This window comes from Lucilia sericata, unplaced genomic scaffold (assembly GCF_015586225.1).
Source record: "Lucilia sericata isolate MDLA Ls3-8-SP2 unplaced genomic scaffold, ASM1558622v1 Contig001871F_arrow, whole genome shotgun sequence".
NCBI lineage: Eukaryota > Metazoa > Arthropoda > Insecta > Diptera > Calliphoridae > Lucilia > Lucilia sericata.
In genome coordinates this window covers 1-67500 of record NW_023995760.1, presented here as the reverse complement: position 1 = coordinate 67500, position 67500 = coordinate 1, and the positions used below count along the sequence as shown (strand labels likewise).

The 67500-nt window shown below is 30.7% G+C and overlaps 3 protein-coding genes across 3 annotated transcripts in view; 1 reads left to right on the top strand and 2 right to left on the bottom strand.

Annotated features, from left to right (window-relative positions):
- The window catches only part of LOC119612913, a 3336-nt gene extending 898 nt beyond the window's left edge, over positions 1-2438 (bottom strand). Inside the window, exon 1 of the mRNA XM_037968802.1 lies at positions 1-2438. This exon is cut by the window's left edge and continues 898 nt beyond it. Within this exon, the coding sequence (XP_037824730.1) occupies positions 1-2438 (2438 nt within the window).
- Positions 2439-4181: 1743 nt separating this feature from the next.
- LOC119612910 lies at positions 4182-4743 on the top strand. Its single transcript, XM_037968800.1, has 2 exons — positions 4182-4408; positions 4511-4743. The coding sequence occupies exons 1-2, from the start codon at positions 4246-4248 to the stop codon at positions 4741-4743; spliced, it is 396 nt and encodes a 131-aa protein (XP_037824728.1). The 5' UTR covers positions 4182-4245.
- An 18720-nt stretch (positions 4744-23463) lies between these two features.
- Positions 23464-61245, bottom strand: LOC119612911. The gene is made up of 7 exons (XM_037968801.1): positions 60627-61245; positions 59051-59266; positions 55920-56234; positions 55445-55848; positions 35454-35703; positions 35079-35387; positions 23464-23876 (listed from the first exon to the last, which is right to left on the bottom strand). The coding sequence occupies exons 1-7, from the start codon at positions 61207-61209 to the stop codon at positions 23641-23643; spliced, it is 2313 nt and encodes a 770-aa protein (XP_037824729.1). The 5' UTR covers positions 61210-61245; the 3' UTR covers positions 23464-23640.
- Positions 61246-67500: the final 6255 nt, after the last annotated feature.

Sequence of the window (67500 nt, the reverse complement as noted above, 5' to 3'; positions counted from 1 at the left end):
GCAGCCGCGTAAACCAACTTAGATGAATCGGAAAAACCATGAATTGAACCACATTTAAACGTTCCGATCCAACGAGGAATTTTAATTCTTTCAAGAAACTTTAGATTTTCGCGATGTGTTAACCATCTTTTTTCCATAGCGTCAGGTAAGCGATCATTCCATTCAATGCCAAGCAACCACAAATTTTGAAATTCAATTTTAGCCAGAATTGTAGTAGGGGAAAGCCAGCCTAAAGGGTCATAAAGTTTTGCTGAGTCTGAGAGTAAACTTCTTTTGGTAACTACTGACGTATCTTCAATATTGATCTTAAATGAAAAGCAGTCGTCTATCGTGTTCCACTTGAGTCCAAGAGCCTTTACGGTATTAGGTTGATTTAGTTCAAATATATCAGATTTTTCTCTGTAGTCTACAGGAATCAATTCTAGCAATTCCTTCGAGTTTGTTGTCCATTTACGTAAATTAAACTTGCCTTCATTAAGTAAACTACATAATTGAGTATGCAAATGGTAAGCTTCAGATAGACTATCAGCTCCAGAAATTACGTCATCGACATAAGTATCTGAATTGAACACACTACATGCCATCGGATATTTTTCCTTTTCGTCCAACGCTAGTTGTTGTAAAACCCTAATCGAAAGAAAAGGAGCGGGTGTAGTACCATAAGTAACCGTTGAGAGCTTATAAATTGATATCTGTTCAGAGCCACAATTTCTCCACAAAATTTGTTGAAATTTTCGTTGTTCCTGTACCACAAGTATTTGTCGGAACAACTTCTCCAAATCTGTCCGAAACCCAATTTTAAAACGTTTCCACCGATTTATAATTGTGGGCAAATCATTTTGCAATGCAGGACCAGGTGCTAGTTCCTCATTCAAGGAAGATTGAGCAGACCTTTTACAGCTACCATCAAAAACTACCCTCAATTTAGTGGTAGAACTACTCTCTCTTAACACACCATGAAAGAAACCATTTTTTTCTAAATCACGTGGATTGGTACCGACCTTTTCCATATGTCCGAGACATTCATACTCTTTCATAAAATCTAGATAAAGTTTTCCAAAGTTCTTATTCAATTTACATTTTGACTCAACATTCTTTAAACGAGAAAGTGCTGCATAATCCGTATGACCAAAGACTGGAAGCGGGAGGCCTTTAAGCAATGATTTAAATGGCAGTGATACGGTGTAACGCCCAGATGAATCACGAGAAGTAGTGCTTTTGAAATGTTCTTCGCAAAGGATTTCTTCTTCTGTCAAAGCTCTTTTTTCCAGCAATTCTTCTTGTCCCCAAAAGGACAGCAATTGCTTATCTAATGAACAAACATTTACTGTGATAATGTGCTCAGATGAGTTGTCATGTGAGGGGCCAGAAACTATCCAACCGAAATGTGTGAGTTGTAAGAATAAACCACTTTCAAATTTTTGTTGCTGAGGTAATATGATATCTCCATATACATCTCCTCCTAACAAAAGGTCAATTTCCCCAGGTTTCGAAAAATAAGGATCAGCTAATGAAAATTTCTTTAAATCCGGTAATAATGTTTCGTTTATAGCCATAGGTTGATATGCCGTTATTTTCGGAAGAACTGAAGTCTCGCAATCTATTTTAAAATTTGTTTCGATTCTTGAGAATATTGCAAAATTAACGTATTGCTTTGAAATAGTAGATTGGTTTCCACCTACACCGCATATTTCCACAAAGTTCATTTTATAAGATAAGTTTAAGGCATCTGCAGCCTTTTTGGTTATAAAGGTTGCTTGAGCACATTGATCAAGAAGAGCACGCAAAACAAAATCTCCCTGAGAGGTTTTTAAAACAACACGCATCGTAGCGAGGAGAACTTGGGGCCTTTTCCTCCTGTTATATGTTTTATTATTGTCAACGACATGAGCGGTAACGTTTTCAATACCTTGAGAAGACGAGTATGTTTGAGAAGGTATAACAGGTTCAGGGGTCGGAGTATTAGAAACATGATTTATAAAATACTCATTATGAACAGTGGTATGGTGGTTTTGTTTGCAGACTTCACAGCGAGAAGCTACATGACATTTGTTACTAAAGTGGCCTGGGGTTAAACAATTTCGACATATTCGCTTTGAATTCAAAAAATCTCTTTTTTCACAAGATGGTAAAGCAGAAAACTTGAAACACTTGAAAAGAAGGTGACGCTTATTGCAGCAGGGGCAGTTGTAGTCGGTACTTGCAGCATTTACATAACGTCGAAAATTGTTTCTACTTTTATTTTGATGTTGTGGGGTTTTTGGTTTCGAAAAAGGAACATTAGGGCTTGAATCAGTCTGATCAGAAATAGTTTCTAATGTTCGAAAAGTTGATTCCAAAAATTTGAACAAATCTTCAATAGGAGGGATTTGAGTCGAGGCATTAAGCGATTTCTCCCATTCCTTTCGGGTTTGTACATCTAGCTTGTTTACTGTCATATAAATAAGCATAGCATGCTCACCTTCGGTGTTTATTTCTAAAGTACGTAGTAGGGCAATACTAGTTCGTGTTGTGTCTAAAATCGTCTGAATGCTTTTGGAAGAGCCATCAGACGAAGGTATAGCAAACAGTTTTTTTAAAAATAGTATCAACTATTTTTCTTTTATTATGATATCTATTCTGTAGAGCGGTCCATGCTAAAACGTAGCTTGAATCCGTTGCTGGATATTCGTTCACGAGTTCCTTTACAAGAATTTTTCAAAAAACAAAATTTTTGAACATCGGTTAGCCCAGAATTATTATGGACTAACGAAACGAACATGTCCTGATAAGACATCCAAGTGAGGTAATCACCACTAAAAACTGGCAAATCAATCTTCGGCAAACGAGCCTGAAGCGAAAAGGTTTCATTTCTAGAATGAGAGGGACCAGCAAACGTACTGGACTGAATTCGAGGAGAACGAGTAACAGAAGAATCCATGAAATCGAGCAATTGGCTTTTAAGGGTAAGAAACTCGTCTTGAAATTGATAATAAACATCGTCTTCGAAATACGGAATATTTTCTGTATTAATAGTATTGTCACGGACTACAGCGCATAATTGGGTATTCCCGTCTTTAAATTGCAAAAAATTTGATTCTATTTCGTCTATTCGTATGCGAAGCCATGCGTTTTATGCTGTCTTGAATTATATAACCTAGCAGTACGTTTTAAATTTAAAAATAAATCTTTTTGATCCTCAATAAGATGGTGAATATCCGCCATTTTTGTTCAAAATTTTTTTTATTTTCAGTATTGTATAATACAAAAGGTTATGCAAACATACAGTTTTCCAGAAACCACAAATTAAGGTAACTGTAACGCAGAGTTCCAAACCTTATTTTATTTGTTGCAGCAAGTTTCACTTTTCAAAATATCTTCAAGACTACAAGCGATATTTCCAAGAAGTTCTAGAGCCAAGTTCCGATCGCAAAGCAAGCAGATCTAAGGGCAATAAGATTCCAATTCGTTACTCCAAATAGCACACAATTATTCACCAGTCCCGGGTTCGGCACCATGTAATGTACGAGATTTTAACTTTTCTAAGTTAAAATAATTTTCAATATTTTTTATTTAAACCGAATAAAAATCCTTAAACTCTTATGTAGGGTATTTATTTAAACCGTTATTTAATTTTATTAAATATTTGAAACTAATTACATATAATTAAATGTATGAAAAATCTTCTGTTCGTAGCAAAGCAGTAAAAGCAAGTGAGTTTTAATAATAATTAAAATTTAAAAAGAGCCAAAAAAAGTGCGTATCAATATTTAAATATAGCTTACGCATATAACATACATATTTACATACATGCGAATATGGTAAAAAGTGCGTAGCAAAAAACCAGTATTTTTCTCACTTCTTTTACTGCATTTACTTTAATGAGAGAAATAAATCTCATTTAAGTAAATCTGCATAGAACTACCAAAATTAAAAATGTATGTATGTATGTATGTATGTATGTATGTATGTATGTATGTATGTATGTATGTATGTATGTATGTATGTATGTATGTATGTATGTATGTATGTATGTATGTATGTATGTATGTATGTATGTATGTATGTATGTATGTATGTATGTATGTATGTATGTATGTATGTATGTATGTATGTATGTATGTATGTATGTATGTATGTATGTATGTATGTATGTATGTATGTATGTATGTATGTATGTATGTATGTATGTGGGCCATTAATGAAGCAAAAAGCCAAAGAGTTCGCTGATGCATTGGGACACGAAGATTTTGAAGCTAGCACAGGATGGTTAGACAAATTCAAAAAACGGCAAAAACCTTCTGTGGGGAAAGTGCTGACGCCACCGTTTATGTCAATATTGAAATTGATGTGCAGACCATGGGCATCCCATCCGATGAGAATATTCACATCAGTGTTCTGGAAACTCGTGGAGTTTCGGCAATGGCAGGTACATATGTACATATTTATTTATTAGTTTTGTGTGCATACATACATATTTTAATCCTAATGCCAAATAAATGTGTGATGTACATTAATTTTACATTTATAGAGTCAGATAAGGATGAAGAAGAACCGGCCGGTGAAGAATTGGCTGACGTCAATAAGACGATACCTACATTGGAGCATGTTTCTTCATCAATAGATGAACTTCGAACTTTTGTGGAGATGAGGAGTAATGTGCCGACTAATGTATTTAAATCTCTTAATGTATTAGAAGGTTTTGTTGAGGAAGAGAAATGGAAGAGTGTAATCCAAACTGAAATACCTGATTATTTTAAATAAAAATGGAAAAAATATAATTTTCATATAATGGTTTTTTTTATTTGGTATTACAAGGTTTTCATGTGGAAGAAAAATGAAAAAGTGTAACCCAAAATAATATGCCTAATTATTTTAAATAAAAAGTGGGGGAAAAATATAATTTCTGTATTATGAAGTTTCTATATAATGAAGTGATTTTCTGGTCCCGTCAAGATTCATTATATGGAAGTTCGACTGTATTTTCTAATTATATTAACTTTTACAATCAATACAAATAAATACATTTTAATACTCCACATAAAGATTAAACATTAATTTAATATACATTAAACATTTATACAAACATAGCTACAGACGTTTTTACTAATTTTCTAATTAATATTTGGTTATTTTTGCATACACTCCTCACATTTTATAATCTTTCAATTACAAAAAAAATGTAAAATTTTAGACCTATTTTCTATATTAAATAATATTTAAATTTTGTAGTAAAAATATTACAACCTCATAGTCGCGACTATCGTTTTATTTAGTATTTTCGTCGTTACATCCCAATTGGCAAAATGATCGTAGACGACATTGTCGTTGACGATTCGTGAACGAAATTTTTGAATTTGTCCCCAATTGCTGAAGCTGGCTAAACGACAATGTGTAAGAATTCTTCGTTAACGACAAGATTAGTGACATAGACCTCAAGGTTGTCATCTTTAAAACCCTATTAAAGACAAGTTGAGCGACAACATCTTAAATATTGTCCGCTATTAACAATGTTAAAGACAAAATATAGGATACTGTCTTCAAAAATGTCTTCTATCGGACGCATATGATGACAAGATGAGCGACTGTGTCTTGAATGTTGTCATATATCTAACTCTGTTGACGACTATATGAACGACTAATTCTTAAACGTTGTCGCCAATAATTTTACATGCAGACAAGGCAAACGACAATGTCTTCAATGTCGTTATATAATTCTGTTATTGGCGACACTATGGGCAATATTGCTGTCAATATTGTCCTCTATCAAATATTGATTCACTGTACATATGTAAGTATATACTTACATATGTACAGTGAATCAAATAAGTTTTTTGCCTACCTTTTTATTCCCTTCACCTTCGTGAGAAGGGTATATATAAGTTTGTCATTCTGTTTGTAATTTCTATAATATCATTTTCCGACCCCATGAAGTATATATATTCAGGATCCTTAAAGGTAGCGGAGTTGATTAAGGTATGTCCGTCTGTCTGTCCGTCTGTGTGTTTGTTGAAATCAATTTTTAGAGGACCCCAGATAGTGGCGAGATCCAAATCTTAAATAATTCTGTTAGACATGCTTTCGAGAAGATCGCTATTTAAAATCAGCAAAATCGGTCCATAAATACCGGAGATATGAGCAAAAATCCGAGACAACCTCTGAAAAATTCATAAAAAATACTATTTTTTTCATGCTTTGATATAAGCAACAACAAAAACACTGCTTATTCATTGAATATTCGTTTCATATGTTTGGATGGCTGTGTGTTTCATTGCCTTGTGTATATTGTTTTTGTTTCTTGGTGCATTCAGTTTCGTATGTTTGGATGTCTGTTGGTTTCATTGCGTTGAGTATTTTGTTTTTGCTATTTTTATGAGTTTTTTGTTTCGTATGTTTCATTGCCTTGTGTATATTGTTTTTGTATTTTGGTGTATTCAGTTTCGTATGTTTTAATGTCTGTTGGTTTCATTGCGTTGTGTATTTTGTTTTTTGTGTATTTCGTTTCGTATGTTTGGATACCTGTTGGTTTTACTGCCTTGTGTATTTTGTTTTTGTGTGTGTTTATTTCGTTTAGCGATGTTGTTGTTCGTTTTGCTATTGCCATAATAATGATATAAACGGGAAAATGAAATAAATTAAAATTTTATAGAATTGAATTTTTTTAAATACACTGTGGTGAAGGGTATATAAGATTCGGCACAGCCGAATATAGCACTCTTACTTGTTTAAAGAGAATTTTGTTTTTTGGTCATAAATAAAATAATATAAAATTCAAACAAAAAGGTAAAAAGTTAATTTATTTTTTAATTGCTTTTTGGAATTTATTGCTTTATTGTTAAAAGAACACGTGTAAGTATTTTTCAATTGTAATTTTCAAAAATCATATCCTTATAGTGTAAAACTGTGTAGTTATTTGCGTTAAAAATGTTTAAAGGGAAATAATGAGGCAATTCCAATATAAAAAATTAGTTTAGATTTTTAGAACAAGTGTAAATCAATGAAATTCAATTATAAATTCAATCATTAAAAAATATAAAATATAGAAATTGAATTATTAAAAAGCGCACTGGGTTGTCTTTCAAAATCTTTAACTGCCAAAGGAGAGCGACTTGTATTCAAGCAAAAACCATTGAAGTCCCCATTTATCTTCTCCAAAGTCCATATACGAACTTAAAAGAACACTATGTTTAAATTTAGACCTCTCAACAGACCTTAGGTTGCTTGGAAACAATATAAAGTGAACTATCATGTGGTACAGGAAAAATACTTAATTTAGATATTTACAAATAGAGGCGGTTCTCATCACCTAAGGTCCACAAAAGCAATATTTTTCAGCTAATACATACACTTATATATCGTTAGAACCCAAATCAAGAATAACTATCCAAATCCAACTACGCCTACTGTATTTTATTCATAAAATAAAGCATTTAAAATATCAGGTAGAAAATCAAGATTTTAGCATGTAATAGTTTTATAGTGGTATACGGTGATATCCCCATACTTAGAGTGGCTAGGATGGTACTTAGTGTTGGCTTTATTGAATAAGAATCAATATTATACAATTCTAAATAAAATTCTTACAGTACTCCCCAAAATAGATGGGGTTTCCGTAATGTAGTTTTTTGTTTATCAATACAAAATGACTGAAAACCCAGATTATTTTGTTAAAATATGTAGTTTTATACCCCAATAAACATTTCTTCTAGGTCCAAATCCACTGATTTTCTAGCATATCATGTATCCATTTCAAAAAACGATAGATTTCATGTTAAGTCAAATATTGATAAATTCTTATAGGTATATAGGATAATAAATCGGTTAAAGAAATGTCCAAATTTAGTCGTACCACTACATAAATATCTATAAAATTTTATTTTAATATACAGGAGTAGTAAAATTGTATTAAATATATTATATAGCAATATTAAAAAATAAACAAAAAACCTAAAAAAGCAAAATACTTTATAGACCTAAAAAATTAACAATACGTTCACATTTTATCAAAAATCTCGTTAGTTAATATCACGATTTTACTTTTTTGGTAGAAAATTAAAATAACTTAACTTTGTAAAAAATAATTGTTCAGGCAACGTTTTTTCTTAAGATTTATAAAATTTTACATAGGCAAATTAATTGATTCACTGTATGTACAGTTAGTTAACTGTATGTACCCACTAAACAATTTTTGCAGAATTCGTAACGAGTTCTTACCGACAGTCTTCACAAGTTGCCGATTTCGTATCCGAATTCCGTCAGAATTCGTTACGAAAATCGTAAACGGTTGCTCGGAATTCGGAACTCTATGTCTGAGGAAATTCGGAAATATGTGCAGAGCTGTCGGTCAGATTTCGGTACGAAATCTGATGTAAATTTCTGGGAAAATTCTGAAGGAATTTTAGACAAATCTGATTGAAGTCGGACAAATGTCTGATACCATTTCTGACATTCTTTCGACATTTCGCACAAAAGTCTGATCAAATATAAGAAAGTCTGATGTCTGATAACATGTCCGACAGTTCGTTCAAAAGTCTGATCAAGTATAAGATAATGGCTTGACTTTTCTGATCAACGTCTGATGAAAACTATTTTCATATACATATATAATTTATTATGGTTTAATTTTATTAATTTTAATAATAATTTATTAGCTTCCATTATTCATGACTTCGTAAGGGTACATAAATAAATAATAGAAACTTATAGATTATTTTTAAAATTAATAAAATTAAACCATACTACTTACATATCAAATACGAAAATAGAGTTCATTATATACATCTATTTAAAATTATTTAATTAAATCATAAAAAATGATGTAATTTTTTTCTAATTTTTGTTTATTAACAAAGTTTAGAAAAATAATCATCACATATGAAGATGTTGCTTACTTGATTTCCAAAGACCAACTGAGAAAATAAAAATTAAATTTCCTTTAAAGTACAGTTGACGAAATTCAAAATATAAACAGGTTTTTGCATAATGTTTATTAAAAAAACAAAATTTCCTTCAGATAATGTGCAGAGTTGTCGCAAAGTTTTCTTACAAAAGTACTGAAAATGGGAACAAAATGACCCTGCAAAAAATATCAGAAAATGTGCAGACTATTCTGTTAAATATCTAAAGGACATTTATATTATTCGCTTAATTGTCTTACTTCAGAAAATGTACAGACTATTCTCCTTTATGTCTAAAAAATAATATAGGAATAAAAAGCAAATTGTCCTCCGCCAATGTGCAGATTTGTCTCATAATTGTCGTAACACTGAAATTCCCTTTGGACAATGTGCAGACAAGTCTGATGTTAATATTTTAATACTTCAGAAAATGTGCAGAAAAGTCTATAGGGTTCTTTTTATTTTAAAATTTCATGTGGGCAAAATGCCACGCCCATATACATAATAAGTATTTAAAATCACATATCTCAGAAACTGCAACAGCTAGAGTCCTCAAATTTGGTACAGACTACTTTGACAACCACGTGAACATATATATATAGTGGGCGTGACCCCTCCCATTTAAAGAAAATCTTAAATTAGTATATCTGAGAAAATATAACAGCTCTAATTTTTCGGAGCCACTTTAGTATCAACATGAATATTTAGTACAAAAAATTAGCGGAATAGCAATAGGGGGCGTGGTACTCCCATATGAATTAAATACAAAAAATCGTTTATTTGGGAAACTATTGGAGCTGGAATCTTAAAATTTTACACGAAGCACTTTTACATCTATGTGAACATTTTGGAGGAAAAATTGGCGGACTAGCAATAGGGGCCGTGGTACCTCCCATATCAACTAAATAAAAAATTCGTTTATCTGGAAAACTGTTAGATCTAGAATCCTCAAATTTTGCACGAAGAACTTTGACATTCATTTTAACATTTGGCACTTCCCATATGAATTAAATACAAAAATTCGTTTATCTAGAAATTATTAGAGGTAGAATCTTAAAATTAATATAAAAGTGAACATTTAGAAGTAAAATGTGCGGACATTCATTTGGAGTTCTTGGAACCTTTCATATGAATTAAATACAAAAATTTGTATATCTGAGAAACTATTAGAGCTAAAATTCTTAAACTTTGCGCTAACAACCCTGACATGTGAATATTTGAATGTAGAATCCTAAAATTTTGCACAAAGAATTTTCACATTCATGTGAACATGGGAGGTACCGTACCTCTATTGTGGACTATAAAAAGGGGCTATGGTATCTCCCATATGGATTAAAATAAAAATTCGTATAACAGGGAAACTAACAGAACTAGAATCTTCAAAAATCATAAAGTGCGGTTTTTATTTATACTGTTTTAAGGGTAGCAAAGCACACTGGGTATAGCTAGTATAAAATATATGTATGTGGGTATTTTAAATATGTTAGCAAGTTGCTGCAAAATATATTGCTTATGAAAAAAATTTATATTTGTCTGTAAGCTGCAATATGCAATAGCTTGTATGGGTAAATATTTTTCGCAAAAATACTACAAAAATTTTGAACAGTACCATATTTTAAATATGCATATTTCTAAATATGAGGAAAATACATATTTATTGCAAATTGAAAAATATAAATAGAAAAGCAATTACTAATATTTAAACTCTGCTAGAAACATGAAATTGAACATGTAGAGCCCGGAGTAAATGCGAACCTATAAAAGGGGAATTTTTGGTACTTTTTCATTCTTTAATTGGTACTTTTTTAATGTTCTATAGCAGACACATACTATTAAGTATTTATTGTGTGTATTAAGCAGCAGAGAACCGTATTCAAGTCAACATTTAGTATTAGTACACTGTAAAGTAGTATTAGTACACTGTAAAGTAGTATTAGTACACTGTAAAAATAACAAAATAAAATATTTTGCGAGCAAATACACCTTTAATGTACATAAACACACATTAATAAATTATTTCAATAAAGCGTGGAAAAATAAAATGTAATTTCATGAAAAACTAAATATTTGTATAAATAATAAATATTATCTATAAAAAATTATAATTCTGTTTCATTTATTTAATGTTTTTTATAATTAAACAAATATTTTTGATCATCCATATTTTTTATAAAAACAACAATTTTCCCAATTAACATCAAACATTTCGCTATGTGTATTAAAAGAGGACATAACATGCATTAAAAATTTTCGCAACAACAAAACAACAAACAAGTTTTTATTTCACTTAAACATAGACACACCAATACACGCAAGCTTCAGCAGAATTTTCAGGCCTATATCCCAGCTAGCATTTACATGATTCATTGGCGAGCGCGATGATTTTGCGACTATTTTTTTAATCGTCCACACGATTGTCCTCATTTTGTGAATCTTTTTTCAATCTTCCATACGATTGTTTCATTTTGTGACTCGTTTTATAATCGTCCTGACGATTATTAAAAAAAATATATATTTTAATGTACCAAAAGATGCTTTTGCGAGTAATTTTGGCGATTGTTGAACGAATTAATCGTCGCTTATGTATTTTAGCGATCATCGGAGGATTGTTGTTAGTCAACGATCATATTTTACTCTTCCAAATGATGCATATATTATTGTCAAACCGGTTTATTTATATTACGCAACAATCGCCGATTACGGATTCTGGAGATAGTTGGGCGAATTTTACCGTTATACGTATAAACGTTTAGCAAAAACAAATTATTTTGTCTTCTTTTCAACTCAGTTTATAATCAGTGTCGAGACAAGTAAGAATAAAAAGTGGTTTTTGAAGTTTATTAAATTAAAAATTTAATTTTTAATAAAGTTTCTTATAAATACTAAGTGTATTAACTAAAAAGTGTTTTATTAGAAATCAAAAATTAAATTTATAATATAAAATAATTTATAATGCTATCAAATAAAGCAATAAGATTAAAAAGCAAACGAGAAGCAAAAAAAATGATGGAGTCTGCTTATAATGAAGTGGGATCATCCAAAAAACAAGTTAAAGGCAGGGAAACATCTGATTGCGATGATGTCCCAATGAAAGTCAGTTCTTTCGAAAAATTGGTTGAATCGGATTTCACTGAAACATCATCCGTTTGCGATAATTTTCCAGTTGAATATATAGAAGAAGTGAATTGGCCGAGTAATGAAAGTGTGAAAGAGAAAATTAGACTTTGGACAGTAAAACACGGGTTAACTACAACTGTGGTCAACGAGTAAAACTGTAAAACAGTTGGAAGAATTACATAAACAAATAGAAGAGAACGTGGATATTGTAGCTCAATTGGTATGTATATAATTATCCGTCTATGTACATATTTTTTAATATAAACATACATATATACATATATTCATATCAAAATTTTTACAGAAATACGTTATTGGTAAAGTGGGTGGCGACAGCTCCAACTCGTTTGTCAGGAATGCAATTAAAAAAATGCTGAGCGATGATGTGGCTGCAAAATTGAGTTGGCGTGGAACGAACAGTAAGCCCAGTATTCAGGAATTCAATATAACGAAAATTATAACAAGTAAGTATTTTTTATAACATGATTTTACTGAATTCTAATTATTTTCTTTTTAAAGGTGTCTGCCATTCAAAATTTCCGAAAGCTGATGATGCAGGTATAAATAAGGTATTACAACAACATTTTGTTCATGCTGGTGACCGTCTCAGAAAGAGTGACCGAACCAAAAAGATTGATGAAGCCAAGAAAATTGACGATTTGGCTGAAAAATAACTTTATTTTTTAATAATTTTTCTATTGCATAATTATTTCCATTATTCATATGTATGTATTTATTTTCATAATTGAATTCAAATTTATAAAAATAACTTTATTTTTTAATAATTTTTCTATTGCATAATTATTTCCATTATTCATATGTATGTATTTATTTTCATAATTGAATTCAAATTTATATTTAATTTATATTTAATGACAAAAAATGCCAATGCAATAAACAGTATAAAACGAATATCAATACTTTTTATTTTTAGCATATTTTTAGGCATTTTAGGATCAATTAAAATCTTCTTTACGATCGTTCCAAGACTCTTCTATAATTCTTTTTATCGCATCGTAGAAGATTCATTAAGACGATTTTGTAAAGATTATGTTTATCGCATCGTAGAAGATTCATTAAGACGATTGTGTAAAGATTCTGTTTATCGCATCGTAGAAGATTCATTAAGACGATTGTGTCAAGACTCTTTTTAACACATCGTAGACGATTCATAGAGAAGAGTCGCGGCTGTGACACAGTTACTCCCGTTGCGTTGAACTTTCGTAATTGGAATACGATATCGTTGAAGATTAATTTAATCGCCACCTCCAATCGCGGAAGATCCTTTTTTGAAAGAAAATGCTAGCTGGGTACACGCGGGCATTGAATTATTCAATTCAATTATATTAAACATAGAAACTCAAAACTAAGCATTCAGGGACTTACAGTGTCTCTCATAAGTATTCGAATTTAATGTATTATGAAAACAGACATCATTTTATAATAGATTTTGTGGGAAAAATAAAAAAATAAATTTATTATGTTGTCCAGACAGTTCTTAAATTTTATATCACATTTTAAAAATTAACAAGTTAGAGTGTTATATTCGGCTATGCCGAATCTTATATACCCACCATCAAACCTCGTTTGACTCGAATGAAACTTACTTATGTCGAATTTCATCTATATACTCGTATATTTAGGCCAGTTATAAGCGTTAAAGTAATTTTCTGAAGGGGACCATATATAGGGGGGTAGGGTCAATTATGGGTCGATCCTCATAAAATTTGGTAGATAGAATTTGGTTCGTATTAAATTTATTTGTGTCGAATTTCATCGCTACACTCGTATTTTTAAACCATTAATGAGCGTTGCAGTCATTTTCTGAAGGGGACCTTATATGGGGGGTAGGGTCAATCATGGACCGATCCTCATAAAATTTTTTAGATAGATTTTGACTCGTATGAAACTTACTTATGTCGAATTTCATCTATATACTAGTATTTTTAAGCCAGTAATGAGCGTTAAAGTCATTTTCTGAAGGGGACCTTATATGGGGGGTAGGGTCAGTTATGGACCGATCCTCATAAAATTTCGCATATTGATTTTGGATCATAAGAAACTTACTTATGTCGAATTTCATCGCTATATTCGTATTTTTAAACAAGTTATGGCTGTTAAAGCTGCTTTTCGAGGGGCCACTTGTATGGGGGCTATCCGAAAACGTGGACCGATATTGCCCATTTTCAATACCAAACAAACCTTACCTATAAGAAATATTTATGTGAAATTTCAACCCTCTAGCTCTTTCCATTCGGACTCTATCGTGCTTTCAACAGACAGACAGACGGACGGACGGACAGACGGACAGACATGGCTAGATCGTCTTAGAATTTAATGAGGACCCAGAATATATATACTTTTGTGGGTCTATGACCAATATTTCTATGTGTTACAAACGGAATGACAAAATCAATATACCCCCATCTTTTTTGATGGTGGGTATAAAAAAAAAATAATTTACTTAAACTAATTTAACTTTTTTTAAAAAAAGTATAAAAAATAGCTTCACAAAAATATTCGAATTTTTTGTATAAATCATATTTAGATTAGCATTATGAAGTAAAAATAAATAATTAAAATGAAATTAATGTTTTGTATAGTAGCCTTTGTTTTTAAAAACAACATCCAAGCGTCGTGGGACCGTTTCTACCAATTTATGGAATAGTTCTGGCGTTATTATGTCCCATTCTTCATGCAAAGCAACCGTATGTTTTTTTTTGGAGGATAATGAGTGATTTAAAAGTTGTTCTTGTAAATATAACCACAAATTTTCAATGGAGTTTAAGTCCAGACATTAACTCCATTGAAAATTTGGTGAAAGAAGATACTTAGTGTCGTAAATGATCAACATTTTCACGTACCAGGTCGTGTATTTTGGGTCGTTTTTCTGTTGAAAAATAAATTGAATTGGTTATAGCCTCATTTTGGTGGTACTAGCATGAAAATTCTGCTCTAAAATTGACAAGTGGACCTTCTAGTCTATAATTACAATAATAAATTTAAGCAGTCCAACACCGTGGACGGACACAGAACCCCAAAATATGGCAGAGCAACTTGGGTCCTTTACAGTTGGTTTTAAATTAGATAATTCCAAGGCATCTCTGAGCTTTCGCCATATCATTTGACGACCATCTGAGCCAAAAATATTATATTTGTTCCAATCGTCGAAGATAACCTCCTTCCAGAATCCAATAATCTTACTTATGGGTCTATTTGCGGAGTCAAGGCACTTAACATCGATTAACTTCGATATGAGCGGTTTCCACCTTGGTACTTGACCATGCAAATTATTGCTCCCTAGTATTTTGCGCACAATTTCGACACTAATTTTTATTCACAGGACTGTCCTGAGTTCGTTATTAATTTTTGGAGCTGATAGATGATGGTTCCTTCGGTATTTCCTCAGTATTTCTCTGTCGTCCTGTATTGACAGCAGTTTTGGACGACTTGATAATGGTAAATACTCGATGGAATTCTTTGTTCCATGCGTGTAATGACAAAATATATTGTCGATGGGAATCTGTCAAACATTTCCTATATGTATTTAATTGATCGGCCTTGATTATACAGATATAAATTAATTTTTTAATTTGTATTGATCAACTCTTTTTCTTTGAACTTTTTAAACGCTTACACAGGAAGGATTTACAACATAATTATGCAAATTTCCAAAAAAATATAATGTTAAATATTCCATATAACCACTACCTGAATAATGAGTTAATTAATGGGCAATAAAACACGTGTTCAGGGATTCTAAAAAAGTTCTTAGAAAAAATTCGAATATTTTTGCGCAGTACCTGAAATTACCCTTTTTGGGTTTTTTCCATTTTCTTGGAAACCATTAATGAGTTTTTATTACTTTTTTCCTGTATTTCGTAAAAATAATATAAATTAATAAAATTTCATTAAAAAATTTTAAATAATATTATAATTTTTAAAGTAGCATCATAAAATAACACAGTAATTCATAAAAAATAATAAATTCGAATATTTATGTGAGACACTGTATGTGAATGAAAATCTAAAATGAAGTATTTTCCAGTACTTTTTCGTTCTTTAACTGGTACTTTTTGAATTTTCGAAAATATTGAACATAGAAACATGAAATAAAATAAAATATGTCTTTTAGTATGCTTTCGTCTTCAACTGATACTTTTTGAGATTTCTAAAATATTGAATATATGTATAAACATATTGAAACTATAGTCAATTATTAATTATTGAATATCTATGAATTATTGAACCTAGGAACCTGTATGAAAATCTATAAAAGGGGACTTTTTATACCCTACACCACTTTAGTTGGGAGGGTTTATTTGGTTTATGCTGATGTTTGTAACGCACAATAATATGGTCCTATACCCACCTTAAAGTATACCAATTGGCTTAGAATCATTTTCTGAGTCGATTTAGCTTTGTCCGTCCGTCTGTCCGTCCGTCATGTAAACCTTGTAATCAAACTACAGGTCGCAATTTTGACGATAATTAAATGAAATTTGGTACATGATCTTCTATTGTCCCAGGGACGAAGCCTATTGAAAATTGTTACGATCGGTCCATTATTTCACCTTGCCCCATACAACTGAACCCCTAAATAGGCCTTGTAAACCTTGTAATCAAACTACAGGTCGCAATTTAGAAGATAATTTAATGAAATTTGGCCACGATCTTCTATAGTATCGGAGACGAATCCTATTGAAAATGGTTTACATCGGTCCATTATTTTACCTAGCCCCCATACAACTGAAGGCTCTTAAGTTCATAATTATGTTTAATATACTCGTATCTCGACAAAAAGCTGCGAAACCAAGTTCTATACTAGCCTTTATGATTCTCATGAATTTTATAATTATAGGGTCTCATTTGACCATAGCCCCTATACAAAGCCCCATTCAAAATTTGACTTAAATATCAACAATTTTATTTAACAATAAATGGCTTAAGTACATCTGAGACAAGGTAGAATTCAACTTAAATGCTTTATTATGAAAACTAACATTTTAATTTTGTAACAGGTGTAGAGTATTATATGGTCGGCCTCGCCCGACTATAATTTCTTACTTGTTTATATTTCAGGTATAAATATCGTCACCTGAAACCCAAACGGTTTTACGCAAAAACGCAAATCGATTTTATTGTTGATTCTAATGTATTGCTTCAAAACAAATGTCCACACCAAAATTTGGACTACTACGACCAACATTATCGATTTTATTGACATCAGTGGTGATAGAGGGTATATATAAGTTTGTCATTCCGTGTGTAACACCAAGAAATATTCATCTGAGACCCAACAAAGCATATATATTCAGGGTCCTCATCAAATTCTGAGTCGATTTAGCTATGTCCGTCTGTCTGTCTGCCTAAAACACGCTCACGTTAAATCTAAGCAAGAGAAATCAACCAAATTCACCAAAAATATTCATTGTTATACTAAGCAGTTTGGTATTGAAAATCAGCAAAATCGGTTCACAACGTTAAAAGTTATGAGTAAAAATTTCAGAATACCTCGAAAAATTGTGTGTTTTTTCGTAATTCTTAAGTCGTTTTCTCAGAAACTACAAAAGATAATTCGGTGAATTTTGTCACACATTATTTTTTTACCCAGGGATTAATTATGTTGGAAATCAAAATAATTGATCCAAAATTTCCCATAGCCCCCATACAAAGGTATATATTACCAGAAACTAGTTTATCATTAATAACTCCCTCAAATATATCAGTATCAATACAACATTTTGTACATACAAATACAATATGAACAGAAATCATACTACCAACGTAGATCTCAGTCGGTCCACAATTGGTCATAGCTCTCATATAAGGTCCACTGCCGATAATCAAATAAACGCACATATTTCATTGACAAATAAAGCTATTGTGATAAAATTCGAGTTAAATATATTTTGTGTACATACAAATCATTCTACGAAATTTTTTACGGATCGGTCAATTATTGGTCATAGCTCCCATATAAGGCCCACTTCACGTAAAAGCACACATTTCATTGTCAAATAAAGCTATCTTAATAAAATTCGACTCAAATATGTTTTGTCTAAATATGAATCACTCTTTGAAATTTTTTCCGTATAGGCCCACAATTGGTCATAGCTCTCATATAAGGTCCATTTCCGAAAATCACTTAAACGCATATTTTTCATTGAATTCTAAAGCTATAGGGATGAAATTCGACTTGAATATGTTTTGTGTACATATAAATCATTCCACCACTTTTTTCCCGGATCGGTCCATTATCGGTCATAGCTCCCATATAAAGCCCACTTCCGAAAATCACTTAAACGTACATATTTCATTGTCAAATAAAGTTATCTTGATAAAATTCGACACAAATATGTTTTGTCTTTATATGAATCACTGTACGAAATTTTTTCCGGATAGGCTCCCGTATAAGGTCCACTTACGAAAATCTGTTAGACGCATGTATTTCTTTGAATAATAAAGCTATCGGGATAAAGTACGACTTCAATATGTTTTGTGAGCATATAAATAATTCTACAAAATTCTTTCCGGATCGGTCTATATTTTGAAATAACTCCTACATACGGTCCACTTCAAAAAATCACTTAAACGCACATATTTCATGATCAAATAAAGACATTTTGATAAAAATCGACACAAATAAGTTTCGTGTACATATATATTAACCAGGGTTCAGAAAAATTCATGTATGAACACATAAATTTATTTATGATAAATTGACACGAGTGTACTTTTCAAACTTTTTGTTGTATGCTCACTTTTGCAAAATGAGTAGCTAAGAATTGTTTTCATTTTAAGCATTCTTAAATGTAAACATTTATTTTTTTATTTAGATACAATTCGCGTATATGAATTGTGAGAAGTAACAAATGTAAAATGTATAAATTTGAGAGACCCTCTCATCACTCTCATTAAAGTATATACTCATTAATGTTGTTATTTTTTTAATAATATAACTTTTTGTAGTTTGTTTCTTATATTCATATGTGCGTTGTTTGTGTTATTTGCTACTTTATTTTGTTTTTAGGGTCCGGGAGTTATGGTCCTCCAAAGTTTTGATATATAATTGAATATATCTCGATTACTGATAAAAATATTAATTTTTAAACTTACATAACTCTTGCAATTTATGGGTTACAGCTTTCAAACATATATCATCCGAAAGCCCCAAGTCTACAAAATTATGTGCGATGAGGTACCCTTATATCGATATATTTATGAGATAACGGTACATTTGTAAAAAAAGTCGAAATAAAAAAACATAAAATTTGACCATGGCTCTCAAAGGGTTAATGGTATGTCATTTTATACATCAATAGAAACCTCTTTCATAGACCTTTCCAATGATACCCATTTCGACCATATCGGTTAATCAGTAATCCAGATATATTAAATTATATATCAAAACTTTGGAGGCCCATAACTCCCGGACCCTAATAGAACGGATAATTTGTTGTCCTTTGTTGAAGTCACAAGGAAAAGTACTATCATTTGGTACAAACAAATTTTTAAAATCAGCTGGATTAGAACGCTAGATTTATGCCCCGAAAAGGGCCTTTGAGCTCATAATTATGTTAAATGTACCTATATCTCGATAAAAAGTGGCACAAATAAGTTCTATACAATTCTTGATGACCTTGCCAAATTTCATAAAGATCGGGCCTCATTTGACCCTAGCTTCCATACAAAGTCTCCTTAAGAAAATTACTTGATTGTCTAAAATTCACATATAAACACCAATATCGCGTTGAATTTCAGCACAAATATTATATTAATATAAATCCAATCGCAAAATTGTATCCCTTGCCCCCATATAAAACCCCCTTTCTGAAAATGAGTTTTTCGTCCATAAATTGCTTAAATGTATCGGAAACAAGGTTATTTTGAAGATAAATACTGTTTTATGAAAACTAAATCACATTTAATATTCATAACTGGTGTAGGGTATCATATGGTCGGTCACGCCCGACTATACTTTCTTGTTTTATTGATATTAATAAAAAACTTAACTATTTTAAATTTTTTTGAATATGACAATTATGAGCAGACGGTTATTTATGATTAATACATCATTGGAGGCGGCTTTAAAACTCCTTCCAAACGATAACCCATATTGAATATATTGTTTCAAAACAAAACTAAAATTTAAAAATAATAATTTAAAAATACCTATTTTAAATTTGGTCCAGCTCACAAACGGTCATCTTTAGACTTAAAATATTTTGAGAATCATCATAAAACAAATTAAGGTAAATTTTGAGAGGGGTAACAAAAACACGTTTTTGCTTTCCATACAGAGTGAGCCGGTCTAATGTAAATTTTTTAAGTTCTAAATCGATCTAGCTGAGAACAGGTTTAAATGATCATGCTATGAAACTCGATAATTCCCTGGGGAATTTTCCATAACTTTTATAATTTTCAACCAATTTTTATACCCTCCACCACCATCAGTGGTGGGTATATATAAGTTAGTCGTTCCGTGTGTAACACCAAGAAATATTCATCTAAGACCCAACAAAGTATATACTATATACTCTGGGTCCTTATCAAATTCTGAGTCGATATAGCTATGTCCGTCTGTCTGTGTAAAACACGCTCACATTAAAACTAAGCAAAGGAAATCAACCAAATTCACCCAAAATATTTATTATTATCCTAAGGCAGTTTGGTATTGAAAATCAGAAAAATCGGTTCACAACGTAAAAAGTTATAAGTAAAAATTTCAGACTACCTCGAAAAAAATTACGTTTTCTTCAACATTCTTTTGAAGTTTTCTCAGAAACTGCCAAAGATATTTCGACGAATTTTGTCACACATTATTTTTTTAGGCCAGTGATCAATTATGTTCAAGATCTTTACAATCGATAGAATATTTCCCATAGCCCCCATACAAAGGTGTATATTCCCGAAAATTAGTTTATCGTTAATAACTCCCTCAAATATATCGGTATCAACACAAAATTTTGTACATGCAAATATAATATGAACAGAAATCATACAGTCAACGTAGATCTCAGTCGGTCCACAATTGGTCCACTTACGAAAATCACTTAAACTAATATATTTCATTGAATTATAAAGCTATCGGAATAAAATTCGATACAAATATATTTTGTCTAAATATGAATCATTCTACAAATTTTTTTACGAATCGGTCCATTATTGGTCATAGTTCCCATATAAGGCCCACTTCCGAAAATCACTTAAATGCATATATTTCATTGTCAAATAAAGCTATCGGGATACAATTCGACACAAGTATGTGTTGTATACATACAAATCATTCTACAAATTTGTTTACGGATCTGTCTATATAAGGCCCACTTCCGAAAATCACTTAAAAACACATATTTCATTGACAACTAAAGCTATCGTGATGAAATTCGGCATAAATATATTTTGTCTAAATATGAATTACACTACAAAATTTTTTCCGGATGGGCCTATAATTGGTCATAGCTCCCATATAAGGTCCACTTCCGAAAATCACTTAAACGCATATATTTCATTGAATTCTAAAGCTATTGGGATAAAATTCGACATATATGTTTTGTGTACATTCAAATCATTCCACAAAATTTTTTACGGATCGGTCCAATATTGGTCATAGCTCCCATATAAACCCCACTTCCGAAAATCACTTAATTTTTTTCCGGAAAGGCTCATAGTAGGTCATAACTCCCATATAAAGTCCACTTCCGAAAATCACTTAAACGCATTCATTAAATTCTAAAACTATAGGGATAAAATTCGACTTGAATATATTTTGTGTGCATATAAATCATTTTACCACTTTTTTCCCGGATTGGTCCATTCTTGGTCATATCTCCCATATATGTCCCACTTCCGAAAATCACTTAAACTTACATATTTAATTGTTAAATAAAGTTATCTAGATAAAATACGGCACAAATATGTTTTGTCTTTATATGAAACACTCTTCGAAATTTTTCCGGATTGGTCCATATATGGTAATAGCTCCTATATAAGGTCCACTTCAAAAAAACCACTTAAGCGCACATATTTCATTATCAAATAAAGATATCTTGATAAAATTCGACAAAAATATGTTTTGTGTAAGGTCATAGCTCATATACATATAAAGCACTTTCGAAAATTACCTAAACGCACATATTTCATTAATTAGTAAATCTATTATAGTAAAATTCGAATTGAATTTTTTTTGGCATATAAATCTTTATACGAAATTTTTTCCTTATCGGTCGATAATTGGTCACAATTCCCATATAAGGACCATTATCGAAAATTGCTGAAATGCACATTGACAATCAAAGTTATCGGGATAAAATTCGACATAAATGTGTATTTTGTATATATAAATCATTCTACGGAATTAATATACATTTTTCTCGACCTTATTAAAATAAGTTAGACATATGCATAAATGTTAGTACCCTCAATACTGAAAATTAGATATTTAAATGAGTTTTAATAAAAAGTAGCTTGCTGGTAGAGGGTATTTAAGATTCTGCATAGCCGAATATAGCACTCTAACTTGTTTTGTTTTATATTTTTCTAAAATAAAAAGTAAATGTAATTATTTAATGGAAACATTTTGCAAAAACTGAAAACAGTCGATATTTTCCCTGTCATAATGTCCATGGACTTTATAACACTTTTAAAACATATGTAAATGTATTACACAATTTGTTAAGGATTTAAGAGAGTATCACTTTTCTCCTGGTGTATCTTGGATTCATTTATTAAAGTGTCATAACGTCCATTTACACTAAGACACTCTTTGGACGACTGTATTGTTATTTAATACAGATAGTTATTTTGTATTACTTTCCAAAATGAGGTCTGTTCAAAATTGTACTTATACTTTAATAAGAAACTTTCAAGAAAAAATAAATTAAATGGCTACAAATTTCAAGAAAATTGTTTCTTGTTGGAAACTGTAACCAAATTATATATTAGAATATGCTTTACCTTTAGCATATTTTTATAAAACTACAAAAATTATTCATCTAGGATATTAGTCGAATTATTTTGTAGGAGAGTGTTTTTATGTCGACATTACTGAGGAACTTTTTGTGTAATTCTTCAAGATAATGTTGATTTCCAAAAGATATAGACCATAAAAATAAATTACAAAATAACTTCCAAAAAATATTATCGTTTCCCTTAATGTTTTATTATTATTTTTTTTTAAATTTGAGTCAATATATCATCCCTTCACTCTGAAGACACAAAATATTTAATCTTTTAATTTCACGTTCAGAAGAAACACTTAGCAAGTTGTTTACAATTGATATTAATTTAAACAGCAAAAGTATATTAATTTGTTTAAACTTGGAAATATGTAGATGGTCGGATCTTTAGACATTAACTCTAAGTAAAAGTTTCTATAAAACGATCTGTTACATGTATATAATACAAACATAATTATGTTGGAGGATGCTTGGTAAAATAAATTAATTAACGGACGAACGTCTTGACATTTTTTTTACTAAAACATATTTTGTATAAAACTTGTGTTTCCTTTTTTAATTGAGTACGTACATCATAATAGTTTATCAATAATAATAATAATCGATCTTTTAACATCATACATACATATGGTTTACAATTACATAAATTTAATAATATAGGTAGTATTTAAAGTAAATATTTATATTCAATTGTTTACAGCAGTTGAGGAATGTTGTATGCTTCTTTCAAATTCTTCTAAACTTAGTGCCTGATTCATATTTAATAATGGCAGTTTTCCTGCTGATGCCTGTGCTAGTAATTCTGGCGAAAACCATTGGGCTAATTGATTACTGGTTGGCGATAAGCCACCTTCACGTTGGAAATTTAAATTTGTTACTGAATTGTTATCATTGCAAGCTGGATGATGAGCTGGTTGTAGAGCTAAAAAAATAGAAATAAAAAAAAAGAATTTAAATGATTTTAAGATGTTTGAATATATTGTAATTCAATAAAAAATCATTACATCTAAATGTGTCATATAGAAAGCAGATGTTATTAATGTTAATCCGTGCGGATTATTTTTTGGCTTTGGTTGAATATTTATTATCGCATTTAAGGCGGAAGTGCAAAACACGCGTTGAATAAAATAAAATAAATTTAAATATACATATATTAAAAAATTCAAGAATTTAAAATTTTGACGCATATTCGCGTCAAAGCATTGCGTGCTCTTCATACCTACTACTTCGCATTCTACGCTCCAAGTTACATGCAACGCTTTTTAAGCGCCAATTTTTTTGTTTTATTTTTAATTTAATTTATTTTCATATTAAACCTAGCCTATTGGCCATAATCGGTTACAGTTTCTATTTAAAAAATAGGTATACATAAAAAATATATTCATATAACAAGAAATTAAAAATAAAAAAATAATAATTTTTTATGTATTTAATTATTTATTTATTTATTAATTTTTTATTTAATTCGTACAAATACAAAAAAAAAATAATAAAAAGAATTGTAAAATATTTAAAAAAAAATCACCCTCAGTTATACAAGATAATAGGAATGAATACCCAACATAGAAAACAAAGTCACCAAAAAAGTGAATATCTAAAACCAAGTTCAACATTCAAACATTGTAATCAGAAGAACAACAATAACAAAATATGACAAGAATTCAAGAGAAAAGATATCTGCAAGAAAAATAAACCTATTCCATTCACCAAATCAATGTCTGCAAATTAAACTCCAAATTATTATATTTTTGACGCCTCAACAAAATGCCTAAAACCAAATATTGATTCAGTCACTAATATGTCAAATAAAACACCACGACAATTCACCAACAATTTCAAGAATATACAACCATAACACAACCAAATAACTCCTAAAACCCACAATGCATGAACAGAAATTGAGCGACACATAAAAAAAATATTGAAAATAAAGTAGGATTTAAACATTTTTAAGAAACTTCGCGTTTTTCTGCAGCTTTTATTTATTGTTCACCATTAAACTCGTTTTAATTTATTAAAATTGATAGATACACATTAAAACAAGTGAGACTGTTATATTCGGTTGTGCCGCTAAAGGAATTCTCCCCATAAACATCAGGGTAATATCATTCATCAAATTAGCTGACCTTATTTGAGAGGTAGGGTGAATTATTGACCATTTTTCATAAAATTTTTTAGACCAATTTAGGTTCATATAAAACTTGTTTACATCGAATACCATCGCTGTATGTACTCGCATTTAAAGTAATTAGCGTTAAAGTAATTTTCTGAAGGGATGCTTATATGGGTAGGGTGAGTTACCGACACTTTCCGCATGAAATTCGGTAGGAAGATTTACATTATGATTTAAGTTTCTTATATCAAATTTCATAACTGTACACGTATTTTTTAAAGCAATGATCGTTAGAGTAATTTTCTGAAGGACACTATATACGGGTAGGGTCATTTATGGACCGATCTTCAATAAATTTGGTAGAGATTGATTCCACTTGATTGAGAGAAGCGTATAAAGCGTAAAACGTGTGGTGTGGACCTCCAGCTTAAGATCAAAATTAAGCTTGGTGGTTAACTTGCAGTTTTTAAAGCGCAAAAGTTTGAAAAGCGTTGCCGCTTCAACGAGTGTTGTATCCTTTTAGCTTTACTTATATTGAAATCATAATTTTATACTATAACAAAATGTTGCGGTAGGCTAGCTGGTAGTATGCTAGTAGAACGCCTATTATATGATTAAACTTTTCATCCTTTAACTGCATAGTATATAACCAATTTTCACCATCAACATTCACGTTCATAACAAAACCGGTTGGCTCTGGTTCTACTGAAGGTAAATCTGGTGATCTGCTTATAGCATCACAATTAATTTCTAACAATTTCAATAACCATCGAGATACCTTCGACTGGAGTTCTTTGTTCGATTTCACTCTTGTGATTGCCGCACAGCCAGTCACCACGCGAAACGGTTTGGCCAGCAAGTAAATGCGAAAACGTTCTAGGGTTTCCACCACGACCAATACCACTAATTCATAACTATGATACTTCGCCTCGGTTTCGGAACAATGTCGGCTGAAATAAACATCGCACTGGCATTTACCATTTTCACTTGAATGAAGAAGAACTCCTAGACCTAAACTGCTGGCATCCGTATGGACCTCAGCTTGGCCTCTATATCGTAAATTGCCAGTACGGGTTTTCCACAATGTACTTCCACCAATTTGGTAAACGCTTGTTGTTGAGCCTCATCCCATAGAAAATTGTTCGCCTCATTTTTCCTTAATAGGACTGTAAGTCCTATGCTAGTGGAGAAGAGGAATGGGGACACTGGTTATGTATTGACTACCGACAACTGAATAATGTTACTGTTAAGATACCTCACCCAATGCCAGTAATCGAAGAACATTTCGCCCAACTCGCTGGAAATCGTTATTACACAACCCTCGACCTGCGGATGGGCTACCATCAAATTGAAATAGAAGAGGCATCGCGCAAATATACAGAGTTCGTGACAACTGATGGTCATTATGAGTATAACCGTATGCCATTTGGTCTCGTAAATGTCCCTGCGATGTTCCAGGCGGTAATGAATCGCATTGTTGGTTTAATGGAACCAGGAGACTAACTTTGGTTTTAGTGATGAGTGGATTAATGCGCCTGAGGTTATTGTCTGTCAGTTAGAGATCTTGTTTACAGAGCATATTTGAACAATAGGACTGAGACTAATTGGAAAATGTTCTGTTGGACTAGAAATAGGGCGAAGTCAATTATTAGAAAATATAAGAGAGAGGCTCATGGTTTATTGTTCAAGGATGGGGACAGTAAGAATATTTAGGCTATATTGAATAAGAATGGAGTTGTGGATGGTACTGATCATATTAATGGTGTTGATCCAAATGAATTAAATGAAGCTTTCTCCTCTAATCAGTCTGTTGATTGTGAAGGCTTTTTAGATTTTTCCAATTTTCCATATGATGAATTTTCTTTTCGTTCGGTAGATGTTTTTGAGATGTTTGATGCTTTTGATCTGATAAAATCAACTGCTGTTGGTCATGACCGATTTACGCTCAAATTTCTCAGACTGCTAATGCCAATTGCTGGTAATTATATATTACGTTTGGTTAATACAATTTTAACCACTTCAACTTTTCCTTTGTTGTGGAAGGTTGGAAAGATTGTTCCTATAAGGAAGAGTAGTGTTTTAATTGGTCGTGATGTATTTAGACCTATATCAATATTGCCAATTTTATCTAAAATGGTTGAACATCTTATGAAGATTCAACTTGTTAAGCATATTGATGATAATCGACTGCTTCATGATTGTCAATCGGGCTTTAGATGTAATAGGAGTACCACGTCTTTGCTTCTTGGTCTAACTGACAACATTAGGAGTAAACTCTCTGACAATGGTATTTGTGTTTTATTATCTTTAGATTTTGCTAGGGTAAATCATTTGCTTTTAATTGAAAAGTTGCATCGATTTTATGGCTTGTAGGTTGATTTATTCATATCTATCTAATAGAATGCAATATGTTTTTTGTAATGGTCATGCTTCCAGAACGCTTCCAGTTTATAGTGGAGTTCCGCAGGGATCTGTTCTGGGGCCACTACTTATACCCTACACCACTTTAGTGGGGAGGGTATATTGGATTTGTGCTGATGTTTGTAACGCACAATAATATTGGTCCTATACCCACCTTAAAGTATACCAATCGGCTTAGAATCATTTTCTGAGTCGATTTAGCTATGTCCGTCCGTCTGTCCGTCCATGTAAACCTTGTAATCAAACTACAGGTCGCAATTTTGAAGATAATTCAATGAAATTTGGCACATGATCTTCTATTGGCCCAGGGACGAAGCCTATTGAAAATGGTTAATATTGGTCCATTATTTCACCTAGCCCCCATACAACTGAGCCCCCGAATAGGGCTTGTAATCCTTGTAATCAAACTACAGGTCTCAATTTGGAAGATAATTCAATGAAATTTGGCACATGATCTTTTATAGTACCGTAGACGAAGCCTATTGAAAATGGTTACCATCGGTCCATTATTTCACCTAGCCCCCATACAACTGAACCCCCGAATAGGGCTCTTAAAACTTGTAATCAAACTACAGGTCGCAATTTTGGAGATAATTCAATGAAATTTGGAACATGATCTTTTATGGTACCGTAGATGAAGCCTGTTGAAAATGGTTTACATCGGTCCATTATTTCACCTAGCCCCCATACAACTGAACCCGCCGAATAGGGCTTTTAAGTTCATAATTATATCTCGACAAAAAGCTGCAAAAACCAAGTTGTATACAAGACTTGATGACCCCCATGAATTCCATAATAATAGGTTCTCATATGACCCTAGCCCCTATGAAAAGCCCCCATCAAAATTTCACTTAAATGTCCACAATTTTATTCAACAATAAACGTCTTAAGTATGTATATCTAAGGTAAGGTACAATTCAACTTAAATGCTTTATTATGGCAACTAAATCACATTACATTTTTGTCAAAGGTGTAGGGTATTATATGGTCGGCCTCGCCCGACTATAACTTCTTACTTGTTTTTATTATGTTCATGAATGATCTTTTTGATATGGTATCGAGTAATATGTGTCTTCCATTTATTTTTGCGGATGATGTTCAGTTATTGTTTAAGGGTATTGCGGAATTTCCTGATGTTTTGCAGATTATGATTGATTTTACTGTTGGATTGCTTTTGAATTGGGTTACTTGATAATCGTCTTGTTGTCAATATAGATAAGACTAAGGCAATGTTTTTTGGTAAAAATAGCAGTTATAACTTTTCAGTTGACTTTAATGGTATAATAATTGAGTTTGTTGATAGACTTAGATGTCTTGGTGTAATTATTGATACTGGTTTGAGTTATGAGAGTCATGTGAATTCTGCTGTATATAGGGTAATTTTACTTTACGTAAATTATACAGCTTAGATTTATTGTTGCCGTTTAATGTTAAGAGGAGAGTTGTACATGCATTGGTAATGCCTATATTTTTATATGCATTGGAGGTATTTTCTGGTACCTTTGGCTACATCATGAAAAAACTTAGATTAGCTTTCAATAGAGTTGTTACAGAGTTGGGGGTAGTGCATTAAATATTTAGTGCACTAAGGTTTCCACTAAATCCCACTATAGTGACGAAATTTTGATTTTCCACTATTTTTTATCACTATAGTGGTAGTGAAACATATTTTAACTACCATTAAAAAAATTAGTGGTAGTGAAACATATTTTAACTACCACTAAAAAAAATAGTAGTAGTGAAAATTTTTCCACTACCACTAACCATTAGTGGTAGTGAAAATTTTGCACTACAATAAAATAGTGCAAATGTTTAACAGTCACTACATGAATGCTTTAATATGCACTAAAATCTCAAAAAATAGTGTTTGTAAGAATAATCCAAACAAATTGAAAATACATATGTAGATTTGTTTTTGTCCTTGTGATTGCCACTTTTGGTTTTATCATTGTTATTCATTGGTCCATTCTTTATTTTAGTGTACTATTCTTAGTTTTGTTCCTTATCCTGTTCATATACATAATTCCTTTGATCCGTTTTCTTGTAATTTATTTCATCTGGCTTCTTTTCTCTCAGAATGTTTTTTGGTTATTTTTGATTATATTATGTTAATTGTTCTGTATGTTTGTTTCTGAATTGCGAGAATATTTCGTTAAAGTAGCATTGGTCCTCTTATTGTTTTGATTACTACTAATCGTCTTTTAGGAGGTTTGATTTCATGTAGTTGCTGTTAAAGTCTCTTTTTTCCTTCATATGTTTTCTGCATTGTTAGTTTTTGACATTTCAGTTGATTACTATTCTTTCAATGTGGTTACTTTGAGACTTTCTTGACTGTATTATAACTGTGAGTACATAAATTGTTTGGTGATTTGATGTAGAGTTTTTATTGGCTTATTATCGACTGATCGGCGTGTTGTACTTGGGTATATGGATTGGACATACAATAATATCTTGTTTGGAATTTAATTTGCGAATAGTGTGTTGGCACGGAATTTGGGTTTGAGGTTAGCTTTTTCCCCCTGTGAATTAATTAATTAATTTCTCTTGAGGATTTATTTTTTTTAGAGATTATTGTTGAACCTACTTTTAATATCAGTGTTGAGTGTCGGACTTGGTGTGTATGTTTCATCTTCTTGTGGCATTACTTATCATTTTGGATAATTTCTTTCTTTATATTTTTTTCTCATCGAATAAAACTTTAACTGATAGACACTCATGAACTAATTCATACGAAGGTATTTCTTTATCGTATTTTTTGGGTTGTAAGGAGTATGTTACTTTTCTTTAAACTTGGGAAGTTATTTCTGTACACACATAGACCTCTAAATATTTCTGGAACCGGTTGAGTTTGTTTTTCTCTGACTAACTTTAAAACTTATAACTTTAAATTAAAAGTGGAATTGAAAGAATTTGAGTTCTGGCTATGTATTTTATATTTATTTATTTAAATCAAGTAATATATAAAGCCTTAATAGGCCAATCCACCATATTACAAATGCAAAATCCTGAATAAAATACTTATATGACTGTAAATTACAAAATCTATTATAATTTACAACAATATGCAAAAATTAATTAATAATAAAATAATATATATATTAATACACATAACTCATAAAAATTAATTAAATCAATGAAAAACTATTGGCTCCCCAATCAAAGATAAAGTAAAAAAAAAATGTAATGAAAAAAAAAAAAAAAAAAATCAAGTAAGACTGCTATATTCGGCTGTGCCGAATCTTATATACCCTTCACAACAGTGTATTTAAAAAATATCAATTCTATAAAATTTTAATTTCATTTTCCCGTTTATATCATTATTATAGCAATAGCAAAACAACAACGCTAAACGAAATAAACACACAAGAAAACAAAATACACAAGGCAGTAAAACCAACAGACATCCAAACATACGAAAAGAAATACACAAAAAACAAAATACACAACGCAATGAAACCAACAGACATTAAAACATACGAAACTGAATACACCAAAAAACAAAAACAATATACACAAGGCAATGAAACATACGAAACGAAATACTCCAAAAAACAAAAACAAAATACACAACGCAATGAAACCAACAGACATACAAACATACGAAACTGAATGCACCAAGAAACAAAAACAATATACACAAGGCAATGAAACACACAGTCATCCAAACATATAAAACGAAATACTCAATGAATAAGCAGTGTTGTTGTTGTTGCTTATATCAAAGCAAAAATAAAAATGAATGTGATTCAAATTAGTAAAACATTATTCCCAACAATAATTTCAATTAAATTTATACTGATATAAATAACCTCAAATTTCTGATAAATCGTTAATTGAAATATTTAAACAAAAAATATTTTTCTTGAGTATATATGTACATACATATGTATATAAAAATAAGCATAACACCATTCAAATTTTACAATAAGTGTTTGCTATCTGTGTATGTCAAAATAAATTATAGAAATTATCTTAAAACGAAAAAAAAATCTCCATAGAGATCAAGGTGCGTGATAAACTGTAAAGTTAATAATAAACTGAACTAATCAATATCAGAAAAATGTGTCAATAGTTTTAGACGAAACGAGTTGTTAGAGTGGGAAAATATACGGAGGTCAAAGGGTAAGCTATTCCAACATTCTCAAAATAAAAGATCGCTCAAAACAACTACACCTAATCCGGAGAATAATGATTTGAGGATTCCTAGTAGAGTGAGAAAATGTAAATCTTGAGCAAAGTTGAAACGGTATACCTATTTTCATAGCCCTAAAGAAGAGTAGTAAATTACGATACAAAATAAACTGTCTAAAATTGCATCCAAGAAAATCACTAAGGAAAATCACTAGGATTAAGAAGCAAAGAGTTTTGATCAGACCACTGAGCAAAGCGCCTAAGGCTGTAATTAATGTAATAAATTTTCATTGATTTAATTAATTTTTATGAGTTATGTGTATTAATATATATACATATATTATTTTATTTTATTATTAATTAATTTTTGCATATTGTTGTATATTATAATAGATTTTGTAATTTACATAGTCATATAAGTATTTTATTCAGGATTTTGCCTTTGTAATATGGTGGCCTATTAAGGCTTTATATATTACTTTATTTAAATAAATATATAAATAATGTTTGACTCTAGTACATCATCACGATTAGCATTAAACAAAAGAAATACATCATCCGCAAACAAGAACGATTTGCTAACACTATTATCAATATATTCCGGAAGATCATTAATGTATAAAATGAACAGAAGGGGTCCCAAAACAGATCTCTGGGGAATCCCTGAAAAAGTGGGAGAAGCCTACAATATTCTCCATCAATATCGAAAAATTGTTGCCTACCAGAAAGGTATGAAAAAATCAGCCTACATGCAGATCTAGAAAACCCAAAAATTACACCCAATTTGTAAATCATTACCGAGTAATCGACGGAATTAAAAGCTTTAGTCAAATCAAGGGCAATTAGAGAAGTTAATCTGTTCTCATTGACATTAACAGGAATATAATCTGTCAAATTTAATAGTAAAGAGGTAGTATTATGACCTCGACGAAAGGCGTATTGTGAAGGAACAATGCTACCATTAACAAGCGATAAAATTGGTCTTTGAGTATGTGCTCCACAACTTTAGAGAGCGCAGGAAGAATCGAAATGGGCCTCAAGCCATCAACCCTGTGAACAGTACCAGATTTCGGAATAGGGACAACTCGGGCTACCTTCCATAAGCAGGGAAAAGAAGAAGTAGTCAATATAGAGTTTACAAGGAATATCAAAAGATTATCAATATAGGGAAAAATTATTTTGAGAAAATTGATCGGTATGAAATCAGTGCCGACAGATTTGGACTTAACTTTACACATAGTCAGCCATAACTCATCCTGAGTAACACTCCTAACAGAAAATGACCCAACAAGATTATCAAAATGAACACGATTTGTCCTTTCCGCGAAAGGACATATTGTAGTATAACAAAAAAAAATTATGTTTTTTATTTTAATTTACTATTATACTATTATTTAGATCATAATTATTAATATTAAGAATTAATTTTTTTATGTAACCTTTTTATAAGTATAAATTTATGACCGATTATGACCTATATTGGCTAGGTTATTAGAATAAAGAAATTGAAAATAGATTGATGTCGCTTTGATTTACAAATTCAAACACAATTTGTAAAAACAAACACACAACGTGCAAAAACAACGTACATTCCAAATATTTTTGTGGAATGCATAAGAATACAAATAAATAAGATCGTACTTCTTTATTACTTTTTTTGTACATTTTATATTAAAATATTATTTTATGTGAAGAAATTATAATTTTTATTTTTATATTATTAGTATTTTTTTATACCCACCATCAAAAAAGATGGGGGTGTATTGATTTTGTCATTCCGTTTGTAACACATCGAAATATTGGTCATAGACCGACAAAAGTATATATATTCTGGGTCCTTATTAAATTGTAGACGATCTAGCCATGTCCGTCCGTCCGTCTGTCTTTTGAAATCACGATAGGGACCACACGGGAGCAGCTCGACAGCTGAAATTTTGCATAAATATTTTCTATTTTTAAGGTTTGTTTGGTATTGAAAATGGGCAATATCGGTAGACATTTTTGCACATAAATAAGTTATATATAAGCCAAAATCTCTCCACCAAATTTTATGAGGATCGGACCATAAGTGACCCTACCCCCCATATAAGGTCCTCTTCTAAAAATGACTATAACGCACATTACTGGCTTAAATATTTGAATAGAGTGACGAAATTCGACACATATAAGTTTTATGCGAGCCAAAATCTCTCTACCAAATTTAGTGAGGATCGGTCCATACAAGGTCCCCTTCAGAAAATGATCTCTCCACTAATTTTTTTAGTATCGGCCCATAAATGACCTTACTCCCATATAAAAAGGGCCTCTTCTGAAAATGACTATAACGCTCATTACTGGCTTAAAAATATGAATATAGTGACGAAGTTCGACACATATAAGTTTTATGTGAACCAAAATCTCTACTAAACTTAGTGATCGGCGCATAATTCAACCTATCGCCCATACAAGGTCCCCTTCAGTGAATTCTTTAACGCTCATTACTGGTTAAAAAAATACGAGTATAGCGATAAAATTTGACACAAGTAAGTTCCTCGCGAGCCAAAATCTCTCTAACAAATTTTATGTGGATCGGTTATAATTGACCCTACCCCCCATATAAGGTTCCCTTTAGAAAATTACTTAAACGATCTTTGCTGGCTCAAAAGTACGAGCTATGAAATACAGTTATGAAATTCGACATAAGAAGCTTTTATACGAACGTTAATCTTGCTACCGAATTTCATGCGGAATGTGTCGGTAACTCACCCTACCCCCGATATAAGCCCCCTTCAGAAAATTACTTTAACGCTAATTACTGGCATAAAAATGCGAGTACAGCGATGATATTCTATGTAAACAAGTTTTATATGAACCAAAATCGGTCTACAAATAGTTATGTCAATAATTGACCGTACCCCTCATATAAGGTCCTCTTCAGAAAATTTGAAGAGGAGGATTTAGAAAATTACTATTACAACGATGAAAATCGACATAAAAAATTTTAAAAATACGAGTACAGCGATGAAATTTGACATAAACAAGTTCTATACAAAACAAAATCTATGTACAAAATTTTATGAGTATGATTTATAATTGACGCATATAAGGTCATCTTCAAAAAATTATACGCTCAAAATATTTTGTTTTTAAAAATTAAAAGTTTGTTAGTTTTAAAGAGATCGGTCCATAATTGACTTACACCCCTATTATGTAAGTCGTTGTCGACACCAATTTTGAGTCGTCGTAAAATTTGCTGTCGACAGAAATTTTTCATGACTTAAAATAATAAAAAAAATTATCGGAATTTACAAAAAAAAAAGTTATTTTTACTGTCGACAATGACTTATGTATATAATAAGGGTGTTAATCCATAGGGCATACGGTTTGATGGTGGGTATATGAGATTCGGCACAGCCGAATATTACACTCTCACTTGTTTTAAATTAGTATTAATGTAAATTAAATACTGAGCTAACTTACGTGCATGGTTCCCCAAGTCATTTTGTGGAATTTGCTGACGTTGCATTACAACTGATCGTTGTTGAAATAGCTGCTGCTGTTGCATATTGTTTTGTTGAGATGTAGGTATTTGTTGAATTATATGACTTGAAAACTGTTGGCCAACGATTTGTCTTGGTTGTTGCATCGTTGGATATTTTTGCATAGACACCACTGTTTGATTGGGTTGTGAGCTTTGATTTACATTTGCATGATTTTGCCCTAGTGGATTATGCGCATTGTGTGGCACAAGAGGTTGAATAGGTCCCGGTCCTTTTAGAATTGGTCGTCCTTTAAAAAATATTATTATTTTTTATAGTTGTATATTTTTTTGTTAGATGTACAACTACTACTTACCCATTGGCTTGTTAGGCATGTTATTATGTAGAGGATGATTCGATTCCACTGTTGAATGTGTAATAAGTGGCCATTTTAGAGGTCCTGGTGGTTGATTGCGTATTTGAGATTTTTGTTGAGGAGACATTTGTGGGCTACCATTTGCAGCTGGTGCAATTTGATGCTGCTGGTGCATGTACTGAAAATTTCCCCCACCAAGTATCATTCTGGGCTGGTTTCCAAGCTGATACGACATTTGTTGGCCATGAATCTATAAAAATTTTTACATTTATTAGTTTACACTTTTTATTTATTGTACAATTTCGTGTCAAGTGACCATACTCAAAAAATCGAATTGGATGAAAGAATAGAGGTAAACTATTCCGGTTTTTTAAGCCAACGTTAAAGTCACTTTTTGAAGGAATCAATATGGGTGCATGGGTTTAGTATGGTTTCATGTTCACCCCAGTTAACAGTATAATTTCTGAGTACATAGAACTAACTTATGAATGTATGGGGTTAGATAAAATCGATGACCGATATTACCTATTATTAATACCAAAAAAATGTTATCAATAGAGAATATTTCAACCTTTTCTCAATTATATGTATATGTATATTAATTAGGGTGATTCAAACTTGTATGAAGGAAAAAAATTTGTCTGACAGTTCCCTCTCTAGAATTGTTCTATGGGTTGTAAAACTATGTCATACAAAAAATTAGGCTGATTGGATAACGTTAACAGGTACCGCAACGGCTCTGAAATTTCCAAGTGCATTTACAAGGGGAAAATATAGATTTTTTTTCAGTTTTTGCTCAAATTTGGCCATTTAGTAAAAAAAAATCGGCGGATTTCTGCAAATATTTTTGAGAATACATATTAATTCTTTATATTTTCTGATCTATAATACTCTGAAAATACTTTATTTAAAATGTACATAAGTAAATAATTAATACGTATTCTCTAAAATATTACCAAAAATTGCGATTTTCCCGAAATCCGTCGAGTTCAAAACGCAAGTACAGCTAATCTGTAAGAAATATTGATATAATTTTTTTTACCGTTTAATAACTTTATCTATTGACCATAAATCCCCATGAGATCCCCTGAAAGTTTTGAAATTTGTTTAACAAAGTTTCAAAAAAACTGAAATTAGAGATTTGAAACGGCCCACAGACGGTTGAAATTGTCAAAAATGGAGATTAATTCTTATTGCTCATCGATATGTTAAAACGCATAAAAATACAATTTTTTTAATAAAAATACATAACAAAAAAATTTTTTGCCGAAAAATAAAACAGCCCTTAAATGTTTTATTTTTCGGGAAATAATTACTTGATTTAGAATTTTCGATGTAGCTTTATAATGAAAAGCGATAACTTAAAAAGTTAAATTGGAAATGAAGGTACACTATCGGACAAAATAAAGTGCAAAAGTACTCATGTATATTCTTTCAGCGAAAAATCGGTTAAATGATTATTGAATATGGAATTTTTTTTCAAAATCATTTAGTTTATATACAATGCTAGAAAAATAACAATAAAACTTAATTATTCTACTTAAAATTTTTCTGCATAACATCTAAAATTAAAATAAATTCACTTTTTTGTCGGACAAAATAAAGTGTAAATTTTATATATCATTATTTAAATTTCTTGTATATCAAAATTTTTTATCTATTTTGGTTCTGATTTTAATATCTGTATCTATTTAAGCCATTTTGGTAATTTTGTTCTCCATTATTATTCGCAATCGCTTTCCCTTCCCCTTGCTATCCCCATATGATAATTTTCAAAAGAAATACGTTTTTGATCACTATTTCATCGGAATTTTTTGATAAATTGTGGTCCAAAATTAATCTATTGGATTTAGGGCGGTGCTCTGAGCAACTTATTTCAATTTTCAGTGATTTTTCCCACAGTAATGTTATTTTTTAACTTTATCAAGTGCTTAAGCTTATTATCTTGCCGAAATATAAAGTTGCCCAAGTCCATTTCGAAGGCACTGATCTTAAGATTTCACTGCAATATGCTCATATAGTGTTCATTGGAGCTTTTTGAATAAATTTCACCTAGGTTCCCCACACCTAACGTTAAAAATTGGACACTTACGAAGAGTCAACTGACCCATACCTTCAATCTTTCACCAACATATTTAAAAGCTTAAAATTTTTTTTCGATTTTAGTATTTAATTTCATATTTTTAGATCAAATTTACGTAGTTGGTCAGATGAGTCCCAATTTCTACCGAAAATTTTGAAATGTCGACAATGAGTGTGAATTAAGCCCTTCAATATACAAAATTTAAAAAACAATACCCCAGGTTTCAAATATTATGGTGGAGGGCTATCGGTATTGTTACATTATTCAACTTTAAGAGCGAGAATCTTAGTGAAAATGGAGTAACTAATAACAAATGAGCAATTCACGAGCTTATTTAATAAAAATTTGGAAATAAATGCCGTAAAAATGGGTTTGGGAGACTTAATGCCTCAACCGATTCATGACTTCAAACACACGACTAAGGTTAAAAACATTATTGTAAAAAAAAAAACACTGAAAAATTTTAATGACCTGCTCAGAGCATCGCCCTAAATCTAATAGATTAATATTTGACCACAATTGATCACAAAATTCCGCTGAAATAGCGAACAAAAACGGATTTCTTTTGAAAATAATAGTATGGGAGAAAGCAAGGGAAAGTGAAAGCGATTGCGAATAATAATGGTAAAATAATTACAAAAATGACTTGAGTAGATCCAGATATTCAAATCAGAACCAAAATAGATAAAAAATTTTGATATACATAAAATTAAAATAATGATATATAAAATTTACACTTTATTTTGTCCGACAAAAAAGTGAATTTACGTTAATTTTAAATGTTATACAGAAAAATTTTAGGTGGAATAAATTTGTTTTATAGTTATTTTTGTAGCATTGTATATAAACTAAATGAATTTAAAAAAAAGTTACATATTCAATAATCATTTAACAGATTTTTCGATAAAATAATGTAGCATGAGCACTTTTGCACTTTATTTTGTCCGATAGTGTATATACTTTGTACTATTTGAAAAATATAAAAATTAATCCAGTTTTGTATATATATAGAAAAAATTACTTTAAATTAAAAATTTGGGTTTAGATCGATTTCAATAATTTTACAATATTTTTGAAAAACTTAATGAAATACATTTTTATAATTTTTTTCTTGATAAATAATCATACTACACTCAAAACAAAACCATTTTATAAAAAATATAAATATTTGTTTTTGGCTTATTTGACACTTTTATTGAATATGAGCATGACTTATCAATTTGCTTTAATTTGGAAATAAGTAGCTATAATTAACCATTTTTTAAATATGTTTTTAAAAATGTGTTATTAAAATTATTTATTATTATTTAAAAAAATAATTAAATAATAAAAACTCGTTAATAGTCCCCATGGTGCCAAACATTTTTATACTTCTCTCCATTACTATTCTTCATCTGAAATATTTTCGCCTTCTGCGAATAAAGTTAAAAAATAACATTACTGTAGGAAAAATCACTGAAAAATTGAAATAAGTTGCTCTAAGCACCGCCCTAAATCCAATAGATTAATTTTGGACCACAATTGATCAAAAAATTCCGCTGAATAGTGAACAAAAACGGATTTCTTTTGAAAATAATAGTATGGGGGAAAGCAAGGGAAAGTGAAAGCGATTGCGAATAATAATGGTAAAAAATGGCTTGAGTAGATCCAGATATTCAAATCAGAACCAAAATAGATAAAAAATTTTGATATACAAGAAATTTAAATAATGATATATAAAATTTACACTTTATTTTGTCCGACAAAAAAAGTGAATTTATTTAAATTTTAGATGTTATACAGAAAAATTTTAAGTACAATAATTTAGTTTTATTGTTATTTTTGTAGCATTGCAAAACTAAATGATTTTGAAAAAAATTTCGCTGAAAGAATATAGCATGAGTACTTTTGCACTTTATTTTGTCCGATAGTGTATATATATCAAATTTTAACGTTACTGACTGACTGATTCACTGACTAATTCATCATCGCACAGCCTAAACGGTTGAAGCTAAAGAGCTGAAATGTGGACAGGAGGTTTGTCTCTTTGTTTGTCCAAGACGGGAATTTTGGAAATTCGAATATCTCCTAAACTAGAAAAGATACAAAAACAGTTTAAAGCTTGTCGTCGTTCATTTAAAAAATAAGCGGACAGGTGTCTGGTACATTTTTCAAGTTCGGACCCTTTAGGGAATAAACGTGTAAAAACAGTATTTTGGTACTTTTTTTTTTGCACCCCATGTATCTTTTAAACCAGTGAACATTCAAACAATATTTTTGACTTCTTTATAACTTGACGAAAAAATAAAAATATGAATTTAGTACTTTTTGGATATACGGACGTTTAAGGGGTGAAAATTGTACCTTTTTTTGGTACTTTTTTCATAGAACATTGATTTTGGTTTATTAACTTATACCTACATATGAATACATAATAACGGGCTCCCAATACGATGTTGCAACTTTTTGGAATATAATTTTAATTTAATGGGGAGGAAAAAAGTACCAAAAGGGGTAAAAGCGGGAAATTTGATTTTATTCAAGCAATTTATATAAAATTTTTAGATTTAGAAACACTAAATATGCTAATGGGGTGTTATTTGGAACACCGGTACCAAGTGATATTTTTTGGTACTTTTTATACCCGCCATCAAAAAAGATGGGTGTATATTGATTTTGTCATTCCGTGTGTAACACATCGAAATATTGTTCACAGACCCCAAAGTATATATATTCTGGGACCTCGAAAAATTCTAAGACGATCTAGCTATGTCCGTCTGTCTGTTGTTGGCACGATAGCATCCACAAAAAAAGAGATATTGAGACGAAATTTTCCCAAAATATTTTTTATTAAAATTAAACCTAGAAATATGAAATTAAACATGTAGAGCCCGGAGTAAATGAGAATCTATAAAAGGGGACTTTTTGGTACTTTTTCGTCCTTTAAAAGGAACTTTTTGAATTTTCTATAATATTAAACCTAGAAACATGAAATTAAGCATGTAGAGCCCGGCTGGCTGGCACTTTTTGAGTTTTCTATTAAATTGAACCTAGAAACATGAAATAATGCACGTGGAGCCCGGAGTAAATGGGAATCTATGAAAGGACACTTTTTGGTACTTTTTCGTTCTTTGACTGGTACTTTTTGAGTTTTCTATAAAATTAGAACCAAGAAACATGAAATTAAGCACTTAGAGCCTGGAGTAAATGAGAATATATAAAAGGGGACTATTTGGAACTTTATCGTACTTCGACTGGTACTTTTTGAGTTTTCTATAAAATTAAACCTAGAAACTGGCACTTTTTGAGTTTTCTATAATATTTAACCTAGAAACATGAAGTAGAGCCCGGAGTAAATGATAATCTATAAAAGGGGACTTTTGGACTTTTTCGTTCTTCAAAAGGTACTTTTAAAATTTTGAACCTACAAACAGAAAATTAAGCATGTAGGGCCCTGAGTAAGCGATAAAATATAAAAGGAGAATTTGTGGTACTTTTTCGTTTTTCAAAAGGTACTTTTTCTCTATAATATTGAACCTATAGACATGAAATTAAGCATGTATGGCCCGGAGTAAGCGAGAACATATAAAGCGGGACTTTTTGGTACTTCTTCGTTCTACAACGTGTACTTTTTGAATTTTCTATTATGATGAACCTAAAAACATAAAACTAAGCAATTAGGGACTTGAGTGAATGAAAATTTAAACTGGAGTATTTTCTGGTACTTTTTCGTTCTTTAACTGGTACTTTTGGAGTTTTCTATAATATTGAAGCTAGAAACATGAAATTAAGCACGTAGAGACCGGAGTAAATGAGAACCCATTAAAGTGGATTTTTTGGCACTTTTTTGTTTTTTAACTGGTACTTTTTGAGTTGTCTATAATATTGGACCTAGAAACATGAAATTAAGGATGTAGAGCCCAGAGTAAAGGAGAACCTATAAAAGGGGAATTTTTGCCACTTTTTTGTTCTTTAACTGGTACTTTTTGAGGTTTTTATAATATTGAACTTAGAAACATGAAATGAAGGATGTAGAGCTCAAAGTAAAGGAGAACCTATAAAAGGGGACTTTTAGTACTTTTTCGATCTTCAAAAGGTACTTTTTCAATTTTCTATAATATTTAATCTAGAAAGATGAAATTTAGCATATAGAGACGGGGTAAATGAGAACCCATGAATGGCGTCTTTTTGGTACTTTTTCGTTCTTTAAGTGGTACCTTTTGTGTTTTCTATAATATTGAACCTAGAAACATGAAATTAAGCATGTAGAGCCCGGAGTAAATGGGAATTTTTGTTACTTTTTCGTTCTTTAATAGGTACTTTTTCAGTGTTCTATAATATTGAACTTACACGCAGAGAAAAACAACATGTTATGGTTAAAATTATGATTGTAGTCTAAACATATTATAGTTATTGTAACAATTTTAATATACCTCAGTAAAAAAAATATATGTGCAAAATTTCTTTTTGTCCTCAGAACTGAAAACTAGTGATAATTTAATTTTGACTGTGATAAATTTTTTTGTTTTTTTGTACACTCTCTTTGTTAGTATGTACTTACATGATCTTTGGACTTTATTTGTGATACCGTTATCTGAGATTACCACTTTAAGTTAAAATTTAAATAGAAAATAATTATATGTGCATAGTCAATCATTCTCGTTCTTTAGCTTAAAGAGTAAATATATCAATTCTTAATTTGTGTTTGATATATATAATTTTATATCGAGTGAGTAAGTATTATTTTTTTATTAAAATCTGTGAAAAATATAAATTTTGGGAGGAGGAATTTGAAAATGTAATATTTAGCGACGAGAAAAAGTTTAATTTGGACGGACCTGATGGTCTCCATAAGTATTGGAGAGATCTGCGTCATCCTCGACAAATGTGCTACAATCGAAACCACGGTGGCGGGAGTCTAATGGTTTGGGCTGCATTCGGAGCTCTTGGAAAGTCCCAAATATGCTTTGTACCAACAAGAATGAACTCAGAGAAATACGTTGAATTGTTGGAAAACAATTTAATTGATTTTGCAGCTGAATTATACGGTGATAATTGGACTTTTCAACAGGACAACGCTCCAATACATGTCGCTCGACACACAAAAAGTTTTTTTGAAAGCCATAATATACCACTATTGGATTGGCCAGCACTAAGTCCAGACTTAAACCCAATAGAGGATCTATGGGGGATACTTTCCGCTAAAATATTTTCAAAATCAAAACAGTACGCGACACTAAAAGAGTTAAAAGAATCAATAATGACAGAGTGGGAAAAAATTGATGTATCAACGTTAAAAAATCTGGCCAATTCCATGCCACGCAGGTTACAGCAGGTCATCATAAATAAAGTGTAACGATTCACGCGTTGTGCCATATCCTTTAGAAGACCTGTGCTACCTGTTATTCCGACCGTGCTCAGGGTTTGGGGTGGTGTTCTTGTCTCCATCAGGATAGGCTAAGAACCGCACATTCATTTAAAAAGGTAGCTTTAAAATATTAACTAAACTAAAACAAAAAAAAAAAAAAAAAAAAATAAAGAAAGTTTGAATTTAAAAATCTCGAGAAGATGGTGGCATTTCTTCTCATTCTAGACCCTCCCAACCTTACTATCTTTAAAAAAAAAATCTGCAAGATAGCCCTATAATGATTCCCTATCTACATGTTTAACTAACCTTTCGTGGAATAAAATTTAATTTAGATTGTCATTATTAAAGTCTAATAATTAAACATATTTATTATTAAAATGTAAACTGAACATGTTCATAAACTTCATATTTAACATTAATAAAAATTATTGGTTAATTTTTTGTTGTGTAGTGTAATTTGTTTATTTTATTTTTAAGTATTCTAAATTGAAATATTCAACAATGAAAAATTTTAATTTTACTTTCAAATGTTGCTAACATAATGCTTTAAGATATTATGTTAATAACATAATTGTTTTAACATTAACAAAAAAAAATATTCAATTTAGAACACTTAAATACATAGAGAATTTAAATGAACAATAAACACAATTTAAAACTTACCAAACATAATCCAACGATGACAACAGGCCTGTAGTTTGTTGAATTTGGGTTTAAATTATAATTTTGAATTTTTAAATTCTCATATTTTTATAGATTTTAGATTTTAAGTGTATTTATGTATATATGTTAGTGTTTATGTGTGTAGAGTGTATAAAATGTTAGTGTATAAGTGTTATTACAATTTTAAGTTAATTTAAGTTATGATTAAGTTTAATTTTAGATAAAATTAAGTTAATTAAATTGAAATTAAGTTAAAAATTGAAATTAAGTTAAGATTAAATTAGATTATTATCTAAAATAAGACAAAATTTAAGAAAATTAAAGTTTTAAGTTAAGATAGATGCAAGTAAAGTAAAAAAAAAATTTTAGTAATTTAACAAAAAGTTAGTTTTAAGATAAATTAATTAGATTTTAAGTTAAATTAGATAAAATTTAAGATAATTTTTTTGATAAAAAGATATTTTTTGTTGTTTTAAGATAAAATTAGTTTTAGTTTATCGTTTATATTAAACCAAATTAGTTTTAGAGGCTTTTTGAAGATAAAATTAGTTTAGATTTAGCGTTTAAGTAAGTTTAAGTAGGTTTTGGTGGTTAAATTAGATTAGATTTTTTAAGTTTAAGTAGGTTTTAAGTAAGATAATTAGTTGTAGTTTAGTTTAAGTTTGATTCTTGTAGGATTTAAGAAAGACGCTGAGGATTTATCGATGCTTGTTTCACAAAACTTCAAAGTTGAGATGATTATTCCGAATGATTCTTGTTCGATTTGAAATGATATTCAGGTTTGGTGAAATTAGGCTTGTAGAATTTAACAGACAATAGATAGTAAAAAGATTATTCAAAGTTGAATGAAATAATGATAAATTCCTTTCCAAAACCTTTATTTCCTTCACGAAACCGCTTATTTCTGAAGATTATTAATCAATATTTTAATAAAACGGATATTCTTTAAAATTATTTTATTTCCGTTTTGGGAGAATCAAATTTTTCTTTTGAAATAACAAAAATTGAAGTATAAATTTTTCAATACATACAAAAGTTTGTATAAAATTGTTATTGGAAAATTTTAAAGTATTTGAAACCCAATAAAAAATAAAGGAAACACAATATCTTATTAATATCATAATTTAAATTTTTTAGAATAATAATTAATAATAGATTTTGTTTTTGCACATATAATTATTTACTATGGAGTAACAAGAAAAAAGTATTTTTTGTTCATAAATTATGAAGTTGAAAGATTTTTTTTTAGTTTTTTTAAGTGTATATATATACAAAATAAAATTTAAAATAAACATTAAAAAAAAGTTTGTTTTCTTAGCAGTAGCGCAGAATAATACCATGCACATATAATTTTTTTACTGAGGTATCATATTATGATTAAATACCGTGGAAATATTTTATCATAATCATACCTTCCCGACGGACATCCTATATATAAAATTCTAACGTTACTGACTGACTGATTCACTGACCGATTCATCATCACACAGCCTAAGCGGTTGAATATATTCCACCCTTTAGGAAATAAACGGATAAAAACTTTATTTGGTCACTGACCGATTCATCATCACACAGCCTAAGCGGATGAATAAATTCGACCCTTTTGGAAATAAACGGATAAAAACTTTATTTGGGTATTTTTTTTGCATCCCATGTATTTTTTAAACCAGTGAACATACAACTTCGAAAAAATAACAGGTCAGAGTGCTACATTCGGCTATGCCGAATCTTAAATACCTTCCACCTGTAAGCTACTTTTTATGAAAACCCTTATAAATATTCATAGCTATCATTTAGAAATCATATATACCTTTTATGGAGATATGGCCAATTATTGGCCAATCCGAACAAAAGTTCACAGAATGATTTATCGATAAAAAAACACACTGTGTCGGATTTTATCCGTATAATTTATAATTGAATGAAATATATTGGAAAAAGTGACTTATGGAAATGGGCCTCATATGAGAACTAAGACCAATTATGCATAGATCCTAATTAAAAAAAAAAAAGATTTCTTATATACCAAAATATATCCAAATATATAAATATATGACAAAAAGCTGCAAAACCAAGTTCTATACTAGCCTCGACGACTCTCATGAATTTTATAATTATAGGGTCTTATTTGACCAAAACCCCCTTCAAAATTTGACTTAAATGTCCACAATTTTATTCAACAATAAACGGCTTAAGTATATCTGAGGCAAGGTACAATTCAACTAAATGCTCTATTATGAAAACTTAATCACATTTTATTTTTGTAACAGGTGTAGGGTATTATATGGTCCGCTTCGCCCGACTATAATTTCTTACCTGTTTTAAAATATCTTTATTTCTTAATTGGATATTTGCATTTAAGCGATTTTCGGAAGTGGTCCTTATTTGGGAGCTGTGACTAATTATGGACCGATCCGCAAAACATTTCGCAGGGTGTTTCATATCTACTATAATCATATTTATGACTAATATTATACCGATATCTTCATTCAGTTATGAAATATGTGCGTTTATGTGGTTATCAGAAATGGGCCTTATATGGGATCTATGCCCAATTATGGTCCGATCCAAAATACATTTTGCAGAGTGATATAGGAATACACAATACATGCGTGAGTGTTTGAGGCAGACAGACGGACACAGCTAAATCGACTCAGAATTTCATAAAGATCCAGAATATATATACTTTGTTGGGTCTCAGATGAATATTTCTTGGTGTTACACACGGAATGACAAACTTATATACATATACCCTCTATCACCACTGATGGTGGTGGTGGATATAAAAATATGAATTTTGTACTTTTTGGAAACTCGGACGTTTAAGGGGTGAAAATTGTAGTTATTTTTGTACTTTTTGCATAAAACATTGTTTCCTATGTGTTGACTTGGTAGATTTAGTAACACTAAATATGCTAATTGGGAATTTCTTAGAACCGGCACAAAGGACTATTTTCGTTTTTTTAGCTGGTACTTTTTGTGTTTTTATTATAAAATTGATTCTAAAACATGAAATTAAGCATCTAGAGCCCTTTTGATACTTTTCGTTCTTTAAAAGTTACTTTTTGAATTTTCTATAATAATGAACATAGAAGCATAAAATTAAACATGTAAAGCCAGGAGTAAATGAGAACCAATAATAGGGGACTTTTTGTTACTTCTTCGTTTTTTAACCTGTACTTTTTGAGTTGTATTATAATATTAAACTTCGAAATATTAGGAAATTAAGCATGTGGTTTCCGGAGTAAATGAGGGCCATAAAAGCGGTCTTTTTGGTACCATTTCGATCTTCAAAAGGAACTTTTTAAATTTTCTATAGTATTGAACCTACAAATGTGAAATAAAGCATGTAGACTTGAGTGAATGAAAATTTAAAATGGAGTCTTTTCTGGTACTTTTTCGTACTTCAACTGGTATTTTTGAGTTTTCTAACATATTGACTACTAATTTTCATTCACATTAAATTAACAAAAATTTTTTTAAAAAGAGACTTTCTGGTACTTTTACTAATACTTTTCGAATTTTCTATTAAATCTAACAATATATAACTGGACACGCGCTTCCTGATTGTATAAAAATCTTTATAAGAGGAATCTCTTGTTGAAAATTAAAAATGCATCAGCCTGATTTAATTCCTCAATAGCTTTTTCCAATTTTCTGTAATATTAAGACTAGAATCATAAAAGCATAAACATTACTTCTTGAGAATGACTTTCAAAGTAGTGAATTTGGAATCAAATAAAGAGAACATCCCTCCTATGACAAGCCTGTGTTAAAATCATCACTTCTTCAGCTCTTTTTCTGTACTTCCATGGAGTTAATTCTGCTTCTTTTTCGCTTCTTTGGAAGTTTGTTTTTGCTTGGTGGTGTTGAAAACGCATAGAGTACTTCTCACTAAGGAGAACTACCCGGTTTTTTTATACGGAGTTTTATTTCGAATGTTAAAAAAATCGTTTTACTTCTGTCGAAAAATTCGGTTTATTGAAAAAATACATTTTTTTAAAATAAATATAAAATAAATTTTTTATTAGTCGGATGAAAAATGATTATTAATTTAATTAATTAATTCATAAATATTTATAACATTTATAGACGCGCACCGATATTATGGAGGTTTATATTTATTTATATTTAGGTTTATATTGATCTCCATAAAATTTAGTTTATGACTTAAGAATTAAACGCTTGGTTGGTTTGCTTTGTTTATAACGTAAAGCGACGCGAGAACATGTTTCACGCTTTGTTTGTAGTTTTCTTGGTTGTACATCAAAGATAAAATATCTTTTTTAAAGGACCTTATGTGGTTAGAATTGCACGATAGTGGAATTTATTACCTTTTTCATTAAGTCTTTTTTTACAATCTAATAACGTATTACATTTAAAACTTATGTTGCACTTTTCTACGTTCATTTTGGTATGAAATAATACAACACAGGCAAAAACTCAAAAAATATTTTAAATACCAAAACCTCATTTTCAATCACTTTATTAAATAAATATTAAACATATATATGCATATTTATATATATCCGTAAGTAAATTTTGTGTATATACACACTATTGTAATTTTTTATTTTTTTTTTTTTGGATCAGTCCATAATTCTTCCTAGCTTGTCTAAAAAGTTCACTTCCTTAAGTCACTTTATGTCATATATTTCATTAATAAATATGGTCACATGAAATACAAAAAGGCGTAACATCCAAAAGTAACATTAAAAAGGGCCTAACAACAAATTGTCATTTCCACAAGTCAGAAAGTCCTAAAAAGCAACATAATAGACATAATACAAATTTTAAGTGTATTTACACCCTTTTGCATAGAGTTGTGATTGATAGTTTATTTTAGTGACCGCTCCTTGTAATTCAATTAAGTTTAGGGAACTAGATCGCTCCTTCATCAATCGGTCTTTATTTTGAGATGCTACATATCAGCTGAGCTAATTTCAAAAATAATTGGAATCATTATGTGAAAAAGCGATGTTCTGTACTTTGTTTGGCTTTAAAAGTGTTCTTCGTTCTGAGACAATTTGTCCAGTGGACGAACAAATGCCTTTTTGATGACATCCTGTTTCATTACTGGCACCAATGGTGTTCGCCAATTAGACCCAATTCATTACTTAAGTGTTTTCACAGCATTGTTGTATAAAAAGTAACGGATTTTTCTCTAATTCCTATTTCTTTCTATCCATTCTTTCAAGAAACAAGTAAGAGTACTATATTCGGCTGTGCCGAATCTTATATACCCTTCACCATAGTGTATTTAATAAATATAAATTTCATAAAATTTAAATTTATTTCATTTGCCCGACTATATCATTATTATAGCAATAGCAAAACAAAATGAACAACAACAACGCTAAACGAAATAAACACACAAAATACATAAAGCAGTAAAACCAACAGCTTCCAAACATACGAAACAAAATATACAATAAACAAGTAAGAGTGCTATATTCGGCTGTGCCGAATCTTATATACCCTTCACCACAGTGTATTTAAAAAATATCAATTCTATAAAATGTTAATTTATTTCATTTTCCCGTTTATATCATTATTATAGCAATAGCAAAACGAACAACAACAACGCTAAACGAAATAAACACACAAAAAAAAACAAAATACACAAGGCAGTAAAACCAACAGACATCCAAACATACGAAAAGAAATACACTCAAACCTCGTTTTATGCGTATTTATTTTATGCGAATTTGAATTAGTGCGGTTTCACAATTCTAAAATTTTTCTTTGCAAAAATAATTTTGAGAAAAATGTTGGTCCACATACATCGAAAAAAATTTCTTAACAAAGTACTACTACTGATTTTTTACCAATTCCGATTCGGATATATAAAGTATTGTTCAAATCCTTTGTACACGAAGAAATATTATTTTTTATTTTTAAGAAATTTTGTACATATACTTCATTATTTGGAATTTGTATTGTGTTATTATTTGTTACCTTTATTTTTCATAATTTTTTAATAGTTTCAGTAGAGAATTAATTTTTTTTTTGATTTTTTTATGCGATTTTGTTTGACTTTTAAGGGAATAATTTGAAATAGTGCGCTTTTTTATTAAAAACCCAATTACTATATTTTGTATGGAGCTAGTGTATCGTTTTGTGCGAATTCGAATTATGCGTTTTTCTGCGAAACGAATTAACCGCATAAATCGAGGTTTGAGTGTACACAAAAAAAAACAAAAACAAAATACACAACGCAATGAAACAAACAGACATACAAACATACGAAACTGAATGCACCAAGAAACAAAAACAATATACACAAGGCAATGAAACACACAGCCATCCAAACATATAAAACGAAATGCTCAATGAATAAGCAGTGTTGCTGTTGTTGCTTATATCAAAGCATGAAAAAAAATGTCTTTTTTATGAAATTTTCAGAGGTTGTCTCAGATTTTTGCTCATATCTCCGGTATTTATTGACCGAGTTTGCTGATTTTAAATAGCGATCTTCTCGAAAGCATGTCTAACAGAATTATTGAAGATTCGGATCTCGCCGATATCTGGGGTCCTCTAAAAACTGATTTAAACAAACACACAGACGGATAGACAGACAGACGGACACAGCTTAATCAACTCCGCTACCTATAAGGATCCAGAATATATATACTTTATGGGGTCGGAAAATTGTATTATAGAAATTTCAAACGGAATGACAAACTTATATATACCCTTCTCACGAAGGTGAAGGGTATAAAAACCAAAATACACAATGCAATGAAACCAACAGACATCCAAACATACAAAACTGAATACACCAAGAATCAAAAACAAGATACACAAGACAATGAAACACCTAGGCATCCAAACATAAGAAACGAAATACACAAAAACAAAATACAAAACGCAATGAAACCAACAGACATCCAAACATACGAAACTGAATACACCAAGAAACAAAAACAATATACACAAGGCAATGAAACATACGAAACGAAATACTCCAAAAAAACAAAAACAAAATACACAACGCAATGAAACCAACAGACATACAAACATACGAAACTGAATGCACCAAGAAACAAAAACAATATACACAAGGCAATGAAACACACAGTCATCCAAACATATAAAACGAAATACTCAATGAATAAGCAGTGTTGTTGTTGTTGCTTATATCAAAGCATGAAAAAAATTTTCTTTTTTATGAAATTTTCAGAGGTTGTCTCGGATTTTTGCTCATATCTCCGGTATTTATTGACCGAGTTTGCTGATTTTAAATAGCCATCTTCTCGAAAGCATGTCTAACAGAATTATTGAAGATCGGATCTCGCCGATATCTGGGGTCCTCTAAAAACTGATTTCAACAAACACACAGACGGACAGACAGACGGACACAGCTTAATCAACTCCGCTACCTATAAGGATCCAGAATATTTGTACTTTATGGGTCGGAAAATTATATTATAGAAATTACAAACGGAATGACAAACTCATATATACCCTTCTCACGAAGATGAAGGGTATAAAAATACAATTAAACTTTAAATATTAAAGAAAAATTACCAAATTCGGTAACCTCATATCTCCTAAACTATAAAAGATACAAAAACAGTTTAAAGCGTATCGTCGTTCATTTAAAAAATAAGCGGACAGGTGTCTGGTACTTTTTTTAAAATTCGGCCCCTTTAGGGAATAAATGGGTAAAAACTGCATTTTGGTACTTTTTTTGCACCCCATATATCTTTTAAACCAAAGAACATTCAAAAAAATTTTTGACTCCTTCATAACTTGACGAAAAAATAAAAATATGAACTTAGTACTTTTTGGATATTCGGACGTTTAAGGGAAAATTTTATTTTTTTTATGAAATTTTCAGAGGTTGTCTCGGATTTTTGCTCATATCTCCGGTATTTATTGACCGAGTTTGCTGATTTTAAATAGCCATCTTCTCGAAAGCATGTCTAACAGAATTATTGAAGATCGGATCTCGCCGATATCTGGGGTCCTCTAAAAACTGATTTCAACAAACACACAGACGGACAGACAGACGGACACAGCTTAATCAACTCCGCTACCTATAAGGATCCAGAATATTTGTACTTTATGGGTCGGAAAATTATATTATAGAAATTACAAACGGAATGACAAACTCATATATACCCTTCTCACGAAGATGAAGGGTATAAAAATACAATTAAACTTTAAATATTAAAGAAAAATTACCAAATTCGGTAACCTCATATCTCATAAACTATAAAAGATACAAAAACAGTTTAAAGCGTATCGTCGTTCATTTAAAAAATAAGCGGACAGGTGTCTGGTACTTTTTTTAAAATTCGGCCCCTTTAGGGAATAAATGGGTAAAAACTGCATTTTGGTACTTTTTTTGCACCCCATATATCTTTTAAACCAAAGAACATTCAAAAAAATTTTTGACTCCTTCATAACTTGACGAAAAAATAAAAATATGAACTTAGTACTTTTTGGATATTCGGACGTTTAAGGGAAAATTTTACATATTTTTGGTACTTTTTTCATAAAACATTGTTTTTGATTTATTAACTTATACATATGAATACATAATAACGGGCTCCCAATACGATGTTGCAACTTTTGGAACAGAATTTTTATTTCGTTAATGGGGAGGAAAAAAGTACCAAAAGGGGTAAAAACGGGAAATTTGATTTTATTCAAACACAATGATCCAATTTATTATATCTAGGAACACTACATATGCTAATGGGGTGTTATTTGGAACACCGGTACCAAGTGATATTTTTTGGTACTTTTTCATTCTCCAACTAGTACTTTTTTGAGTTTTCTATGATATTTAAATCGAAACATGAAATTAATAATAAAGGGACTTTTCGGTACTTTTTCGTTCTACAAAAGCATGTAGAGCCCGGAGTAAATGAGAATCTATAAAAGAATTTAATAATAAAGGGACTTTTCGGTACTTTTTCGTTATACAAAAGTATGTAGAGCCCGGAGTAAATGAGAATCTATAAAAGGGGACTTTTTGGTACTCTTTCGTTCTTCTAAAGGTACTTAAATTTTAATTTTTGTATAATATTGAACCTAGAAATGTGAAATTAAGCATGTAGAGCCAGGATTAAATGAGAACCTAAAAAGGGGACTTTTTGGCACTTTTTCGTTCTTCAAAAGGTACCTTCTAAATTTTCTATAATATTAAACCTAGAAACATGAAATCAAACATGTTGAGCACGGATTAAGTGAGTACCAATAAAAGGGGACTTTTTGGTAATTTTTCGTTCTTCAAAAGGTACTTTTCTATAATATTGAATCTAGAAACGTGAAATTAAGCATGTAGAGCCAGGATTAAGTGAGAACATAAAAAGGGGACTTTTTGTCACTTTTTTGTTTTTCAAAAGGTACTTTCTGAATTTTCTATAATATTGAACCTAGAAACATGAAATTAAACATGTAAGCCGGGATTAAGTGAGGACCTATAAAAGTGGACTTTTTGGTAATTTTTATACCCACCATCAAAAAAGATGGGGGTATATTGATTTTGTCATTCCGTTTGTAACACATAGAAATATTGGTCATAGACCCACAAAAGTATATATATTCTGGGTCCTCATTAAATTCTAAGACGATCTAGCCATGTCTGTCCGTCCGTCCGTCCGTCTGTCTGTCTGTCTGTCTGTTGAAAGCACGATAGAGTCCGAATGGAAAGAGCTAGAGGGTTGAAATTTCACATAAATATTTCTTATAGGTAAGGTTTGTTTGGTATTGAAAATGGGCAATATCGGTCCACGTTTTCGGATAGCCCCCATACAAGTGGCCCCTCGAAAAGCAGCTTTAACAGCCATAACTTGTTTAAAAATACGAATATAGCGATGAAATTCGACATAAGTAAGTTTCTTATGATCCAAAATCAATATGCGAAATTTTATGAGGATCGGTCCATAACTGACCCTATCCCCCATATAAGGTCCCCTTCAGAAAATGACTTTAACGCTCATTACTGGCTTAAAAATACTAGTATATAGATGAAATTCGACATAAGTAAGTTTCATACGAGTCAAAATCTATCTAAAAAATTTTATGAGGATCGGTCCATGATTGACCCTACCCCCCATATAAGGTCCCCTTCAGAAAATGACTGCAACGCTCATTAATGGTTTAAAAATACGAGTGTAGCGATGAAATTCGACACAAATAAATTTAATACGAACCAAATTCTATCTACCAAATTTTATGAGGATCGACCCATAATTGACCCTACCCCCCTATATATGGTCCCCTTCAGAAAATTACTTTAACGCTTATAACTGGCCTAAATATACGAGTATATACATAGATGAAATTCGACATAAGTAAGTTTCATTCGAGTCAAACGAGGTTTGATGGTGGGTATATAAGATTCGGCATAGCCGAATATAACACTCTTACTTGTTCGTTCTTCAAAAGGTACTTTTTGAATGTTCTATAATATTGAACCTAGAAACATGAAATTAAGCCTGTAGAACACGTAGTAAATGAGAATATATAAAAGGGGACTTTTTGGTACTTTTTCTTTCTTCGACTGGTACTTTTTGAGTTTTCTACAAATATTGAACCTAGAAACATGAAATTAAGCATTTAGAGCCTGGAATAAATAAGAATCTATAAAAGGGGACTTTTTGGTACTTCATCGTACTACGACTGGTACTTTTTGAGTTTTTTATAAAATTAAATACAGAATCATAAAAATAAACATGTAGAGCCCGGAGTAAATTAAAATCTATAAAAGAGGACTTTTTGGTAGTTTTTCGTTCTTCAAAAGGGACTTTTTGTGTTTTTTATAATATTGATCCTAGAAACATGAAATTAAGCATGTGGATCCCGGAGTTAATGAGGAAATATAAAAGGGGCCCTTTGGTAATTTTTCGTTCTTCAACTGGTACTTTTTGAGTTTTCTATTATAATGAACCTAGAAATATAAAACTAAGCAATCAGAGACTTGAGTGAATGAAAATAAAAACTGGAATATTTTCTGATACTTTTTCGTTCTTTAACTGGTACTTTTTTAATTTTCTATAATATTGAACTTAGGAACATGAAATTAAATAAAATATGTCTTTTGGTACTTCTTCGTACTTCAACTGGTACTTTTTGAGGTTTCTAAAATATTGAATATATAAACATAATTGAATGAAAATTTAAAAAGGTACCAGTATCCTTTTTTGTTCTTTTTCTAATTCTTTTCCAATTTTCTATAATATTGAACGTAAAAACATAAAACTGGACACGCAGATTCCTGATTGTATAAAAATCTGTATGTGATTTTTTTGGTTTCTGGTTTCTGGAAAATCTATAAAAAGGCACTGTCTGGTACTTTTTCGTTCTTTAACTGTTTTAAAACTGGACACGCAGATTCCTGATTGTATAAAAATCTGTATGTGATTTTTTTGGTTTCTGGTTTCTGGAAAATCTATAAAAAGGCACTGTCTGGTACTTTTTCGTTCTTTAACTGTTTTTTTTTTATTTTCTGTAATATTGACTAAAATCATAAAATCAAACTTAAAGAGTTCTCTAAAAGGGGACTTTTTGATAGTGCAGTTATACTTATATACATTTACAATAATTATATTTATTTTATTCCATTACGATGAGGATATCGCCTTGCTTTAAAACTTTTACCGGTCCAAAATGTAAAAAAAAAATCGAATATCCCGAAAACCTTTTTTAAGTTTAAGAATCGTTGTGTTTTAATTCAAATTTCGTTTAAATTTTAGCTAAACCGTTCCTTATCTACAAAATTGTATGATTCTAATGGTTTTAATTAATATAAAAGATCTCTCAACAAATTTCATTATAACATCTTCAAGGTTGTGACCTGTAGTTTGGTTATAAGATTTATATGGACGGACATTGCTAAATTGAAATATGAAACAATTATGAGCCGATTGCCAAATTAATTACCTGAGGATGTGTATGGATCTTTAAATGTGGCTGCTGTATATGCGGCTGAACCTGTTGAGGCGATGATGAAGTTATGGTTGTGGCTTGTGAAGAATTAGAAATTGTATCCTTCTCTGCCGTCATTTTGCGTAAAACGGAAGTAGGTGTAAAAGCTAATGGTGTAGGAGAATTTACATGCCTTGATGTTTGTTGTTGTTGGTGCCCTTGTTGAGACATCATGGAATTCGAGTTTAATGACTGTTGATGTTGCTGACTGAAATTTGATGATTCAAGTTCTTGCTGTTTGTGAATTTCTTGTCGTCTTCTTAGTGCCTCATGTTGTTCTACCTCTAATTTCTTTTTAAATAGGGCATTTTGCATAATGGCTTGAGTGTGCATTTGAAGTTCCCGTTGAGTTGGCATATCTTGAAATTAATTAAAAATAAACAATTTAAAAATCAATATATATGCATATAACATATTTTTTGTAACTTACGTAGTGTCGATTCTTCATGATGATGTGAACGTAGCATCGAAGAAATAGCCTGTTGTTGATCTGGCAATATTGGACAAACATTTTCGTTTGTTAGAACTTGACTTTGTTTTTGTGCAGGAACTACTTGAGGAGGTAATGACGCAACGACACCTCCACTCGTCGGTATAGAAACAATGTTCAATGATGCATTTAAAGGTGTGCCACAGCGAGATCTTTCATTGAATACTCCACTATTAGTTTCGTTAGCAGTGCTCATGTTAAGTTTATTTAACTCATGCTCCAATAGATTGAGCGAAACTTCCCCTCTGGCTAAAGCTTTATATATAAATATAAAATTAGATCATATTTTTTAATAATTTAAGTAATTTAATTTTATACAAATAAATATAAAAATTTTTACAAAAGGAATTGCACAAGCACTGTATTTAACGAGACTTTTTATTTATTATTCACACAAAACGGGTTTTAAAGATAAAAATAAACTGTTACAAAATAAAATACTGTAGCATTTATATTTATTAGTATTTATATAAAATAGGTATAATTTATTCTTACTTTTGCTCTGAATGTTGGTGCTAATCCTGGGTTCTAGTGACCCTTTTTTATTTCGTACTACCTACATACATGACACCAACCAGAAAGTAAAATTTTCGAATAAAAGTCCTAAATCTCAACTTAAAAAAAAATTGTATTTATTGTGTTATTAATAAATCTTAGCGAATACTATTTCTAAGAAAACAAAACGAAAAATTAAATGTAGACACTTTTAGCGAATGCAATTTAAAATTCCCTGAGCTTTAGTTATGTATTATAAAGTAAAAATGTTGTTACAACTCGATATAATCAAAATATATATTGCAATTTTATAATTTTCATTTTTTTTGAAAATTATTAAATTAAAAAATAAAATTTATTATTCGCTTTCTCAAAACTGGCATTCGAAACAACCCTATTAAAGAGTTTAGGAACTTCCCAGTAAAAACTTAACTCCCAAAGTAAGTAAGATTCGAAGGAAAGACTACTTCCTTTCCTACTATAAGAAGTACTTATTTTTGTTGTTGATGACCCAAAAGAAATACTTTATTTTTGGCTGCTAATAAGTTGAGTTATTTATAGAACAATTTATGAAAAAATTAAAAAATAAAAAGTCGAAATAGAAAGGGTTTGAACTTGAAACCTTTCGTCTGCCAGTTCGCCACACTCACTCTACACTATATATCGGCGCTAGTATTGTTCTGAATACGAAGATTTTCGGCAATTTACATGTATACAAATACAAATATTTTATTTAGTTGCTTGACAGCATTCAACAAAGTAGATTGATGTCGCTTTGTTTCAAAAATTGAAAACACACAGCTTAATTACAATTGGAACCGATGTCGAAAACCACAAAAAAAGAGCGACGAATTAAAATTAAGCGACTGTCGACAGACCACATTTTCTGACGTTTATTAGAAAAAATCAAAGCAAAACGATGTTTTTTTTAAATTAGAATTATTTTTAAGAAATAAATAGAAATTGGTAAAAAATTATTCAGAATAAAATAAAAGAAACAAAACAATATGTTTTCGCATTTTAATTTTTATTATTTTCATTTAATATCTTCTGTTAATAATAGCACATGTGTTTGCAATTTTGCAAGATTTTTAGCAAAATATTATAAACATGTCCATGTACAAGCACTTTGCAGAAGAACTCGAGCTATCTAATCTCTTGCCACAGTAGCCCCGTTGAGGAATGACAGACAGCATGCCATCAATCCCAATGCAAACCCCGACAAGGAAAAAGCAATCACTGATCTAAAGTCAATAGAAGGGGGACTACCCCAACATCAGGTGAAATCAATCTTCCGATAAACCGGAAGGTGACCACTCTTATGATGTCATGAAAGATTGCATTATTTAAAATGCAATCCCCATCAACTAATGACCAATTCCAGTACATTCCTTAACCTCATAAAGCTCGCACAACCACACTACTGAGATGGCTCTGTTGGTTTGGCAACAGCACCTAGAAGCGTATTTGGTAGCCCGAAATATCCAGCTCATAAATCATGATCCTTCTGTATGTCAGATAATCTGACAAAGGATGTAGAAATTTCCAAAATCAATTCGTACCCAATAATTGCCCCGACGAGTTGTGGGAACGGACCTCAACCATATGTCGCGTAGCATGAAACAATATGAATCCTGTTGAGATGGCAACAGCACCGAGAACTTCCCTGAAGTAAAAGATCTACTAAATCAGTACTAGTCTCCTGTCGGGCAGAGGAGTCTTTCCCGATCGTTCACCAATTACATCAGTTCCATTCTCAGACCACAAAACCGATCTACGGAAAGACAGGCAACTACCAAGTGTCAACATGAAAATTCTCCAACATATACTGGCCAAGAGTAAGAGATACTCAACGGGTTCAGGAATCCAGCATAAGTTGCCCAGTGACATCTGTTGAGATGGCAACAGCACCGGAGAGAGACATATATGGCATTTGAATATATCAGTTAAACCAACATTCTCTCCGAATTTGGCCATAAACCACAGCCACTACGTGGATCCCGAAGGAACCTTAACCAATTGACCGGTCAGGACTAGGTCCTATGGCCAACCGGCCACCCGTATTGCCAGATTATATGTTACTCTGATTAGACCCCATGTCAAATCATTCGAAGGAAAGGCCGAAGATACATTTGATCATCACCAGTTTATAGTCCCGGTAGACTAGTGGTATTGGTACACCTCTATACCCCGGGATTGCAATACACCAAGATGAAGTTTTTTCATCAAGGAAACATGCCCCGGGGGGGAACATATGGCAACGCTACAACATAAAAATTAGAGAAAAATGAGAGGATCGCCAAAGAGCGCAATAAAAATAAAATAGAATCTATATCAACCACAATATCGCCAACCACAAGACGATATTATGCTCTCCATACAAAATGTATGAAAACTCATTGTCGACAGCGAGTGTGGTTCCAATTGTAATTAAGCTGTAATACTTTTTTGTACATTTTAATTTGAAATGCTGTTTCTATGTAAAGAAATTATCATTCTTATGTTCATTGATTACATTTTGTTTATAAATATTCCCATTTTTTGTTATCAGTAAGAAAAAAGAAAAAATTACTTACATTGCATTAGATTATTAGGTGCAGCACAAATATCATTGGCCACTCCTGCTTCCACAGAATCAGGTGCATTTTGACCGCCTCCAGCTGTAGATTGTAAATTGTATCGCGATGTTTCCTTTAATACTGTTGAAATTACATCTTTAGTGTAAGGGGGAACATTGGGATTCTTTAACTCCTTTTCCAAAAAGCTTCTTGATAGTTCTTCTCGTACAACCGCTAGGTATAGTGATAATTTTATATAAATTAAATATACTAAGCTTTATTTTAGTTTACTTTTAGATAAATAAAAAGATTTCTTTTATCATAAATAAACACTCAAAAACTAATTATAATATATTTTGAACAAATCAGTGTTTAATAAGTAATATCAATTCTATGGCAAATCTTGTGAAATTTGAATAATAAAACAAACTTAAAATATACTAAAAAACTTCAGCTACATCAGAAAAATGTACAAGCCAAATTTTGACAGCATCGAAGATTTATTATTGTTGTAATTAAAAGATAAATATTAGATTTTAAGTATTTTATTTTTTAAAACGATTTGGAGTCAGTTTGGGGTAGAAATCACAAATTTTTGACAATAATTATGCAGAATTTTTCATATTTTTTTAGTCCCTATTTAACTGAGATTTGCTGAAAATAGTTTTGGTTAAGAGGATCCCATAATTTCTTCCTAAAATTTATGATAAGACTCATAGCTAATGTTTTCATGAAGTTTGAGAGGATTTACAACAGCTAACATCAAAGTTTGTGGTCTTTGTGTATTTGGATCATTGTCGTGATATATGTATGTAAGTAATGTTTTTTAAAACTTGTTGTCAAATTTTTATTTAAAATTCCTGAATACATAGTCTGTACATAACCCTGTCAATTAAGAGTATATTTATGTATATACTTGTTCCTTATTGTCAGAAAATATAATGGCATAAAAGATTTAAATTTACAAGGAAATAAAAAAAATTTTTTATTTTGTAATATATTTGGAGCGGATGGTCGATTTGGTATTTGAAAAAAAAACAAGTCAGGAGTTAGATTTGAAAAACTTACGGACCGTACATTGCTGGGATGGATCACTGCTGATTTGGGCCTCATTTTATTTATTTATTTATTTTTTTTTTTTTTTTGATAGGGTTATGGACAACAATATATGTATATTTAGATGGTACGTTCATCACAATAATGGTGAAAAGGCACAAATACCATAAAGTGCGATCCTGGCTGCTGTAAAAAGTTCCCCACTTTGTTGAGTCCTGACGCGATTTCTAAAATGAAATTATTGGATTCTCTAAACATAATTATTGTCAGAAATTTGTAATTTCCATCCCAGACTCTAATTCATTCTAAAAAACTAAATGTTTAACATTTATTTTTTATTTACAACAAGAAAATTAATAAATCTTTGAATGTGTCCGAGAGTGGCTTGTGCATTTTTTCTGAAGTAGTTGAAGATTTTTGGCTATTTTAAAATACAAACAATGAATTATAAATATACTGTATGGAAATCGAACAACAATTGCATTTTTTTATTTTTTTACTAAAGTGTCCGTGTTTGGCTTGTAGCGACTGTACTTACACTGAATTAAATGTTGCACATCAAGTCGCTTTTGCGGAGGGCCCATTATTATTGGCATGTAATGAGAATGTTGATGATGGGGTGTTGGTGGTGCTGATAATAAAGGCAAATTTTCAGTCTGTTGTTGTGGAGATATTTGTGTTAGTCTATGGTGATGTTGAAGAACGGGTGGTGTTACCATTTTACCCACATTTTGCTGCAGATGTAGAAGTTGTTGTTGGTGCATAATTTTCATCATATATTCTTGTTTGGCCATATTGGCTTGGGGTAATGAATTGGGTGGTATTGGTGATATACCAGTGGAGGGATATGTTCCCCCAACGGGATTAGTTAATAAATGTTGTTGTCCTGACGTATTTGGCAAGACAATGTTCATTGAAATATCTACTCGAGGTTTGCCAAGTTGGTCTAGTAATTTTCGAAAAGCTTCTACGTCCTGTGAATTTATTTCGGTCGACTGGGAAGCCTCGGATTCACTTTCGATTTCAGATCTTATATTCTGACTACCCTCATTTTTGTGCAAGTTCTGACCAACACTACCGCTTTTAGGTTTTTCTATTTCCCCTGAGTCCATTTTGCGCATTCTAGCTTCTAGTTCTTCAACACTTAGTGCAGAAACTGTATTAGAAAATAGGAAAAGCAGAATTAAATATACATTTATATATGTATGTATATGAATACGGTTGTGTTCTTAAAAACTTATTTTGGGTTTATTAACCATTTTAAGCCAAATCCAAGAAAATCGTATTCATAAACGTCAAATAGCTTAAAATGCATTCAATAAACCAATGATAAGTAGAACATGTTATATATTATATTCGGTTATGCCGAATCTTATGTACCCTTCACTTGTAAGCTATTTATAGAAGTTTACATTTTACAATTTTGAAAAAAGCTTTCACACATAGAAAAGTTGATATGCATGTGAAAGATATTCCATTTATAGCAGTTCTGCGTACTCCGATTTTTGTAATCAGCTCTTATGTTCTTATAACAGGACTTCCAAATTTAAAGGACTTACAATTTCAAACGAATATTTTAAATATTTATATCTATCTATATTATTTATTTGACTCACTTAGACCAAAAATCGAAAAAGAAATATAATTTAAAAAATGTCTCATTTTCGGAACAAACATTTTAAACTACTTTTTTGCGACAAATTTTCTTTATTTATTTATTCAACTAATAATACAAAAGCCTTCTGGCCAAATTAAGTATTACAACCCAGCAAAAAAAGTCTGGAAAAAGATGTAGAATTTTCATCACAACTAGTAACCCGAAGTGCTTCAAATTCAGGTGAAAAACCTATGAATTTTACATTAGCGTGTCATTGGAGGGATGTTATTCATTTTTGACAACTTTGAACTACATCTAATCTTATCTTTAGAAGCTGTAAAAATCCGATATTTGTATGTCAAAAATAAACCACATTCTTTCAATGAAACGCTTATGTACATTTCATTGGTTTTTCATCTAAATTTGAAGTACTTCGAATATGTTGTTTGTAGTGACTTTTCTACATCTCTTTTCTCATTTTTAACTGTGTTTTAATTTGTAAGTATATGTTTGGTTTATAAACGCGAAAAGTATGCAATCGCATTTTTAGATGTGATTAAGATGTCGTTTGTAAAGTATGACATCAATTATTGTTTGCTGGGAAAGTAATTACATTGTAGCAAAAACTATGTCAAATTCATAGATATTTATATTACAAAATGAAATATATAAAAAATATCTATAAATAAATAATGTTCCTTTTCTTAACTACTTTTTTGCGACAAATTTTCTTTAAGGTTCCTTTTCTTTAATATTATTTTGAAGCAGAGGTTCACAGCTTTATTTATTTTTTATTTTATTTATTCTTTCTATACATATATGCATAGTTACTATTTATATTAATAACAAAATTTTTATAAAAGTTTGGAATTCCATCTTTTGAAATCGTATGTCCTTTAAACTTTAAGGTCCTTTTACTGGGGCTTAAGAGCTATGCTGTACACATTGATTTTTTTGTGTGTGAAAATGACTGTTGCACGGTGTAATAAAAGTAACAACTCTATATTCGTCTTTGCTAAATATTACTTCACCATAGTGTGTTTAAAAAATATTAATTTTATAAAATTTCAATTTATTTCATTTTCCCGACTCTATCATTACTTAAGCAATAGCAAACCAAAAGAAAGAACAACAACGCTAAACGAAATAAAAACAAAACAAAATACACAACGCAATGAAACTAACAGCACATCCCAGCAAAAAAATTTTGAAGTTCCCAGCAAAAAAAGACGTGCAAAAAAAGTAGTAAATGCATGGGTTGAACTGATAATGAACTGGTTCATATTTAGGGGAAAGATGCATGATTTTAACATTAGCGTGTCATTGCACAGTGGGGCAGAATGGAAATTTTTTGGAAATAAATCTGGCATTTCTAAACGGCTGATCCGATCGGGATAAAATTTGGCGTGAGCGTAGCCAAGGAGTATTCGAGTTTAAGTTTTGAAGATGAACCCTGCAGATGCCCCAGGGACGGCGCTGTGGCGGCTCAAAGTAGGGTACCTACGACATGTAAAATTTTTAAACTCGTGCCCTTTTTTTGTTTTTCACCCAAATACAAAGATTTTTATATTTTGTGAAAGCGCTCGACGAGATCTTGAAAAAACATGCTTGGACATACTACTTATCTCTTATAATATCCGAGTTATAGGCATTTAAAAATTTAGTGATACAAAATTTACCATACCTTGGTCCGCCTTTTTTTGAATACCGGGCGTAATTTTGGACCAAATGGACTCAATTTTTTCTTGTTAGTTAGACAACAAAATTTCCAATAATATACAAAAAATTTCAGATCAATATCGTTTACAGATCCAAAAATATACGCTTTTTAATTTAAAAATTCAAAAAATTTTAGATTTTTGGCGTTTTTTTGCCAAAAATGTGTCTTAACTCTTTTATTAATAAAATAAAATTTTTATTAAGAACATATAACAATTTTATAGTTTTCTAAAAGGTATCTTTACGCAGAACGCTTTGGCGTAAAAAACTTGTCCTATTTTTTGAAAATGTTGCCACTGCGTCCTTCCGAATATGACCTATTTTTTATCAAAACTTCAACTTTGGGCGACATGTTCTAAAATCCCAAAGCTGGGATCAGAAAACTGAAAGCAGTTTTGGAAACCTCAATATGTTTTCTATTTACTTCAAAAGTATTTTCCCAGCCCTGAAAGAAATGTGGACCCTATGGGCAAAAAAGTAAAAAATCCCATTTTTGGGATTTTCATTCCTATTTTCGGGAATTGCGGGATGCCCTTTGACCTTTTCAATTTATTTTTTTGCATATTCTTAGTTGAAATGACAAATTTAACAAGCGTTGAAAATTTCATTGAGTTTTGTTCATAAATAAAGATTTTGTCATATATTACATATTTGTTTAATTTCTAAAACTATGATTTATATCAAAATTTTAATAGGATCGCAGATAGCTACAACAATTTAGTCCATATTTATCCCTTAATATAATTTTTTAGTTAGATATGGAAATTCTCGACCCTTTACAAAAAATTTCAAGCCAATATCTCAATTACATTCAAAAATATGTTCATTTAAACCTGTGTCCTTTAATTTCATCTTTTTCATATTTTAGTATTAAGTATGACAGCACATATTTAAATCTTATATTTACCTATTTTCTATTTGTTTGCTTATCCTTATAATTGAAAGGTCCTATTATGCTTAAATTTTCAAAAATTTATAACTATTTTTTACCTAAATTTTTTCGACAGATCATTTCGTTCTGTTTCGTTTATGATCATGTAGGTAAAAATATACAGGTAATGATAATTTCGATTCATTCACTAATAAGAAATATCAATGACTGAATTACAGGTTATAGTAATATAGTCCTAAATGTTAATAGGTAGACAATTCGTAATTTTTTACTTTGGAATACCTGTATCGGAAATGACAAGAATTGGTATATAAATAAACTTCTCAGATTTTAAGTACCATATTTAATAAATCTACAATGAAGATTACATTAAAGTACGAAGAGTTGTGTTCCGTTTTATGGAGTATATCTTCAAAAGGGCCAGAAAGAATTGAAGACATTTCAAATTATATAAAAACTACATATAGTAGAAAAGTAGACAAAACAGGAATATCAAAAATTGAAAACTTTTTAAAACTTTTTGATGTAAAAAGTAAGTCTGTGGATGGAAATCAAAAGAAATTTCGATTAAAATTTTGTAGTTGGATGGAAACTACTACGGAAATCTCAACTTACAACACATCAATAGGAGCGCCTTGCAAGTCATACGAAGACTTATGTTCAAGGTAAAAAAAAAGAGGGTCACACAAAAACTTTTTTCAATCTCAAATGAGGAAATTGCTGATACATTTAACGAAATGCTGAAAAAGGAAAACCAACATATGGATGTCGTACATATTGCAACTATTCTTCCTAATGCATCACCAAAACGACTTAAGCGAATTGTGGAAAGTATACCAACTCCAACATCATAATCAAATTTTACTGAAGAGGAAGCAATAGCGCTTACAAGGCGATCCAGGAAAAAAAAACAAACTATCCTACTAAATCAACAAAAAATAAAGAAGAATTGAAAGAACTGAGAGCTGCGGAAAAAAGCAGAATCCAAGAAGAATTTAAAGTTCAGATGGGATTAAACATCGACAAACCTCTTTCAAGTTGCGGTAGTACAAATGACGGTAATACGTCGAGAAGGTTTTTTCGTGATTTTGAAATTACTTCAAAAATAACTGGAATCGACAAGGAGTTGCTTCGAAGAGTTAAAAACTATTTTAATGGCACTGAATAGTAAACATAAAATTAATGAAAATCGATTTGGGGAATACACATCTGAAATTTCTAAATTACTTGTATCTCTGTATCCACCAACAGTACACAAAGTATTGTGTCATGGTCAAATAATAATTGAATCGAATATTCTTCCACTTGGAGAGTTAACAGAAGAAGCCCAGGAAGCGAGGAATCGAGACTTTAAGCATGTTCAACTATTCAGCTCAAGAAAATGCTCCAGGCAATCACAGAATGAAGATATTTTTAATAGTTTACTTCTATCTTCTGATCCTGTTCTTTCAACTATGCGAAAAAGATGGATTTGTTATGAAACTCTATCATCTCAAAACAAGGAAGATTTAAAGGACTTATATTACCTTCTGGATATGTATACCGATATGACAGATTATTTTATAGAAAATAAGTAGTGTTAGGAATTAACTATATAAGTAGGTTGTAAGAATTAATTGTATTATGTTTAAGATAAACAGTTCAAATAAAAAAAGCTATTATACTAACTGATGATATTGTATTAAATTGTGTTTTATATTTCGGTGGGCGGGAAAGGTAATTTGTGTGGGGTGATTTAGGTGTTGTTGTGCGTGGCTCATAATAAAATTATAATTTTTTTTATTTTATATACAATATTATAATAAAATAATTAACTAAATAATTTTTAAAAATTGTCCAAATATTTTATTCAACACCAAATGTATGTTCTGTCATACTTAATACTAAAATATGAAAAAGATGAAATTAAAGGACACAGGTTTAAATGAACATATTTTTGAATGTAATTGAGATATTGGCTTGAAATTTTTTGTAAAGGGTCGAGAATTTCCATATCTAACTAAAAAATGATATTAAGGGATAAATATGGACTAAATTGTTGTAGCTATCTGCGATCCTATTAAAATTTTGATATAAATCATAGTTTTAGAAATTAAACAAATATGTAATATATGACAAAATCTTTATTTATGAACAAAACTCAATGAAATTTTCAACGCTTGTTAAATTTGTCATTTCAAATAAGAATATACAAAAAAAAAATTGAAAAGGTCAAAGGGCATCCCGCAATTCCCAAAAATAGGAATGAAAATCCCAAAAATGGGATTTTTTACTTTTTTGCCCATAGGGTCCACATTTCTTTCAGGGCTGGGAAAATACTTTTGGAGTAAATAGAAAACATATTGAGGTTTCCAAAACTGCTTTCAGTTTTCTGATCCCAGCTTTGGGATTTTAGAACATGTCGCCCAAAGTTGAAGTTTTGATAAAAAATAGGTCATATTCGGAAGGACGCAGTGGCAACATTTTCAAAAAATAGGACAAGTTTTTTACGCCAAAGCGTTCTGCGTAAAGATACCTTTTAGAAAACTATAAAATTGTTATATGTTCTTAATAAAAATTTTATTTTATTAATAAAAGAGTTAAGACACATTTTTGGCAAAAAAACGCCAAAAATCTAAAATTTTTTGAATTTTTAAATTAAAAAACGTATATTTTTGGATCTGTAAACGATATTGATCTGAAATTTTTTGTATATTATTGGAAATTTTGTTGTCTAACTAACAAGAAAAAATTGAGTCCATTTGGTTCAAAATTACGCCCGGTATTAAAAAAAAGGCGGACCAAGGTATGGTAAATTTTGTATCACTAAATTTTTAAATGCCTATAACTCGGATATTATAAGAGATAAGTAGTATGTCCAAGCATGTTACAACTTCAAATTTTTTTTGCTGGGTTGTTAAAGAAGAAGGGATATTTTCATGATTTCTTTAGTAAGTATTCTATTTAATGCGTTTTAAATACATGCCTAAATCCTAATAAATTTGTCATCAGTGAAGGCATGAAAAATGCACCCAAATTCACTCATGTAACTCCACTATAGGAATTGTAATATTTTACTGTAATTTGGTATTCTCTTAGGAGATTTAACGAAAACGTGCAATTAATACAATAAAGATTAAAAGTGACATTGATTTTTTTATTAGATTTTTGTTAAAATTAGTAATATTAAGTCCATTAAAATTAGTAATATTAAGTCCATTAATA

Excerpts from the sequence above, each read along its gene's own strand:
- LOC119612911 (XM_037968801.1), bottom strand. The coding sequence starts at position 61,209 with ATGCGCAAAATGGACTCAGGGGAAATAGAAAAACCTAAAAGCGGTAGT. Across the intron at positions 56,235-59,050 it reads ACCTAATAATCTAATGCAAT|CTTTAGCCAGAGGGGAAGTT; the intron begins GTAAGTAATTTT and ends TTATATATAAAG. Across the intron at positions 35,388-35,453 it reads CATGCCTAACAAGCCAATGG|GACGACCAATTCTAAAAGGA; the intron begins GTAAGTAGTAGT and ends TATTTTTTAAAG.
- LOC119612910 (XM_037968800.1), top strand. The coding sequence starts at position 4,246 with ATGGTTAGACAAATTCAAAAAACGGCAAAAACCTTCTGTGGGGAAAGT. Across the intron at positions 4,409-4,510 it reads TGGAGTTTCGGCAATGGCAG|AGTCAGATAAGGATGAAGAA; the intron begins GTACATATGTAC and ends TTACATTTATAG.